The sequence below is a fragment of the Salvelinus fontinalis genome, chromosome 17, assembly GCF_029448725.1.
Source record: "Salvelinus fontinalis isolate EN_2023a chromosome 17, ASM2944872v1, whole genome shotgun sequence".
Classification (NCBI taxonomy): Eukaryota; Metazoa; Chordata; class Actinopteri; order Salmoniformes; family Salmonidae; genus Salvelinus; species Salvelinus fontinalis.
Genome location: NC_074681.1, coordinates 38,635,535 through 38,686,908, shown reverse-complemented (window position 1 = coordinate 38,686,908; position 51,374 = coordinate 38,635,535). Strand labels below are relative to the sequence as shown.

General features: G+C 41.2%; 1 protein-coding gene across 4 annotated transcripts; it reads right to left on the bottom strand.

Moving 5' to 3' along the window:
- Positions 1–659: 659 nt before the first annotated feature.
- crtc1a (CREB regulated transcription coactivator 1a) lies at positions 660–31,904 on the bottom strand. Of its 4 annotated transcripts, none has more exons than XM_055867379.1 (14): positions 31,743–31,904; positions 27,235–27,351; positions 25,654–25,782; positions 25,320–25,381; positions 25,105–25,193; positions 18,765–18,850; positions 17,010–17,044; positions 11,797–12,008; positions 11,430–11,545; positions 10,985–11,164; positions 7,283–7,387; positions 5,702–5,785; positions 5,189–5,357; positions 660–1,438 (listed from the first exon to the last, which is right to left on the bottom strand). In XM_055867379.1, exons 1-14 carry the CDS (start codon positions 31,866–31,868, stop codon positions 1,230–1,232), a joined length of 1,719 nt encoding a protein of 572 aa, XP_055723354.1. In that variant the 5' UTR covers positions 31,869–31,904; the 3' UTR covers positions 660–1,229. The 4 variants fall into 4 exon arrangements, with proteins under 4 accessions (XP_055723354.1, XP_055723355.1, XP_055723356.1 ...); XM_055867380.1 differs by having other exon boundaries at positions 11,433–11,545; XM_055867381.1 differs by lacking the exon at positions 7,283–7,387.
- Positions 31,905–51,374: the final 19,470 nt, after the last annotated feature.

Here is a 51,374-nt window from a genome sequence, read left to right as displayed (position 1 = left end):
TAAGTTGTGATAAACCTCCCCTAGTTGTGCTCAACTTGGTCCTCTTCTCACACTAGTGCCAATTTGATTCAGGCCATCGGAAAAGAAACGGTGATGCTTGATAAAAGTTTACCCTTCACTACTTAAGAGTCTAAACAAGTTGCACAACAACCTGCATTTTTTAAATGGAGAGTTGAGATATAAGAGTACATGATATGGAAAGCTGTTAAGGCAGAATTTTATCACTCACGGTGATTCGTTCAGATTTCATTTTTTATCTTGTTTGCGTCTGAAAACCAGCTACCATTGGTGGCATATTACAGCCGAAATGTCATTTCATGGATAAATTGCCAAAGTGACGCTAGGCTGACATCCTTTTTTTTTTTTTATGTGATTTTTCAAGGTTTGTTAAACTGGAATTTAGGTTTTTACTTCAGCTGCCCTGGAAAATCATAAGCTAAAAGGGGAGGGTTATAACTCCTAGTTGTTCAACTAAGTAAACCGCTTAGCTGTTGACCAGCACTATGACAAGTTCGGAAGGGAACCTAAAGTAAAATACTGGTCAACTTCGTGGCAAAAATCAGAGCACCAATAAATACAACTAGTGTGAGTTAGACAGCGAGGTTAAGGGCATTGATGGAAATGTGACGGGCAAGATTTACCATGAGAGGGCGGTTCTGAAAAGCAGATGAGTGATTATTTAAGCTAAGACATGCTAATCTAATATGGCAGGTGAGAGAAAGATAAACAGTTTCCCCTGCAGACATGATTTGAATCAGTTAATGTCTTCAAAATGGGAGGCGAGACCAATGTAGTGTTGTAGCCCCTACTGTTTTTCTTCTTTACAAAAACCAAAGCATCCAACAGAATGGCCGGCAGGATGCATGTGTAAAAAAAGAAAAAGAAAAGAGGGTTAAGGGATGAAGAAAGGTAAGCACAAACTAGTCACAGCAGGACCATAAGCTCAATATCCACCAGACATGACAACGTTGCCATCCATCTTTCCCATTCTGAAGAGAGAAAGCAAACTGTGTCGACCATTTCTTGACAAACTAATTTCCCTACTACCTCACTATCCCATAGCTCTTAGAAAGGAGCTGCTGGTGAAGGGAGGTGGGATGAACACACTTCACAGCTGGGGCCTCGCCTTGGGCTCTCACACCCCAAAAGTAGCCCTCTCCCCTCAGACACAAGCCCTCAACCCCTCAGGCCGGGTTTCACCGACACCGTCGGTGACTTTGGCAGCAGCTCTACAGCCGGTCCATCCGAAAGGCGTCTTCAGTGGCAGGGTCAGTGAGGACCATGTCAGGGTCATTGAGCATGTGCAGCCCGTCCAGGGTCAGCGGGTCGATCTTCAGCTCGTCTAGGGGAAACTGAGAGTCCGCATCGAAGCTGATGTCAGCTGACAGAGAGCTAGAAGACAACCCCTTGGACAGTCTGGGTGGAGACTCTCCTGTGGCTAAAACAGACATGGGTAGAGAGATGAGGAGAGGTCAGAGTCTTCCAGTTGCATTTACTCCACATAAAGAACAGGATCTCATTAAATATTTCAAGGAATAGCCAATAACAACAAGTGAGTGCAAAGAAAAATCAAATCCAAATAAATGCAGAAAACCTCTACTTTTAATGAACTTAGCTAAAGTTCGGAATGAGGGTACAGTCATGACTGCAATTATTTGCACCCTTGATAAAGATGAGCAAAAAATGATACAAATACCAAGCTATATTGTATGCTCCGGAAAAAATATTTTGTTTAACAAATAACACATTTTTCTCAAAAAGATAGGGGTGATAATTATTGGCACCCCTGTTTTCAATACTCCGACACCCTCCCCTTCATAGGATAAGAGCACAGAGCCTTTTTCAAAAATGTTTTGTGAGATTGGAGCACACATTGGGAGGGATCTTAGACCATTCCTTCATACAGAATATTTATAGATTCTTGATATTCTTTGTCTGTGCTTATGGACTGCCCTCTTCAATTCAAACCACAGGTTTTCAATGTGATTAAAGTCCAGAGAGAGATGTTGATTTTGTGGGCAATTAACCATTTCTTTGTGGATTTTGATGTGTGCTTGGGGTTATTCTCTTGCTGGAAGATCCACATGCCAGGTTTTTGGCTAAAATGTTGGTACTGAGGAATGTTCATGATGCCGTTGACCTTAAAGGCCCAAGGAAGCAAAATAGCCCCATAAAAAAAATCTAAGATTCTGTATTTTACAGTAGGTATGGGGTTCTTTCATCCTTCTTTCGACTACTGGTGCTCTATTTTCATGTCATCCAACAAATGTAAATGCCTGTAGTTTGCTAAATGGCATTGGCACTTGGATGGACCTGCTGACGGGTGAGTTCAACAAGGCTCCCGCTTGCGGCGAACATGTTACTTAGTAACAATTTAAATGAACAACAAATCTTACAGTGAAGCCACAAACTGCTACTTTTTGTGTAGATTACTGTGGGTTTTTAACAGCAATATTCAAACAGCCAATTACTTTGCTATTCTTACTACATGTAATAGAAACCATATGTCAGAATTATTATTTGTAGCTGCAGTTTAGACCTGAAACAGACATGTTCACCACACACTACCGTCTCATACTGTTAGCTAACGTTCTCAACGAACAGAAAACAAATGGAATGCATTAGCTAATGATTGCTAACGTTCGCAAACTATTTCACTTGTTGAACGCACCTCAGCTCACTGATTTTTCTGCCATTGAAATCACCAGGCAGTATAAACAAACAGAAATACATTTTCTGGATGGAAAAACACTTTCATTGTAAACTTAAACAACTAAAAACAGATAGTGCCTTCAAAAAGTATTCAGACCCCTTGACCTTCTCCACATTTTGTTACGTTACAGCCTTATTCTGAAATGTATGAAATAAAAACAATTCCTAAGGCAATCTACACACAATACCCCATAATAACAAAGCAAAATTAAGTTTAGACATTTTTGCTAATTTATTACAAATAAAAAACAGAAATACCTTATGTACATAAATATTCAGACCCTTTGCTATGAAACTCGAAATTGAGCTCAGGTGCATCCTGTTTCCATTGATCATTCTTGAGATGTTTCTACAACTTGATTGGAGTCCACCTGTGGTAAATTCAATTGATTGGACATGATTTGGAAAGGCACACACCTGTCTAAATAAGGTCGCACAGTTGACAGTGCATGTCAGAGCAAAAACCAAGCCATGAGGTCGGAGAAATTGTCCATAGAGCTCAGAGAAAGGATTGTGTCGAGGCACAGATCTGCGGAAGGGAACCAAAATATTTCTGCAGCATTGAAGGTCCCCAAGAACACAGTGACCTCCATCATTCTTAAATGGAAGAAGTTTGGAACCACCAAGACTCTTCCTTTAGCTGGCCGCCCGGCCAAACTGAGCAAACGGAAAAGGGCCTCGGTCCGGGGTGTGACCAAGAACCCGATGACCACTGACAGAGCACTAGAGTTCCTCTATGGCGACAGGAGAACCTTCTAGACGGACAACCATCTGTGCAGCACTCCACCAATCAGGCCTTTATGGTAGAGTGGCCAGACGGAAGCCACTCCTCAGTAGAAGGCACATGACAGAGAGCTTGGAGTTTGCCAAAAGGCACCTAAATGCTCTCAGACCATGAGAAACAAGATTCTCTGGTCTGATGAAACCAAGATTGAACTCTTTGGCCTGAATGCCAAGCTTCACTTCTGGAGGAAACCTGGCACCATCCCTACGGTGAAGCATGGTGGTGGCAGCATCATGCTGTGGGGATGTTTTTCAGCGGCAGTGACTAGGAGAGTAGTCAGGATCGAGGGAAAGATGAACGGATCAAAGTACTGAGAGATCCTTGATGAAAACTTGCTTCAGAGCATTTCAGGACCTCAGACTGGGGCGAATGTTCCCCTTCCAACAGGACAACGACCCTAAGCGCACAGCCAAGACAACGCAGGAGCGGCTTCAGGACAAGCCCTCTGATAGTCCTTGAGTGGCCCAGCCAGAGCCCGGACTTGAACCCGATCGAACATCTCTGGAGAGACCTAAAAAAAGCTGTGAAGCAGCGCTCCCCATCCAACCTGACAGAGCTTGAGAGGATCTGCAGAGAAGAATGGGAGAAACTCCCCAAATACAGGTGTGCCAAACTTGTAGAGTCATAACCAAGAAGACTCGATGCTGTAATCACGGCCAAAGGTGCATCAACAAAATACTGAGTAAAGGGTCTGAAAACTTGTGTAAAATGTGATTTCAGTTTTTTATTTTTAATAAATGGGGTAGTGTGTGTGCATTGATGGAAAAAACTTTTTACAATTTTAGAATAAGGCTGTAACGTAACAAAATGTGGAAAATTTCAAGGGGTCTGAATACTTTCCGAAGACACCGTATAAAGTATGAAGAAAATATAATGAAACTATATATTTATTTTAAATAACAATCTTTGAGAACTAACAATCACCAAAATAAAAGCTAGACGGAAAGGTAGAATTGAAAATTCCAAAAACAATGAATCTAGCAGTCTAGATTTTGTTATTATGTTTGAGCAAAATAACACAGCATTAGCCATGGCAAAATGCGTAGAAGAGCAGGAAATTAGCTTTAGAACTGCACAAATGTGTCTCAGCTCAATGGAGGAATTTTTTTAATTGCAGGAAATTTGCTTAAAAATGCTAAAATGTCTCCACACCACAAAGATGGGGGTCTGAATTACTATTATTATTATTATTTTTCTTATTCAACCGGGTCGATGGGCTTACCACGCCCCCTGACATGCCCCATACTCAACCCACTACCTTATTTGCCCCAGAAAAAAATCCAACAAATGACCTGAAATTACAGCTCTTTGGCACACAAATACGTGCAAGTGATCGGCAGGTGATCAGTGAGAAGAGAGTTGCCATGGATTGAGTAGCCCAGCGAGGTCATTTGTTTGATCATTTTTTGTTTAGGCGTGCCTTTTTATATTTGTCCCAACAAGAACAAATGGGTTGGGCTGGCCGACTTAGAGCTCGCCCTGGTAAGTACTTTTTCTTCCTAGGTAGATACACTGACAACATCCGTCCGCTTAAACATTCAGACAGGTTATGGAACAGCTAGGTGTGCCTTAGACCTGTAGACATAAGAGTTAGAGCCTTGTATGGAGAGAATGTTTACATTGACTGAATTCTATTCCACTGCCTAGCCTTACTGGGGCTTGAGTGAGCCACCTGGTGAGTCAGAATAGTACCTGTGAGAATGATGTTGGGGATGTTGCCATGGCTACTGTAGCCCAGCTGCTGGGAGTCTTGCAGGTTGCCGTGGCTTCCCGTCAAACCCATCATGGCTGCTTGGGAGTAGTTGAGGGTTGAGCCCTGTCCGTACAGACTATTGTTGTCGATCATGTTGAACTGCTCCAGCTGTTTGAGGAACAGAGAAAACAGCACATCAACATGCCAACACTCAACAACAAGGGTTCATTTCTGTACACAAATGGTCAATATAAAGATATAGTACAATGGGGGGGGGGGGGAATGGAGGCATATTATTCTATTGCGCTTTGTTTCCCAAATATTGTCAGAATGGATCAATAGATAGCCCATCACATCAAGTGTCTTATCCAATATAAAGATCCAGTTCAAAGAAAAAACTGGAGACCTGTTGTGTTGTGAGGCAAACATATTGGAAACTATTGCCATGTAAACAAGTATCTAATATTAGCTTGCATAGTTAGAACTGAGGTAGACTGTTAAACTTAACTTACCTGTTGGGAGAGAGCACTGGTCTGTCTGGATGCGAGTTGCTGGTCATAGAAGTCTGCAAATACACTCCCCAATATGGAGTTGTGCTAGAACACAAGCATATCCCCTCTTTTTGTTAAAAATAACACCAGGATATTAATCCACAAGTATAAAATAAGGGAGAAGAAGAGCAGACACCGAGAGCATTTGAATCACACCACAACTCTGTAAATTAATGATTTCACAATTCATAAGACATTCATATCAAACGATTGGGTTTTGCTTTCCATTGAGCTCCAGGCAACACAGAAAACACTGCACACATCTGCAATCCTGCAAACAAACCATAACATACTGTAGCCCGGTCTAGATTAAGCATGATACAGTACAAGCACAGCAGGATTCATGTTTCACAAGCCCATCAATTAATTCACTGTGCATTCAACCTCAATCTCATCCATTAGTTGATTAGGTCATCATAGTAACCGCTTCAGATCTATGCCCATCTCGTCTTTCAGGATGACTCTACAGATCAATTGCATTTAGCTCTTGTTTTTCTGATGTTCATATAAGTGCCCAACCAGACAATATGTCAACATGCACTGAATACTAGGACCTACTTGAAAGCACTTAATAAATGTTATCAACCCACAACCGATAATGTTGTAGGGAGTCTTTCAAAAGGGTTGCGGTTACCATGTAAGCCTTGTACTGAGAATTCTGGTTAACTTTAAATAAGTAAATAAATACAATGATATGAAATCATATGGAAATCCCTTTTCTGAGTAAAGCTAGAATTGACAAGAAATTCAATCGTCCAGTAATGCTCTTCAAGTTTTAAATTGCATATCCTTATTAAACCCGAAAAGAGTATCCTCTTTCATCGTCCGCCTTAATGTTAAAATAATAGCATTTTCACAGGCAGACTCAGTAAGGCAGCCTTCGCCATGCCCCTTTAAGTTCAGAACCACATTATCTGTGCCCTGCCAAAAGAACATGATATTAGCTCATGGACTGTCAGCTGCACTGCATATAGCCCACAACACTGTAGGTTAGCCATCTAGATGAGAGAAAGAATCGATGGGCAAAGCCAACAGAAGCACAAACGAATGAACAAATACAACAAATGTAGCTACTCAATGAAAGATTTCCCCTAGCAAGAGATGACTTAGTTGTTCAATGCTGTAAGTTTAGGCCTATGTAATACATTTACATTGAACTTACAATGTACATCTAGCCTACAGGCCCTTGTAGAGGGACACTGCTCCTTGATTTTTCACAATAAACAAGTGATTCAAAACTCTAGCAAGGATAAAAAGGTGGCTCAGGTGGCTAAGTGTTAACTACTAAGTACATTTTTCTTACTCACCTAACTAACTAAAGTGTATCAATTTAGCGACTATGCTACTTAGGATGCAGACACAGAGAAGCAGCAGAGGGGACGGGGTCAGTGACATTGCGAGACACCACGATGGGGGTGGCAGGGAGTTGATGATACAAGAGCAGCCAGTAGGGGCAGCCAAGAGGCCCAGCTGGCGACGAAAACAGAACTACGATGGAGGAACAGTGTATACAGTAGGCAGGTTTTGGCCACACGCCCTTACTTGAGGCGAGCCTCCAGGTGAGAAGCCTTGATTGGAGACTGGAGAGGTTGGAGACTGATTGGCTGAAGACCCAGCCCTACTGCGGTACTGTTGGGGGAAAGAGCCCTAATACAGGACATTTTAGTTAGACTGACTGACTGTCCCTTCTGAGAAGATATGCTGTGTGTGTCCCAGCCTGCCTATGAGGACACATACACACAGAGGATGGGGCTCATGTCTTTGCTAATTTTTTGCTAAAGATGCCCTGTATTAGTTGACTTGTACCATCATCACGGCTTTGATTTAACCTAACTGCATAAAGAGACCAGAATTAGGCTAACAATCAAATGTTTTAATGGAATCCCTCAGACTCTGTGGCTTCAATGATCAAAATGAATTTTATGTAAGGGTTTGTTCCTCCTTTAGGGTGTGTACTGTGCAAATAGCTGACTCACTAGCTAGCCATTTGGGGTCATTCTTCAACAAGATAACCGAGTAATCAACATTTACAGTAGTAGCTCTCTCTTCTCTGTCTTCTGCTCAAGACAAGAGCACTGCAATCCACTTCCACAGGATCCAGCACATCACCACTACAATGGTCAAATTCCATGTTCGCGCAATAGAAGGTTAGTTGACTGTATATGTTTACTCAAACAGAAGCTGAGTTGACACATGATCACCCAATGTGAGGTGATGAATCACGTCAGTATTGACAGACACTCATATTTTATCTCAGTTCACTACTGAGGTGTACAGTATGTGGGTCTTTCTATAAATAAATGGGGCCAATGTGTGACATTGGGGTAAACAATTGAAAATGGTTTGAAACAAAAATATGCTATCCATTCATGTTTTTGCATTTTCTTATATCTGAGAATTAACCAATGATATCAGGCCACACCCGGCCATGGTTACAGACACCTGTGTGTTCTTTGACACTTTATAAACTAGTGACCCGCAGTGTTTGTCATTATACCCTGATGAAGACAGCTTGTCTGTCGAAACGTTGGTGATTAAATTATTGCATCTGAGCTCCTAGAGTGTGCGGCTCTCCTTTTATTTTCCAGGTGTTCTACTCCGCTAGCCAGCACCTCGCCTAAACAGGTGTGCGTTTCTTTCGCCTCTAGATTGAAACAAAAATAAAACAGATTTTCATGCAGTTCCACATACTTCAGGATTAATTATTCCATTACTCCATCCATACAACAGGCCTATAACTATACATCATTTAAGCAGGGTTCATACAGACATTGGCAAGTCCAAGCACTTAAATGTAATCGTCAAGGACCTCAATGTTAAACAATCGTATCATTTATATTATGAACTGGTTGGTTTGAGCCCTGAATAATGATTGGCTGAATGTTTTGTATGACAAAACGTCTATTTTTCACTGTTCTAATTATGTTGGTAACCAGTTTATAATAGCAATATCTCCGTGTAGTGTCGTACAAGAACAGCCCTTAGCAGTGGTATATTGGCCACAGCCCCTCGTGCATTATTGCTAAATTATACCATGACATTGTTGAATACTCGTTTCTGATTGGCTTGAAGGGCATTCTAGAGTGTGCATTACGTAAGAAATAATCAACGAGAGGCTATGCTTTCTATGGAAAATAGTGAACGACTTGGAAGGTGTATTCCACGACACGCTAGCAGAATGGAACTAACGTTTAACGGAATTGCATTATTTTCCAGAGAAAGCATAACGTTAGATCCCCGAGTTGATTATCCGTTTTATACCATGGCTATAATTTAACACATTTGCACGGTAGAATTCAATGGCTAGTTCATTCTTACATGTTCTATGTTTGAGCTGCTTTTGAAAGCAAACGTCAAATTGAAACATTATTGGCAGAATTGGATTTTCATAATAGCAAGCTAGGACAAATAGTTTGGTTAGCTAAACTAGCAGGTCCGTTTGTTTGGTTACCATAGCAACTACTGTAGTTCTCTAGTAAACTGGCTAGCTACTTAGGTGGATGTTGAACACATTTCTACCAGCAAATGAACACATTTCTTGCGGGCAAATGTGTTAAATTATAGCCATGGTATAATAGGGATAAACAACTCTGGTCTCTATGCGTTCTCTGGAAGATGACTTCCACGACGCACTAACACCTCCCACATCGTACATTATTTTCCATTTACTAATTGTACATATAGGGCCTAACATAGATTTTCCTGTAGCCTACATTATGTGGCCGGTGCAGGCACACAAAATAAATCCATGAATAGCGGTAGCATTAATCTCACCATTTGAATCTCACCATAACTGTTTTTATAATGAGAAAGTAAACAAAATACAGGTTCATTTTTTTAATGGAAGGATTTGTATGGAAAGCCAAGTTGAAGCCAACAGATATTGTCTTCCTCATAATAACCATACATGGTTTTATCGCAACAGAGTAGCAAGACCCTTCAATTGAAGCAGCGGGAAACAAATGAGTGGCCACATCTCTCACAAAAACGGATCAAAAATGAAATCACAGATAATTATAAAGGAGTAGGATAACTTATAATTTGGCTACAATAATTACAAGGACTTCTCAAGCCCAAATTGTGGAAATGTCTGATTTTCAAGGTAGGCCTATTCCAGTACTTGCATTTCTGAGCTCCAAATTCAAGTAGGCTTTTTCAAGCCCCTTGTATTGTTCAAAATTGCAGGTGTAACATGGAAAACAAAATATATTTATGTTATTTCATTACCAGATCATGTAAAGACGCCCACTAGGCTATGTAATTTGTTGTCATTATATCCAGAATATTTAATAGGAATAGCGTAGACTCTGTGTCCAATTCGAGGCACAAAAACATTACCCTGATTCTTTCTCTGTGAAATCTAACAAGACCCTGCTGTAAATCAAGCAGAAAACCACAGATGATTTTTCAATTTATTATTTGGGATTTGTGTGCCCATGAAAAATGTTTTCATCCCGTAACATAAGGAGACTAAATGTTACGTAGTTACACTGAATTTCTGAGACCTCTATACAAAAAACTGAATATAGCTATGATACCCCCTTATATCTTAATGTAATGACATGAAAATGACATGAAAAATTGGCAGATTATTATCAATGACTTATCAACAGCTGTAACAAGTTGTCCAGTGTTGGAAATCCCCACGGGTACCCTAACTTATAGAAAGACCTATGTATGGGTTGCTCAATAAATGACGCTGTGAATTAAGAAATAAGTGATGCTATATAGCTGAAGCAGATGCCTCTACTACAGCCATAAAATAAAAGTAAAAGGGTTAGCAATAGCTTCAGACACATCAAGTTGACATAAAAATAGAATTACTTGTCACGATAGAAAACTGCACTCTGCTAAGAGGTAGTATACAGTATATGAACACACTTGCAACAGAAAATGATGCATTCGTATTGTAATACTATTCAATGAACCATCTGCCTACACATGGGCACTAAAATCTCTAAGTTCAGCACGGTTGGGGTGATGCTAAAGAAATGTTTGACACTTAAATTCCAGAGCATTTCTCTACCGAACGCTCCTGCAGCAGAAAGAAAAAATGACTTCAAGAAGTAGGCTAGTTCCTCTGATCTCAAGATCAAACCAAAGATAGTTGAACAGGAAAAAAATAATTTGTGTTCCATAGTGTAGGAACACTAAGTGGGCTTGAGTACTATATTGTCCTACAGACATAGTAGTGTAGGATATGGAAAAGTTTGAAGAGGGAAGGGTTTGATTAGGTAAGCTTACCGAGTTCATATCCATGGAGTTCTGTGTCTGGATGGAGGTGTTCAGAGGGGAGGGGAGCTGGACCAGCCTGGTCAGTCCTTGAGTGGTCTGCTGCTGTTGCTGCTGCTGAGAGGAGGACTGGCTGAAGAACGCATACTGGGACATCTGCGCTTCCAGAGTCATGGCATCTATGGTCTCCGCCTGAGACAGATGGACATAGGGGTTTGAAATTAGTCAGTGGGGAAAAGGGAGAATTAGGTCTACAAACTGTGATAGAAACATCTACTACATTCCTCCATTCTCTTACCTTTTAGTCATTTGGCATGTGCTCTTATCCAGAGCAACTTTAAGTGCATTCAAATAGGGAGGATACAACTACAGAATACAATAATTGTCAATACACAAGGAAGGTTCTTTATAAATATGCAACAATCACAGTGCTAGAAGGGTGAAGTACGGTACGTGCTACCTGGGCGAGGGTGAGCGGTGGCGACAGGGTGGGGGAGAGCTGTTGGGAGTGGTTCTGGTGGGAGTCCTGGTTGACCATGTTGTCCTGCCTGCCTTGCTGGGAGGTGGTCTGTCCTGGTGGGACACAAAACAGCAAACATCCCCTTGAGAATTCCCACAGTTTCATAGAAAGCTAGAGCAATAGTCATAGATAGATACATTTTGGCACCATAAATACATTTTGGCAAACTGTTTGCCATTTTGTCACCATACGTTGTCATCATCTCCTCACACTTTTGAAAAATCACATGAAAAATCAGAATTTCAAACCCGGTTTGCAAAACTCTGTATATTTATTGTTCTGGAAGGTGGAGGACAGAGGTCACCTTGGCTGGTGGAACTGAAACTGTGTGAGTGGCTGGGGGCCAGGTTTCCCGTGCTGTTGGAGGCGCTGAGGGTGGAGTCTTCGGGGTCCAGGGGGGTGGGCAGCGGAGGGGGGAACTGGATGTTGGTCAGATCAGGCAGGGAGCCACCGCCCGTGTCGTGGGCTGATGGCATCAGTGTCGCGGTCAGATCCTGATCCGGAGACGGGAATATACTGAAAATAGAAAAAGAGTTGATCGGTATCCCCATAATGATAGTTGAGGTAGTATCAATGATGTATATCAGCCCTGGATTGCTGATGCTATGTATTGGCCAATAAGAGGTGTTGACTCCACCGGTCAGCCATATTGGTACTCAGAAGAAGAAGCAGTCCCTTCATAGGAATTAATGGAATTTTACAGTATTTCAATTAAAAGGACAGAATTACATGTATTTACAGTGCCTTCAGAAAGTATTCATACCCCTTGGCTTATTCCACAATTTGTTGTTTTACAGACTGAATTCAAATAGATTTTTTTCTCACCCATCTACACACAATACCCCGTAATGACAAAGTGAAAACATGTTTTTTGAAAATGTTGCTAATTCATAGAAAATAAAATACAGAAATGTCTAATTTATATAAGTATTCACACCCCTGAGTCAATACTTTGTAGAAGCACCGTTGGCAGCGATTACATCTGTGAGTCTTTCTGGGTAAGTCTCAATGAGATTTTCACACCTGGATTGTGCAACAATCGGCCATTATTCTTTTAAAAATTATTCAAGCTCTGTCAAATTGGTTGTTGATCATTGCTAGACAACCATTTTCAGGTCTTCCCATAGATTTTCAAGTCGATTTAAGTCAAAACTGTAACTCTGCCACTCAGGAACTTTCACGGTCTTCTTGGTAAGCAAATCCAGTGTAGATTTGGCCTTATGTTGTAGGTTATTGTCCTGCTGAAAGGTGAATTAATCTCCCAGTGTCTGGTGGAAAGCAGACTGCAAATAATCTGGGTAGCCATTTGATTAGCTGTTCAGGAGTCTTATGGCTTGGGGGGGTAGAAGCTGTTAGAAGCCTCTTGGACCTAGACCTGGCGCTCCGGTACCGTTTGGCGTGCGGTAGCAGAGAGAACAGTCTATGACTAAGGTGACTATAAAGAGTGTTATTCAGTAATGTGTTGTATTAGCCCCAAACATAAGGCTTTGTATTCAGGACAAAAAATGAATTGCTTTGCCAATTTATTTTGCAGTATTACTTTAATGCCTTGTTGCAAACAGGATGCATGTTTTAGAATGTTTTTATTCTGTACAGGCTTCCTTCTTTTCACTCTGTCAATTAGGTTAGAATTGTGGAGTAACTACAATGTTGTGGATCTATCCTCAGTTTCTCCTGTCACAGCTATTAAACCCTGTAACTGTTTTAAAAAGTCACCATTGGTGACCGCTCTACCGCTCATGGTGAAATCTCTGAGCGGTTTCCTTCCTCTCCGGCAACTGAGTTAGGAAGGATGCCTATATCTTTGTAGCGACTGGGTGTATTGATACACCACCCAAAGTGTAATTAATAACTTCACCATGCTCAAAGGGATATTAAATGTCAGCCTTTTTTTATCCATCTACCAATAGGTGCCCTTCTTTGCAAGGCATTGGAAAACCTCCCTGGTGTTTGTGGTTGAATATGTGTTTGAAATTCACTGCTTGACCGAGTGACCTTACAGATATTTGTGTGGGGTACAGAGATGAGGTAGTCATTCAAAAATCATGTTAAACACTATTATTGCACACAGAGAGAGTGAGTCAATGCAACTAAATACGTGACTTGTTATGCACATTTTTCTCCTGAACTTATTTAGGTTTGCCATAACAAAAGGGTTGAATACTTATTGAATCAAGACATATCAGCTTTTCAATTTTTATAAATTTTTAAAATGTAGAAAAACTTAATTCCACTTATACATTAAATTCAGGCTGTAACAACAAAATGTGGAAAAAGTCAAGGGGCGTGAATACTTTGAAGGCACTAAGTATTATTTTGTTGTAGTGGGGACAGTAACATTCATGCTCTATAAAAATGATAATAAGGAAAATGTGTTTAGTTTAAAATTATTAAGGCGTCTAATAGAATAAACGTGGCAAAAAAGAATGTAGACATTAATAAATGCATTTCCATAGCTTCTAATGTTTTTTTACAATGGTGGGGGAGTACTAAAATGGAGGCATGTTGGCTTCAAAAAAGCGCCCTGTCTGCCATCTAGTGTACTGTATATATAAATCATTGGGTAGTATATGCACAGCCAGCCAATTTCACAGGCTGCTGCAGAGTATGTGAAATAACATAGAAAAATAAATCAGAACACCCCCCCATTGACTTCAACAATATTTTGTCCACTGTGGATTTCCCTTGGAAATGTACACTACCGTTCAAAAGTTCGGGTCACTTAGAAATGTCCTTGTTTTCCATGAAAACATACATGAAATGAATTGCAAAATGAATAGGAAATATGGTCAAGACGTTGACAAGGTTATAAAAAATGATTGAATTGAAATAATAATTGTGTCCTTCAAACTTCGCTTTGTCAAAGAATCCTCCATTTGCAGCAATTACAGCCATGCAAACCTTTGGCAGTCTACTTTGTGGTCCCGTGTGGCTCAGTTGGTAGAGCATGGCGCTTGCAACGCCAGGGTTGTGGGTTCAATTCCCACTGGGGGACCAGGGTTCAATTCCCACGGGGGGACCAGGTTGAATATGAATGAACTTTCCAAATTTGTAAGTCGCTCTGGATAAGAGCGTCTGCTAAATGACTTAAATGTAAATGTAGTTGTCAATTTTTTGAGGTATCCTGAAGAGATTTCACCCCATGCTTCCTGAAGCACCTCCCACAAGTTGGATTGGCTTGATGGGCACTTCTTACGTACCATACGGTCAAGCTGCTCCCACAACAGCTCAGTAGGGTTGAGATACGGTGACTCTGCTGGCCACTCCATTATAGGACAGAATACCAGCTGACGACTTCTTCCCTAAATAGTTCTTGCATAGTTTGGAGCTGTGCTTTGGGTCATTGTCCTGTTGTAGGAAGAAATTGGCTCCAATTAAGCGCTGTCCACACGGTATGGCATGGCATGGCGTTGCAAAATGGACTGATAGCCTTCCTTCTTCAAGATCCCTTTTACCCTGTACAAATCTCCCACTTTACCACGACCAAAGCACCCCCAGACAATCACATCGCCTCCCCTATGCTTGACAGATGGCGTCAAGCACTCCTCCAGCATCTTTTCATTTGTTCTTCTTTGTGATCTGAACACCTCAAAAACGTTGATTTGTCTGTCCATAACACTTTTTTCCAATCTTCGCCTGTCCAGTGTCTCTGTTCTTCTGCCGATCTTAATCTTTTCTTTTTATTGGCCAGTCTCAGATATGGCTTTACTTTGCAACTCTGCTAGCATCCCGGAGTCGCCTCTTTACTGTTGACGTTGAGACTGGTGGTTCTGCGGGTACTATTTAATGAAGCTGACAGTTGAGGACTTGTGAGGAGTCAGTTTCTCAAACTAGACACTAATGTACTTGTCCTCTTGCTCAGTTGTGCACCGGGGCCTCCCACTCCTCTCTATTCTGGTTAGAGCCACTTTGCACTTTTCTGTGAAGGGAGTAGTACACAGCGTTGTATGAGATCTTCAGTTTCTTGGCAATTTCTCACATTGAATAGCCTTCTTTTCTCAGAACAAGAATAGACTGACGAGTTTCAGAAGAAAGGTCTTTGTTTCTGGCCATTTTGAGCCTGTAATCATACCTACAAATGCTGATGCTCCAGATACTCAACTAGTCTAAAGGCCAGTTTTATTGTTTCTGTAATTAGGACCACAGTTTTCAGCTGTGCTAACAATTGCAAAGTGGTTTTCTAATGATCAATTAGCGTTTTAAAATGATAAACTTGGATTAGCTAACACAACGTGCTATTGTAACACGGGAGTGATGGTTGCTGATAATGGGCCGCTGTAGATATTCCATTAAAAATCAGCCATTTCCAGCTACAATAGTCATTTACAACATTAACAATGTCTACACTGTATTTCTAAACAATTTGATGTTAAATTAAATGGACAAAAAAAGTAGCTTTTCTTTCAAAATCAAGGAAATTTATTTTAAACGGTAGTGTACATGGTCCTTCAAGCCGGATAGGAAGTTGAGCATCATGTTGTGCTGAGCGTAAGTGCTTTTTGAGGTTGGTTCGGTTAGAATATTAAAACATTTCGGTATCTATATATATATATATTTTATTCTTTTTTTAAATGCACTATGCATTATGTGGTCTGAATGCTGTAACACAGAATTAAACAATTAATACAAAAGTTTAAAAACTATTAAATGGTAGTGACTACCCATTACTGCTTATTAACCATCATTTATTCACATTACTTTATTTTAATAAAACATTTGTTTTGCTTTATTTTAGTAGTTCTTCAAAGTAAATATGGCATACTTTTATGACTACTGAATACCAACTATCAATCACTTAGATTGTGTATTTTCTGGTAGCAATACCTTGTGAAGCAACTGCTTTTATTCCTCAATCATGCAGTCGGTCTTCCCTCAGTCTCTGTGTCTGCTCCACACCGTTCTTATAACAACTCAGTGCTCCACACAGACTGGACAAGTAGGCGGGCACGCAATGGATTATGGTCACTGTAGTTAATTACCACGTTTTCTGAGCTAAACTTTGTTGAATATTTTTCTGTTGGAAACTACAACTCCCTACTACATCGCACACATCAGGCTTGATCTGATTAATCTCTACAGAAACTACACATTCAGCTCACAGAAGAAGAAAAAACGAAATGGAATTGAAACAATGGAACCAACATCGGTCAATTAGTTGTTAAAAAGCTAAAAATTAATTGCACACAAGCCCAAGGGAAGGCAAATTGTCTCCAGTTGTTTCCCCTCTTATAAGATCAGGACACATATCTGCTGAGATCCATGCAAGAGACTCTGTTCACATTCTAAAAATAACAATAACATAAAATCATACACAGCCAGAAATGGCTGGATCGACAACATTTCTCAAAGATCTCAAAGTAGTCCAAAATATAAGATGTCTACAGGTGAAAAAATATCAACATTACTAAGCCACCATAATCTGTCAGCTGTCGCAGGCTATCGTAATCAGCCATTCAAAGCTCACATGAAGGCAGGATTTTTTAAGTGTTAGTCTGTGGGACTCTTTGAAGTACTCACTTGATTCCTGGGACCTTGGACCTTGATGAAGCATTCTAAGGGAGAAAATAAAAATTACAACTCAGAATACAATACAACTGAGTTAGGGCTGTATAACAAAACAGTGGAGATACAGTTGAAGTCGTAAGTTTACATACACTTAGGTTGGAGTCATTAAAACTAATTTTTCAACCACTCCACAAAAGTGTTGTTAACAAACTACAGTTTTGGCAAGTCGGTTAGGACCTCTACTTTGTGCATGACACAAGTCATTTTTCCAACAATTGTTTACAGACAGATAATTTCACTTATAATTCACTGTATCACAATTCCAGTGGGTCAGAAGTTTACATACACTAAGTTGACTGTGCCTTTAAACAGCTTGGAAAATTCCAGAAAATGATGTCTTGGCTTTAGAAGCTTCTGGTAGGCTAAATTACATCATTTGAGTCAATTGAAGGTGTACATGTGGATGTATTTCAAGGCCTACCTTCAAAATCAGTGACTCTTTGCTTGACATCATGGGAAAATGAAAAGAAATCAGAAAAATAACTAGACCTCCACAAGTCTGGTTCATCCTTGGGAGCAATTTCCAAACACCTGAAGGTACCACGTTCATCTGTACAAACAATAGTATGCAAGTATAAACACCATGGGACCACGCAGCCGTCATACCACTCAGGAAGAAGACGTGTTCTGTCTCCTAGAGATGAACGTACTTTGGTGCGAAAAGTGCAAATCAATCCCAGAACAACAGCAAATGACCTTGTGAAGATGCTGGAGGAAGCAGGTACAAAAGTATCTATATCCACAGTAAAACGAGTCCTATATCGACATAACCTGAAAGGCCGCTCAGCAAGGAAGAAGCCACTGCTCCAAAACCGCCATAAAAAACCCAGACTACGGTTTGCAACTGCACATGGGGACAAAGATCGTACTTTTTGGAGAAATGTCCTCTGGTCTGATGAAACAAAAATAGAACTGTTTGGCCATAATGACCATCGTTATGTTTGGAGGAAAAAGGGTGAGGCTTGCAAGCCGAAGAACACCATCCCAACCGTGAAGCACAGGGGTGGTAGCATCATGTTGTGGGGGTGCTTTGCTGCAGGAGGGACTGGTGCACTTCACAAAATAGATGGCATCATAAGGAAGGAAAATTACGTGAATATATTGAAGCAACATCAAGATATCAGTCATGAAGTTAATGCTTGGTCGTAAATGGGTCTTCCAAATGGACAATGACCCCCAAGTATACTTCCAAAGTTGTGGCAAAATGGCTTAAGGACAACAAAGTCAAGGTATTGGAGTGGCCATCACAAAGCCCTAACCTCAATCCCATAGAAAATGTGTGGGCAGAACTGAAAATTGTGTGTGAGCACGCCTACAAACCTGACTCAGTTACACCAGCTCTGTCAGGAGGAATGGGCTAAAATATTCACCCAACTTATTGTGGGAAGCTTTTGGAAGACTACCTGAAACGTTTGACCCAAGTTAAACAATTTAAAGGCAATGCTACCAAATACTAATTGAGTGCATGTAAACTTCTGACCCACTGGGAATGTGATGAAAGAAACAAAAGCTGAAATAAGTCATTCTCTCTCCTATCATTCTGAAATGTCACATTCCTAAAATAAAGTGGTGATCCTAACTGACCTAAGACAGGGAATTCTTACTAGGATTAAATGTCAGGAATTGTGAAAAACTGAGTTTAAATGCATTTGGCTAAGGTGTAAACTTCTGACTAAAACTATGTCACCAGATCTAGGTGCATTTCACCTTTTTCCCATCCCAGTTCTGTTTTTGTTCGTCTTTGTCCATATCTGATTCTGTGTCTTCTGGCCTTGGTACATGAAGCAGAAGCACTGGGGAGATTGAGAAGAGGGAGAGGGAGTTGGATTTATCTAATTGTCACTTATCTAGAATAACAAAGCTACAAATATACAGTACCAGTCAAAAGTTTGGAAAACACACCTACTCATTCAAGGGTTTTTTCTTTATTTTGACTATTTTCTACATTGTAGAATAATAGTGAAGACATCAACACATACGGAATCATGTAGTAGTCAGAAAAGTGTTAAACAAATCAAAATATATTCTATATTCTTCAAAGTAGCCACCCTTTGCATTGATGATGACAGCTTTGCACACTCTTGGCATTCTCTCAACCAGCTTCATGAGGTAGTCACCTGGAATGCATTTCAATTAACAGATGTGCCTTGTTAAAAGCTAGTTTGTGGACTATATTTCCTTCTTAATGCCTTTGAGCCAATCAGTTGTGTTATGACAAGGTAGGAGTGGAAAACAGAAGATAGCCCTATTTGGTAAAAGCCCAAGTCCATATTATGGCAAAAACAGCTCAAATAAGCAAAGAGAAACGACAGTCCATCATTACTTTAAGACATGAAGGTCAATCATTTACATTTACATTTAAGTCATTTAGCAGACGCTCTTATCCAGAGCGACTTACAAATTGGTGCATTCACCTTATGATATCCAGTGGAACAACCACTTTACAATAGTGCATCTAACTCTTTTAAGGGGGGGGGGGGGGGGTAGAAGGATTACTTTATCCTATCCTAGGTATTCCTTAAAGAGGTGGGGTTTCAGGTGTCTCCGGAAGGTGGTGATTGACTCCGCTGACCTGGCGTCGTGAGGGAGTTTGTTCCACCATTGGGGTGCCAGAGCAGCGAACAGTTTTGACTGGGCTGAGCGGGAACTGTACTTCCTCAGAGGTAGGGAGGCGAGCAGGCCAGAGGTGGATGAACGCAGTGCCCTTGTTTGGGTGTAGGGCCTGATCAGAGCCTGAAGGTACGGAGGTGCCGTTCCCCTCACAGCTCCGTAGGCAAGCACCATGGTCTTGTAGCGGATGCGAGCTTCAACTGGAAGCCAGTGGAGAGAGCGGAGGAGCGGGGTGACGTGAGAGAACTTGGGAAAGTTGAACACCAGACGGGCTGCGGCGTTCTGGATGAGTTGTAGGGGTTTAATGGCACAGGCAGGGAGCCCAGCCAACAGCGAGTTGCAGTAATCCAGACGGGAGATGACAAGTGCCTGGATTAGGACCTGCGCCGCTTCCTGCGTGAGGCAGGGTCGTACTCTGCGAATGTTGTAGAGCATGAACCTACAGGAACGGGTCACCGCCTTGATGTTAGTTGAGAACGACAGGGTGTTGTCCAGGATCACGCCAAGGTTCTTAGCACTCTGGGAGGAGGACACAATGGAGTTGTCAACCGTGATGGTGAGATCATGGAACGGGCAGTCCTTCCCCGGGAGGAAGAGCAGCTCCGTCTTGCCGAGGTTCAGCTTGAGGTGGTGATCCGTCATCCACACTGATATGTCTGCCAGACATGCAGAGATGCGATTCACCACCTGGTTATCAGAGGGGGGAAAGGAGAAGATTAATTGTGTGTCGTCTGCATAGCAATGATAGGAGAGACCATGTGAGGATATGACAGAGCCAAGTGACTTGGTGTATAGCGAGAATAGGAGAGGGCCTAGAACAGAGCCCTGGGGGACACCAGTGGTGAGAGCACGTGGTGCGGAGACAGATTCTCGCCACGCCACCTGGTAGGAGCGACCTGTCAGGTAGGACGCAATCCAAGCGTGGGCCGCGCCGGAGATGCCCAGCTCGGAGAGGGTGGAGAGGAGGATCTGATGGTTCACAGTATCAAAGGCAGCCGATAGGTCTAGAAGGATGAGAGCAGAGGAGAGAGAGTTAGCTTTAGCAGTGCGGAGCGCCTCCGTGACACAGAGAAGAGCAGTCTCAGTTGAATGACTAGTCTTGAAACCTGACTGATTTGGATCAAGAAGGTCATTCTGAGAGAGATAGCAGGAGAGCTGGCCAAGGACGGCACGTTCAAGAGTTTTGGAGAGAAAAGAAAGAAGGGATACTGGTCTGTAGTTGTTGACATCGGAGGGATCAACAACTACAGTTACTACAATCAATACGGAACATTTCAAGAACTTTGAAAGTTTCTTCAAGTGCAGTTGCAAAAACCATCAAGCGCTATGATGAAACTGGCTCTCATGAGGACCGCCACAGGAAAGGAAGACCCAGAGGATTTTCTATTTATTTTCACCTTTATTTAACCAGGTAGGCCAGTTGAGAACAAGTTCTCATTTACAACTGCGACCAGGCCAAGATAAAGCAAAGCAGTGCGACACAAACAGAGTTACACATGGAATAAACAAACGTACAGTCAATAACACAATAGAAAAGTCTATATACAGTGTGTGCAAATGAAGTAAGATTAGGGCGGTAAGGCAATAAATAGGCCATAGTGGCGAAATAATTACAATTTAGCAATTAAACACCGGAGTGATAGACGAGCAGAAGATGAAAGTGCAAGTAGAGATACTGGGGTGCAAAGGAGCAAAAAAAATAATAATATGGGGATGAGATAGTTGGGTGGGCTATTTACAGATGGGCTATGTACAGGTGCAATGATCTGTAAGCTGCTCTGACAGCTGATGCTTAAAGATAGTGAGGGAGTTATGAGTCTCCAGCTTCAGTGAGTTTTGTAATTCATTCCAGTCACTGGCAGCAGAGAACTTGAAGGAATGGCAGCGAAAGTAGGAGTTGGCTTTGGGGGTGACCAGTGAAATATACCTGCTGAGTGCGTTTTATGGGTGGGTGCTGCTATGGTGACCAGTGAGCTGAGATAAGGCGGAGCTTTACCTAGCAAAGACAAATAGATGACCTGGAGCCAGTGAGTTTGGCGACAAATATGAAGCGAGGGCCAGCCAACGAGAGCATACAGGTCGCAGTGGTGGGTAGTATATGGGGCTTTGATGACAAAACAGATGGCAATGTGATAGACTGCATCCAATTTGTTGAGTAGAGTGTTAGAGGCTATTTTGTAAATTACATCGCCGAAGTCAAGGATCGGCAGGATAGTCAGTTTACTAGGGTATGTTTGGCAGCATGAGTGAAGGATGCTTTGTTGCGAAATAGGAAGCTGATTCTAGATTTAATTTTGGATTGGAGATGCTTAATGTGAGTCTGGAAGGAGAGTTTACAGTTTAACCAGACACCTAGGTATTTGTAGTTGTCCACATATTCTAACTCAGAACCGTCCAGAGTAGTGATGCTAGACGGGCGGTCAGGTGCGGGCAGCGATCGGTTGAAGAGCATGCATTTAGTTTTACTAGCATTTTAGAGCAATTGGAGGCCACGGAAGGAGAGTTGTATGGTATTGAAGCTCGTCTGGAGGTTTGTTAACACAGTGTCCAAAGAAGGGCCAGAAGTATACAGAATGGTGTCAATTTCACCTTTTATTGTATAATCTAAAATGCGAACGTCATCATCCAAACATCACACGGAACACATCCACAGCCAAACTCATTCCATAAACTAGTCTAAATAACAGGTTGCGCTGACCCGCCCCCCCCCCAAAAAAACATGTTAGCAACCTAACAGCTAGATTTGTTTACAATGTACCACATCTCTGGTGACCACAAGGAGAGATGTAATATTGTTTAGAAAAGAGATGCGTGTCAGTTAAGCTAACAGCAGCTAAATTCTTTATGGCAGCCATGTTTGTTTATGTTTGAAAAGCAAAAACTCCTAATTCCTGAATGCCAATCACTATAAAATGCCAATAAACAAAGTTTAAAAAAAAGAATAGTAACTTACTTTGGCCACTTTTCAGCATATTACAAATCTTTGATGTACGTGTTACAGTGTATACAAGAACCGGAGCATATGACTTGTAACACGGAACCCAAAACGGCTGCACGCGCGCGCCATCGTGTATAAATGTATTTTGTTCCCCCACACCAAACGTGATCACGACACGCAGGTTAAAATATCAAAACAAAATCTGAACCAATTACATTAATTTGGGGACAGGTCGAAAAGCATTAAACATGTATGGCAATCTAGCTAGCTAGTTTGCACTTGCTAGCTAATTTGTCCTATTTAGCTAGCTTGCTGTTGCTAGCTAATTTGTCCTGGGATATAAACATTGAGTTGTTATTTTACCTGAAATTAACAAGGTCCTCTACTCCGGCAATTAATCCACACATAAAACGCTCAACTAAATTGTTTCTAGTCATCTCTCCTCCTTCTAGGCTTTTTCTTCTCTGGACTTTATATTGCGATTGGCAAGTTTCATAAATTAGGTGCATTACTGCCACAGACCTCGTTCGTCTTTCAGTCACCCACGTGGGTATAACCAATGAGGAGATGGCACGTGGGTACCTGCTTCTATAAACCAATGAGGAGATGAGAGGCAGAACCTGCATCACAAATAGAACTGACTTCTATTTTAGCCCCTGGTTAAAGGAGAAATTTACATGCTAAATAAAAATAAAAGCCCCGGAAAGCGGGTCTGAGCTGGCGACCCTGAAGTAGCATAGTTACAATCTGATGCCGCGTTCAAAACAGCCCTGGGAACTCCAAAAAAAGAGTAGATCACTGATGTCGTGATTTTACCTCGTATTTTTCAGAGCTCCCAGTTGTCTTGAAAGCACCATAAGTCAGTCGAGTGAACGATCCCTTGGTATAACATCTTTGGTCTGACAGACGCTTACATGACAACTAGAATGCATTGTATGACATCAACAAACATGACGCCACCCACAGCTGGCAAATAGCTTAGCATTATCTCATCATAATCAGTACAACCCTCAAAAAAGTACGTTACACACACATGTCCATTACAATCTATGCAATAATCAGAATGCATGATTTGACACCAGTACTTGAAATAGTATTTATAATACTATTTCTGGCTTCTGTTGACTCCACAACATGGCGGATATCTGTATGGCTTGTTTGGGCTCTGAGCGCTGTACTCAGATTATAGCATGGTGTGCTTTTTCCGTAAAGTTTTTTTGAAATCTGACACAGCGGTTGCATTAAGGAGCATTTTATCTAAAGTTCCATGTATAATACTTGTATCTTTTATCAATGTTTATTATGAGTATTTCTATTAATTGATGTGGCTCTCTGCAACATTACTGAACATAACGCGCCAATGTAAACTGAGATTTTTGGATATAAATATGAACTTTATCAAACAAAACATACATGTATTGTGTAACATGAAGTCCTATGAATGTCATCTGATGAAGATCATCAATGGTTAGTGATTCATTTGATCTCTATTTCTGCTTTTTGTGACTCCTCTCTTTGGCTGGAAAAATGGCTGTGTTTTTCTGTGACTAGGTACTGACCTAACATAATCAGATGGTGTGCTTTCGTCGTAAAGCTTTTTTTTTTTAAATCGGACACTGTGGTGGGATTAACAACAAGTTTATCTTTAAAATGGTGTAAAATACTTGTATGTTTGAGGAATTTTAATTATGAGATTTCTGGCGCCCTGCACTTTCACTGGCTGTTGTCAAGTCGATCCCGTTAACGGGATCTCAACCATAAGAATTAACTAGAATAGTGAGTAAAAATATTACATATCAACAATTCCCTCTGGGCAAGTCTGAAGACTATATCTAAGAATAACCAAACAACATTTGGTGAACACAGATGATTCTGAAGCAGTAGCCTAGTGGTTAGAGCGTTGGGCCAGTAACCAAAAAGGTTGCTAGATCAAATCCCAGAGCTGACAAGGTAAAAATCTGTCGTTCTGCCCCCGAACAAAGCAGTTAACCCACTGTTCCTAGGCTGTCATTGTAAATAATAATTTGTTCTTAGCTGACTTGCCTAGTTAAAAGGTTAAATACATATTTTTATTTTAAGACACCATTAGCATGTAACCTTGAGAACCACTCAGATATTCCTATTCATCCCATGAGTAATATCTATAGCCTTCGAAGACATAGTCTAAAACCTTTTATCAGGTACACTTGACACTATTCAACAGTACAATAAAGAGTAGCCAGCAAAGCCATTACAATATATTTCATTGTCAATACATTGAATAACACCTCCCTCATAACAACCTGGCTAATAATTCAGCGCAGGACTCAAAAATCATTACTAAGCCTACCAACTGGAAACAGAGCATTGTACCCTACAATGGCTAGTCATTCCTCTTATGGGGTCATTGTAGGGCCAAGGCATTTCGCTAACCGGTTCTGTCCAAAAATAATGAATGTGTAATGATGAACTAATATAAAGTTTATACAACTTGAAATACCAAGTTCAAATCCAACACACCTCGTTTAGGCTGCATGTCCTGTGAGACTCCCGCGAAAATGTCCTGTGGGTTCAAGGTGCTCTGATGCAACGCAGAGTCCGAGTTAGTCCTATAGCACAGGGAAAGAGACATACACCACTTAGGTGGTGACCAACTGTATCAGTTGTGGAAAGTCAAGAGAGCGTTTCACAACGAAATCCCAACAGTTTCACGTCACATAGTTGGGTTATCTTACCTCCTCCAACTGGTGTCAGGTGGGGGGGACAGATACACTGAACCGTATGGACAGCTATCAATGTGATACCCCTGGTTAAGGGCAACACAAATCTGCAGCATTTCACAACTGATGTCAATGTAAAACACCATTATGCCATAAAGTACAGCATATGCTTTTGAAGTACAATGGTTAAAGATGTTACATAGTGGTGCTTGCTTTAATGAAAAGGCAAATTGTTACTGTAAAATGACTATGTAATTACCATGTCATTCATAATCAAATATCCGTTGCATAGCAGACCGTAAAATAAAAAGTTAACTATACAGTTGCATAAACCGACAGTAAAAGATATTTGGCGTCCATGTTTGTCGAGGGGCCTTCCATGTGGGGACGTGATGCGGTTTCTGTCCCGGTAAACTCTGTCAACCAATCCATGATGCCGTGTTGTCCTGCTAGTGTCACCTGAACCTTGAAAGGGAGTCTGCAGACACCGCACAAAGAAAACCAGTTACAAGCTCCATAGATAAAAGACAGAAAAATATGTCAAAAGAGTAAACACATTTCCATTTTGGGTAAGACACATACAGAACTTTCAAAATATATTCACACCCCTTGACCTGATTGTCTTTTTTTGTGTGATTTTTTTTGTCACTGGCCTACACACAATACCACATAACGTCAAAGTGGAATTGTTATTCTAAGTTTCTACAAATTAATAAAAAATGAAAAGCTGAAATGTCTTTCCAGTATTCAAACACTTTATGGCAAGCCTAAATAAGTTAAGGAGTAAAAATGTACTTAACAAGTCACATAATAAGTTGCATGGACTCTTTATGCAAAAATAGTGTTTAACATGATTTTTGAATGACTACCTCATCTCTGTAACCCACACATACAATTATCTGTAAGGTCAGTCAGTCAAGCAGTGAATTTCAAATTCAGATTCAACCACAAAGACCAGGGATGTTTTCCAATGCCTCGCAAAGAAGGGTACCTATTGGTAGATGGGTAAAAAAAAACATTGAATATCCCTTTGAGCATGGTGAAGTTATTAATTACAATTTGGATGGTGTATCAATACACCCAGTCACTACGAAGATACAGGCGTCCTTCATAACTCAGTTTCCAGAGAGGAAGGAAACCATGAGGGATTTCACCATGACGCCAATGGTGACTTTAAAACAGTTACAGAGTTTAATGGATGTGATAGGAGAAAACTGAGGATGGATCGACAACTATGTAGTTACTCCACAATAGTAACCTAATTGACAAATTGAAAAGAAGGAAGTGTGTACAGAATATGTTTGCAAAGAGGCACTAAAGTAATACTGAAAAAAAGTGTTGCAAAGCAATTATCTGTTATTATTTATTGTTATTTTAGGGACAAATCCAATATAACACATAACCGAGTACCACTCTCCATATTTTCAAGCATAGTGGTGGCTGCATCATGTTATGGGTATGTTTGTAATCGTTAAGGACTGGGGAGTTTATCAGAATAAAAAAATAAACGGAATGGAGCTAAGCACAGGCTAAATCCTTCAGGAAATTGTGGTTCAGTCTGCTTTCCACCAGACAATGGGAGATTCATTCACCTTTCAGCAGAACAATAACCTACAACACAAGGCCAACTCTACACTGGAGTTGCTTACCAAGAAGACAGTGAATGTTCTTGAGTGGCCGAGTTACAAATACTCACAGCTGTAATCACTGTCAAAGGTGCTTCTACAAAGTATTGACTTAAGGGTGTGAATACTTATGTAAATTACATATTTCTTTGATTAATTTTAAATACATTTGCAAACATTTATTTGGGGTATTGTGTAGGTGAGAGAAGAAAAATGTAATCCATTTTGAATTCAGGCTATAACACAACAAATTGTGGAATACGTCACGGGATATGAATACTTTGAGTCCTACAAACACACATTACCTGAAAAGGCATGTCAATGGTGCCATTTCCAATCTGATTGACATTTGGCAATGATCCGCCATAGTACTGCCCACGGTTTTGTCCCAGCTGTAAATACTGGGTCTTCTGTAACTGTAACTGTATAAGGAGTGACAAAACAAAAGCAAACATGGCATCAGATAATGTTCGGTATGAAATATTCAACAATAATTCAAAAACGAGTGTGACAGAGAGCACAACAATTCTGACTGATGAAAAAAACAACACTATCCTTGTTTAACATTGATTCTATAGATTACAAATCACTCCATCCATCTCAGTCAGAACCAAGGGGATAAGACTTGTCTGGCCTAAGCAATCACCCATTGTTGTGTGAAAATGACATTTACTCACCTTTAACCTCAATTTACCAAATAAACTTCATAGAGAAAATAAATTTGTCAGCAATTACAGATCACCCATGATTAAATTATGTTTTCATTATTTACAATCTTTCCACACCGACTCATCTTGACATTGAATGGCGCCACATATAGGCTTAACTGGGATAACTATCACCTATATGAATGTCTTTCCATCCTTACAAAAACTCAAGGTCACACCCTTATAGGTTCAACAGTTCACCTGCTATGAGTATGCAAATAGTTGACCTCAAATCAAATCACATTTTATTGGTCTCATACACATAGTTAGCAGATAATGCGAGTGTAGCGAAATGCTTGTGCTTCTACTTCCGACCGTGCAGTAATATCTAACAAGTAATCGAACAATTATCTATGATTGGCTGTGATTTCAGGTGGTGACAGCCAACTACATAAACTCAGCAAATAAAGAAACGTCCTCTCACTGTCAACTGCGTTTATTTTCAGCAAACTTAACATGTGTAAATATTTGTATGAACATAACAAGATTCAACAACTGAGACATAAACTGAACAAGTTCCACAGACATGTGACTAACAGAAATTAAATAATGTGTCCCTGAACAAAGGGGGGGTCAAAATCAAAAGTAACAGTCAGTAGCTGGTGTGGCCACCAGCTAAATTAAGTACTGCAGTGCATCTCCTCCTCATGGACTGCACCAGATTTGCCAGTTCTTGCTGTGAGATGTTACCCCACTCTTCCACCAAGGCACCTGCAAGATCCTGGACATTTCTGGGGGGTATGGCCCTAGCCCTCACCCTCCGATCCAACAGGTCCCAGACGTGCTCAATGGGATTGAGATCCGGGCTCTTCGCTGGCCATGGCAGAACACTAACATGCCTGTCTTGCAGAAAGTCACGCACAGAACGAGCAGGATGGCTGGTGGCATTGTCATGCTGGCGGGTCATGTCAGGATGAGCCTGCAGGAAGAGTACCACATGAGGGAGGAGGGTGTCTTCCCTGTAACGCACAGCGTTGAGATTGCCTGCAATGACAACAAGCTCAGTCCGATGATGCTATGACACACCGCCCCAGACCATGACGGACCCTCCACCTCCAATCGATCCCGCTCCAGAGTACAGGCCTCGGTGTAACGCTCATTCCTTCGACGATAAACGCAAATCTGACCATCACCCCTGGTGAGACAAAACCGTGACTCGTCAGTGAAGAGCACTTTTTGCCAGTCCTGTCTGGTCCAGCGATGGTGGGTTTGTGCCCATAGGCGACATTGTTGCCAGTGATGTCTTGTGAGGACCTTCCTTACAACAGGCCTACAGGCCCTCAGTCCAGCCTCTCTCAGCCTATTGCAGACAGTCTGAGCACTGATGGAGGGATTGTGCATTCCTGGTGTAACTCGGGCAGTTGTTGTTGCCATCCTGTACCTGTCCCGCAGGTGTGATGTTCGGATGTACCGATCCTGTGCAGGTGTTGTTACACGTGGTCTGGCACTGTGAGGACGATCAGCTGTCCGTCCTGGCTCCCTGTAGCACTGTCTTAGGCATCTCACAGTACGGACATTGCAATTTATTGCCCTGGCCACATCTGCAGTCCTCATGCCTCCTTGCAGCATGCCTAAGGCACGTTCACGCAGATGAGCAGGGACCCTGGGCATCTTTCTTTTGGTGTTTTTCCAGAGTCAGTAGAAAGGCCTCTTTAGTGTCCTAAGTTTTCATGACTGTGACCTTAATTGCCTATCGTCTGTAAACTGAGTGTCTTAACGACCGTTCCACAGGTGCATGTTCATTAATTGTTTATGGTTCATTGAACAAGCATGTGAAATAGTGTTTGAACAAGCATGGGAAACAGTGTTTAAACCCTTTACAATGAAGATCTGTGAAGTTATTTGGATTTTTACGAATGATCTTTGAAAGACAGGGTCCTGAAAAAGGGACATTTCTTTTTTTGCTGAGTTTACGTTTCAGAAAGTTCTCTTATGTACTAGAGATACAGAGTAATATCACGAGACAATCATTTTGCTATTTTGTTTAGAAAAGCAGGTAATCAAAGTTGTTTAATCGTATACACAGACAGTACCCAAACTGTTCATGTCTGTCACACACACGCACTATTGATTAAAGCAGGGAAATCATTTAATAACAATCTCTAAAGCCTATTTCTCCAGAGTATTTTGAAAATACAGTAATCTCCCAATAGTGAGTCAAAGTTTGAATGCATCTTGTTATTTTGTTGACAGAAGATTACATGCATTTTGGGATAAGTGTTTCACAAATCCAACCACATATGAATCAAGTCAATAGGGTAAATGTGCCTACTTGAGTGAACTTGTAGGCTCGCTGCCTACTGCACTGTCAAAAGGTATTATCAAATACTGAGTATTAGACTTGCCCTTTCTATTATTGTATGCATACTGTATGTTACAAAGTAAGGATTATATTTATAGCCTCATACTATACTAGGGCTGGGAATTGCCTGGGACCTCATGATACGATATTATCACGATACTTAGGTGTCAATACGATATGTATTATGATTCTCACGATTGTATATTTATTGCGATTCGATACTGTGATTTTATTGCGATTTGATGTTCCAAACCTATATTGATCGCCATATGTCTGCTGCAGAGTGTCAAGAGAGACAGTGTTTATCAGTCATGGAAATAAAAGTGTTGTAAAAAAGTGCAGGTATACAGGCAACTAGCACAAAAATAATATTGAGTTATTGCCAAAATGATACGATACAATATATTGTCCAAAATAATATCCCGATATGTAGCTGTATCGACTTCGCCCCCCATCACTCTACTATAGGGCCAAAAGCAATATTTTAAAGAGATTCTCCAGTAATTTTGTATACTTTTTGGCTAGTAGCCCTCTCGCTCACTCTGTGTGCATCTTGCTAGCTGTCACTCAAATGGTGAGGGGCTAAAACTCATTGGCTAGAACTGGAATTGCTAGGGGGCTGTCCCATGTGAGGGAAAATGTAGGGGAAAAGGTGCACCATTTCCAGAAAAACAATCGCTTTCAAACTAGGGATTTCATGGCTGACTGTGGTAACAGTAATTCTGCTCATAAATGCATGTCTGAACTACACATTGACACATCCACCCCAAAGTTCCAGAGCACGTCTTCAAATAGTGAAACCTACTCTTCCCAAATGTGTTTGTTGAAATTGCACCCAATTTTGACTTCCAAAGGTTCCAGCCTAACACAATAAATCACCCACTTCAGGAACAATAATACACGTCACCTCAACACTGAATGAATCAATTGAAATCAATAGAAAATGTGTTATTTTCTGTGAATTAAAAACTACACTTATGATTGTCCAACGTATTCAATGGATAGTACCATCCAAATAAGGATGCAGTAATTTAACCAGTCAGTGAGCGATGCCAATGTTGCTACAGTATCTCAGAACCCGCCCATTTGAAACTCTTTCAAATGCGCTGGTTCTGCTGGCAACGTTTCTCAAATGCACCAATGTTATTTCGTATACATTTTGTCGAAAAATGTACTGCCAAAAGCACTGAAATGACATTGATGAAGAGCGCAATATGTTGCTGGCATTAGAGGCCTGCGGCATGCGGTTTGTCGTCAACATAATCTGTGCGGGTTTGTCCTCATCTTTGATATGCCACTGTCAATCATATTACTGTACTTGTCTGCCCAGTTTCACAGCACGACTGCTTTTCCCACCTGATTATTAGCTTATGTGTCTTTGGTGATCTTTAAACTGAAAATACTGCTTTCCAAAATACTTCAATACATAGAAATTGCTGTTCATCTGAAGCTTCTTCCTCGCCTAGAGTGCGATCAGAAAAACCAACGAACGTTATATTTTGATGTGGCTGTCAAACACGCATGCACGCCCCACATTAGTTGGCTATTGCTTGCACTGGAGCTATATTGTGCAACTTTTGAAGACGGAGGGACTTGAACCGGGATACCGCTCCATTTGAGAATAACTACACGAATACGATAATAAGACTGCTGGTTGCCATTCATGCCAAGAATATTAGCTGGCACGTAGGGGCTGTTTGTTATTGTTTACCTCCCTGGCCAAGCTACGTGCCCGCCGTGAATATTACTGAATTTGACATCTCACCAGCAATAACAGCAAATGGGTATAAACAGACAAGCTTACCCTCGCTGCTCGGGTAATACTCAAATCTTTCATCACTTCCTCGAATGCTGCGGTCTCCTCTGCCTGCTTCTGATTATGTAAAGCGATTTTCTCGCTAAATTTCCGCGGATTGTTTGATGTCGCCATGTTTCGCTCTTCTGCTCTGCTTTCCCTCAATGACGTTGCATGCACACGTCCTTGCGCGTGGGCGTAGGTTACGCGCACATCTGGAACGCCTGCAATCCCCACCTTTTTCACCAGGGATGGGTAAAATACAAAAAAGTGATATTAAGTTATACATTTTACCCTCATTGTTGCTTGTCTGAACATGTTATCAACGGTACACTTGTCAGACGTATGCGGATAATAACAAAAATAAGATGATGCTCCAAAGAACGTGTTTGTCAGGTTCTTCTTGTTTGCCTGCCTTATGTAGCCACTTAGCCTACATGGCATAACAATACTCTATCCTGTTCCCCTTATTTTCCTCTGATGAAGGCATATAGCCTATAAAAGTTGTTGTGTGTGTCTGTTCCTTTACAATTCTTGTAGGCCTAGTGTCTTTAATAACTAGCCCCTGGCCAGATGTCCCCACTCAAAGGAGAGTGCTTACTGGCAATATAATTCTCACTTGGAATTAAATGCATAAACCACTGTAAGTCACACAATTCACTACTAATATGCTGACCTCACATCTCAAAATAGGGCTACTTAATGTTAGATCCCTGACTTCAAAGGCAGTTATAGTCAATGAACTAATCACTGATCACAATCTTGATGTGATTGGCCTGACTGAAACATGGCTTAAGCCTGAATAATTTACTGTGTTAAATGAGGCTTCACCTCCTGGTTACACTAGTGACCATATCCCCCGTGCATCCCGCAAAGGCGGAGGTGTTGCTAAAATCTACAATAGCAAATTTCAATTTACAAAAAAAAAAAAGACGTTTTCGTCTTTTGAGCTTCTAGTCATGAAATCTATGCAGCCTACTCAATCACTTTTTATAGCTACCGGTTACAGGCCTGCTGGGCCATATACAGCGTTCCTCACTGAGTTCCCTGAATTCGTATCGGACCTTGTAGTCATAGCAGATAATATTCAAATTTTTGGTGATTTTAATATTCACATGGAAAAGTCCACAGACCACTCCAAAAGGCTTTCGGAGCCATCATCGACTCAGTGGGTTTTGTCCAACATGTCTCTGGACCTACTCACTGTCACAGTCATTATGCTGCAGTAGTTTATGTGTCGGGGGGCTAGGGTCAGTTTGTTATATCTGGAGTACTTCTCCTCTCTTATCCGGTGTCCTGTGTGAATTTAAGTATGCTCTCTCTAATTCTCTCTTTCTCTCTTTCTTTCTCTCTCTCGGACGACCTGAGCCCTAGGACCATGCCTCAGGACTACCTGGCATGATGACTCCTTGCTGTCCCCAGTCCACCTGGCCGTGCTGCTGCTCCAGTTTCAACTGTTCTGCCTGCGACTATGGAACCCTGACCTGTTCACCGGACGTGCTACCTGTCCCAGACCTGCTGTTTTCAACTCTCTAGAGACAGCAGGAGCGGTAGAGATACTCTTAATGATCGGCTATGAAAAGCCAACTGACATTTAGTCCTGAGGTGCTGACTTGCTGCACCCTCGACAACTACTGTGATTATTATTATTTGACCATGCTGGTCATTTATGAACATTTGAACATCTTGGCCATGTTCTGTTATAATCTCCACCAGGCACAGCCAGAAGAGGACTGGCCACCCCTCATAGCCTGGTTCCTCTCTACGTTTCTTCCTAGGTTTTGGCCTTTCTAGGGAGTTTTTCCTAGCCACCGTGCTTCTACACCTGCATTGCTTGTTGTTTGGGGTTTTAGGCTGGGTTTCTGTACAGCACTTTGAGATATCAGCTGATTTAAGAAGGGCTATATAAATACATTTGATTTGATTTGATTTGAAAGTACCAACACTTTCAAAAAGGTATTTTTTTTGACAGACACTAAGGCCAAAGATGAGGTTTTGAGCGACAGGCACAGTCCAAGCACAATGAAACAATATGCTGTTTCACCCACCATTCAGAGTAGTGGAAATAAATTGGCTGTAAAGTAACCAAGGAAACCATTGAAATTGTATTCCAGGGCACTGGGTGTGTGGGATTATGCTGTTATTGCAAACTAAACCCTGGAAAAAACCTTGGAGTTGAGCCTCATTGAAAAGGCTAGCTAAAATGGAGAGAATGTCATGTCTTAGTAGATTCCTGTATTCTGCTCCTCAGATACGTTTATCTGGTTACATAAACACAGAAACGGCAAGCATTTCCAAAGTATGAGACAGCATGCTTCCCTGTACATTCAGTGCCTTCGGAAAGTATTCACACCCTTGACTTGTCCCACATTGTTACGTTACAGCCTTATTCTAAAATGTACTAAATAAAAATAAATCCTCAATCTACACACAATACCCCATAATGATGAAGCAAAAACATATCGATATGTAAAGCTTATTGAAGAGCAGTGAAACTACCTAGAGTATTGTGCAGGTTTCTTTTTTTCCTCTTCTATTTATCAGAACTCAGAATAAGACCCAGATGCAGACAGCTAGAGTCACAGATGTTTATTGACCCAAACGGGGCAGGACAAAGTCAGGTCAAAGGCAGGCAGAGGTCCGTAATCCAGTGCAGAGTCAATAAGGTACAGAACAGCAGGCAGACTCTGGGTCAGGGCATGCAGCATGGTCAGAACCAGGGAAACCTAACTTGAGACCACAGGGCGCAGCACAAACACACCGGTAAGACCTGCCGAGACACACTGGCAACAGACAAACAGAGAACGCAGGTATAAATACTGGGGATAATGAGGAAGATGGGCAACACCTGGAGGGGGGTGGAGACAAGCACAAAGACAGGTGAAACAGATCAGGGTGTGATGCTATTATTAGAAATCTTGTCTTCCAGATTGATATTTCTGTCATGTCGGTTTTGTGTATGACAGACACCTGCTGAGATACTGTATTTGCATTTCACACAGCCTTACCAGAAATGTGTTTCTGAAAACTGCTGTGACAGTCTTTATGGTGTATACTTCCCTTGCAAGGCTTCTCCAGTACCATTTGACCATGTCAGCAGGTAATGTGCATGTATATAAATACTAAAATGGAGTTTTCACTTCACTTCCCTCAGAAATAAGGTTTTGGTGTTTGTGATGAACAACATTTTTCAACATCCACTGTATACACAGTAATCTCTCTGCCAATACACATTATACACTGAGTGTACAAAACATTAAGAAAGCCTTCCTAATATATATATTCTTTAACCTGTCTCCTCCCCTTCATCTGCACTGATTGAAGTAGATAGATGAAGTGACATCAATAAGGGGTCATAGACTAACCAGGGGAAAGCTATGTCATGGAAAGAGCGGCTGTTCTTAATTTGTACACTCAGTGTACGTAGGTTCATTTGAAGAACCTGCCAGACAATTCTTGAATCTATTCAAATGTGGTAGCCTTCCAAAAGAGAAATGAAGATGTGTCACATGAAATAGAAGTAGGCGTTACAGCTAGAATATCAGTTAGCAGAAATCATTTGCCGGTGGAAATTACATCTAATTGTGTAGGCTATGGACAATAAACCATTGTCAAATGTGTTCTGGGTTGTCACATTTCAACAAGCATTCCTGGATAGCAATTATTCATAAAACATAATTGCACACAGTCTCACTGCTTAGTAGTTCATATGAGTGAATTAAACTATACTTTAAAACAATTGTTATTTGAATAGTGAACAATACAGCAATACAACAGGTAACCTTACCGTGAAACGCTTACTTACAAGCCCTTAACCAACAACGCAGCTTTAAGAAAATACATACAAAAAAGTAACAAATAAAAGTAACAAATAATTAAAGAGCAGCAGTAAAATAACAATAGCGAGGCCATATACAGGGGGTACCGGTACAGAGTCAATGTGCGGGGGCATCGGTGGCACCGGTGTCGAGGTAATTGAGGTAATATGTACATGTAGGTAGAGTTATTAAAGTGACTATGCATAAATAATAACAGAGAGTAGCAGCAGTATAGAAGAGGGGGGGGGGAAATGCAAATAGTTTGGGTAGCTATTTGATTTGATGTTCAGGAGTCTTATGGCTTGGGAGTAGAAGCTGTTTAGAAGCCTCTTGGACCTAGACTTGGACCTTCGGTACCGCTTGCCGTGCGATAGCAGAGAGAGCAGTCTATGACTAGGGTGATTGGAATCTTTGACAATTTTTAGAGTCTTCATCTGACACAGCCTGGTGTAGAGGTCCTGGATGGCAGGAAGCTTGGCCCCGGTGATGTAATGGGCCATACTCACTACCCTCTATAGTGCCTTGCGGTCAGAGGCCGAGCAGTTGCCATACTAGGCAGCGATGCAACTCGTCAGGATGCTCTTGATGGTGCAGCTGTAGAACCCTTTGAGGATCTGAGGACCCATGACAAATCTTTTTAGTCTCCTGAGGCGGAATAGGTTTTGCTGTGCACTCTCACGACTGTCTTAAAACGACAATCTGAAAGCAGCAAACAACAGTTGAAACAATAACAGCCCACGACCGTTTCGGGATAACATGGGGGGATGGGGTCGGAGAAATGTAACCACTCAAATTCAAAGGCAGAGCTATGGATGCAAGGACCGACCATCTCATGATATCAAAATGACAGTTTTAACTGTGTTTATTATGCTATACAATGTGTGTCTACATTTACTTTGTTTACAAACATTGGAGTAAAGTAAGCTTATTTTGGCTTCTGATATGGTACCACGTTTGAACTAAGCTCATGAGGAATTTTATAAGTAATATTCTTCAAGAATCAATGGGTACATATAATTCATTTTTACGTCCAAAAATGGATGTAGCAACTGCTGATTGCCCCTTTAAGCGATTACTTATTTGCCAAGTTCCACTATTTTACTATGGAAATAATGGAACTTTAAAGTTCCGCCAACATCTTCATTGTCTTTTACTCATAGACCAAGTTGACCACACTGCTGTTCTCACCCTGGCCTGGTAAGACACATTTTTATTGGTTCTGACCTACTGATCTTTTGTATCTCATGGTTGCTATCCAGGGGCTATTCAAACAAACCTGGAAACTGGAAAATGTTATTAGGACATGCATTGTATTAATTTGTTTTTCATTAATTAATTTTTATTGATTTCAATTGAATAAATCCTTTATTTAGCTCATATGTTATTGAGATTATTTTACAATGATGACCTGGGTTTGGTTAGTTTGGTAGTTATCATTAATATGACACAACATTCATTGAATGCTTTAAATACCAGACTTTCTATATATAGTAGCAGTGGTGGAAAAAGTACTCACTTGTCAAACTTTAGTAAAAGTAAAGACACCTTAATAGAAAATGACTTAAGTAAAAGGGAAAGTCACCCAGTAAAATACTACTTGAGTAAAAGTCTAAAAGTATTTGGTTTTAAATATACTTAAGTATCAAAAGTAAATGGAATTTCTCAAATAAACTTATGTATCGAAAGTAAAAGTATAATAAAACTCTAATTCCTTAAACTGGATGACACAATTTTCTTGCATTTTTATTGACAGAGCCAGGGGCACACTACAATGCTCAGACATAATTTACAAACAAAGCATTTGTGTTTAGTGATTCCGCCAGATCAGAGGCAGTAGGGATGAGCAGGGGTGTTCTCTTGTGTGAATTGGATAATTTTCCTGTCAAAATGTAACATGTGCTTTAGGGGGTTAGGGGAAATGTATGGAGTAAAAAGTATATTATTTTCTTTCGGAATGTAGTGAAGTAAAAGTACAGATACCCCAAAAAACTACTTAAGTAGTACTTTAAAGTATTTTCACTTAAGTACTTTACACCACTGAATAGTAGGCAACCCTTCATTTCAACTCCCCAAACTGTTATCATCCAATCGATTTTGTCATTTACAGGTAATGATGTTTAACAGGACTTGTCTCTCTGGAAACTCTACCATAGAATCCTTAGACCCAATCTCTCTTAGTTCTTCTGTGGGACTTGCTGTGGGTCTGTCTCTGTTCTTCATAGTGCTGGGAGTAGTGATTGCACTGGTTTTCACCCAGCGCAGTAAATTGAGGAGCATGTCACAGTTAAATCAACTGAAGAGCACAGAGGTCAAAACACGTCAGTCGGAGGGTTCCCAATACACAGCCATGGTCAGACCACAACCTGCTGATCATAGCTCTATCTACAAGAACGTCACTGACTCCAACAAGACAGCCAGAAACATAAACAGGTCAGGTAGGCTACATGATGATTCGTTTGGGTTGATTTGTATTGGAAAGTTCAAACAAAATGGATTGTAAATGGAAGTTGATTTGGTTTCATTTGCCTTTTGCAAACTCTTCATTTTCTAGATTTCATGTATTAATCCTGCTGTGTATCAATGACTCAACACTGGACTTTTAACAAAATTGAGGAATGTTGACCACATGAACGTGAGCACACATATGCCATGTTTGTTGTGGTGCAACTGTGTAGGGAAAGCACATTCTGATGTTTGCTCACCTGTCTACCCATCTCGACAGGTCACCTGTGGAACCCGAGGATGTATACCTTCAGTGTGATTCATCCGATGACGCCATTTACATCAACGACCCGCCGTGTAGCCTGGCCATGCTGCCTGCTGACATTGAGGAGGACGACCTTTATATAATGCCAAAAGCTATAGGTACAGCCACAAAGATGACCCTATCAAGTCCAGACTGAGTCATCAATTCATAGGACAGGAAGGGGAATCAAAAGAAAAGACGCAATATACTTGTCTTTTATGTTTTAGCCACCTTTGAAGTAAAATTTGGCCACATGACAAAATAGGCAAATTTGTCTTCATTCGATTGTTATGCTTTGTTTAAAGGCCAAGCGCAGTAAAAATTCTGTTTTGCCTGTGTTTTACATCATACTGTGCAACAGCTGATAAAACTAACACTGTAAAAGTGTGAAAAAGCTATTTTCCCCCATTTTTAATTGCAATCTAATGGCAATCTACATTAAGATTCTTAATTGTTACCCAGAAATGATTTGATATTGATATAAAAAAAGAGCTGCATCCAGCCTTTAACAGACTGAAAAGTATGTTATTCTGTGATTGTACATTGTAAATATTTTAAGAGGCGTCTGCTAGGTTAAGAACAACACCTTTTTTGGGCAAATTGAATCATAAGTAGGAGTGAAGCCCTAAATATATACAGTTGAAGTCGGAGGTTCACATACACCTTCGCCAAATACATTTAAACTCAGTTTTTCACAATTCCTGACATTTAATCCGAGTAAAAATTCCCTGTCATAGGTCAGTTAGGATCATCACTTTATTTTAAGAATAGGAAATAAGAGTCAGAATAATAGTAGAGAGAATGATTTAATTCAGCTTTTATTTCTTTCGTCACATTCCCAGTGGGTCAAAAGTTTACATACACTCAATTAGTATTTGATAGCATTGCCTTAAAATTGTATAACTTGGGTCAAACTTTTTGGGTAGCCTTCCACATGCTTCCCACAATAAGTTGGGTGAATTTTGGCCCACTCCTCAAATAAAATAAAATAAAATGTTATTGGTCACATACAAATGGTTAGCAGATGTTAATGCAAGTGGTTAATGCAAGTGTAGTGAAATGCTTGTGCTTCTAGTTCTGACTGTGCAGTAATATCTAACAAGTAATCTAACAATTTCACAAGAACTACATTATAAACACAAGTGTAAAGGAATGAATAAGAATATGTACCTATAAATATATGGATGAGAGATGGCCGAACGGCATAGGCAAGATGCAGTAGATGGTATAGAGTACAGTATATACATATGAGATTAGTAATGTTGGGTATGTAAACATTATATAAAGTGGCATTGTTTAAAGTGACTAGGGATACATTTATTACATACATTTTTTTATTATTAAAGTGGCTAGAGATTTGAGTCAGTATGTTGGTATAGGGTTAGGGTTAGGGTTTGTAGATTGCCATTAGATTGCAATTAAAATGCGGGAAAATAGCTTTTTCACACTTTTACAGTGTTAGTTTTATCAGCTGTTGCACAGTATGATGTAAAACACAGGCAAAACAGAATTTTTACTGCGCTGTTGCGCCTTCTTCACCACGCTATCTGTGTGGTTGGACCATTTCAGTTTGCCCGTGATGTGTACGCAGACAAACTTAAAACTTTCCATCTTCTCCACTATTGTCCCGTCAATTGGATAGGGGGGTGCTGCCTCTGCTGTTTCCTGAAGTCCACAATCATCTCCTTTGTTTTGTTGACATTGAGTGTGAGGTTATTTTCCTGACACCACACTCCGAGGGCCCTCACCTCCTCCCTGTAGGCCGTCTCGTCATTGTTGGTAATCAAGCTTACCACTGTAATGTCGTCTGCAAACTTGATGATTGAGTTGGAGGCGTGCATGGCCACGCAGTCATGGGTGAACAGGGAGTACAGGAGACGGCTGAGAACGCACCCTTGTGGGGCCCCAGGGTTGTAGATCTGCGGGGTGGAGATGTTGTTTCCTACCCTCACCACCTGGGGGCGGCCCGGCAGAAAGTTCAGGACCCAGTTGCACAGGGCGGGGTCGAGACCCAGGGTCTCGAGCTTAATGACGAGTTTGGAGGGTACTATGGTGTTAAATGCTGAGTTGTAATCGATGAACAGCATTCTTACATAGGTATTCCTCTTTTCCAGATGAGTTAGGGCAGTGTGCAGTGCGATTGCATCGTCTGTGGACCTATTGGGGCGGTAAGCAAATTGGAGTGGGTCTAGGGTGGAGGTGATATGATCCTTGACAAGTCTCTCAAAGCACTTCATGATGATGGAAGTGAGTGCTACGGGGCGATAGTCGTTTAGCTCAGTTGCCTTAACTTTCTTGGGAACAGGAACAATGGTGGCCCCCTTGAAGCATGTGGGAACCGCAGACTGAGATAGGGCTTGACTGAATATGTCCGTAAACACACCAGCCAGCTGGTCTGCGCATGCTCTCAGGACACGGCTAGGGATGCCGTCTGGGCCGGCAGCCTTGCGAGTGTTAACACATTTAAATGTTTTACTCACGTTGGCTGCGGTGAAGGAGAGCCCGCAGGTTTTGGTAGTGGGACGTGTCAGTGGCACTGTATTGTCCTCAAAGCGAGCAAAGAAGTTGTTTAATTTGTCTGGGAGCAAGACATCGGTGTCTGGGACGGGGCTGGTTTTCTTTTTGTAATCCGTGATTGACTGTAGACAATGCCACATACAGTGGGGCAAAAAAGTATTTAGTCAGCCACCAATTGTGCAAGTTCTCCCACTTAAGCATATGAGAGAGGCCTGTAATTTTCATCATAGGTACACTTCAACTATGACAGACAAAATGAGAAGAAAAAAATCCAGAAAATCACATTGTAGGATTTTTTTATGAATTTATTTGCAAATTCTGGTGGGAAATAAGTATTTGGTCAATAACAAAAGTTTATCTAGTTTATATTAGATGTTTTGGGGCTGTTGCTGGGCAACACGGACTTTCAACTCCCTCCAAAGATTTTCTATGGGGTTGAGATCTGGAGACTGGCTAGGCCACTCCAGGACCTTGAAATGCTTCTTACGAAGCCACTCCTTCGTTGCCCGGGCGGTGTGTTTGGGATCATTGTCATGCTGAAAGACCCAGCCACGTTTCATCTTCAATGCCCTTGCTGATGGAAGGAGGTTTTCACTCAAAATCTCACGATACATGGCCCCATTCATTCTTTCCTTTACACGGATCAGTCATCCTGGTGCCTTTGCAGAAAAACAGCCCCAAAGCATGATGTTTCCACCCCCATGCTTCACAGTAGGTATGGTGTTCTTTGGATGCAACTCAGCAATCTTTGTCCTCTAAACACGACGAGTTGAGTTTTTACCAAAAAGTTCTATTTTGGTTTCATCTGACCATATGACAAACTCCCAATCTTCTTCTGGATCATCCAAATGCTCTCTAGCAAACTTCAGACGGGCCTGGACATGTACTGGCTTAAGCAGGGGGGCACATCTGGCACTGCAGGATTTGAGTCCCTGGCGGCGTAGTGTGTTACTGATGGTAGGCTTTGTTACTTTGGTCCCAGCTCTCTGCAGGTCATTCACTAGGTCCCCCCGTGTGGTTCTGGGATTTTTGCTCACCGTTCTTGTGATCATTTTGACCCCACGGGGTGAGATCTTGCGTGGAGCCCCAGATCGAGGGAGATTATCAGTGGTCTTGTATGTCTTCCATTTCCTAATAATTGCTCCCACAGTTGATTTCTTCAAACCAAGCTGCTTACCTATTGCAGATTCAGTCTTCCCAGCCTGGTGCAGGTCTACAATTTTGTTTCTGGTGTCCTTTGACAGCTCTTTGGTCTTGGCCATAGTGGAGTTTGGAGTTTGACTGTTTGAGGTTGTGGACAGGTGTCTTTTATACTGATAACAAGTTCAAACAGGTGCCATTAATACAGGTAACGAGTGGAGGACAGAGGAGCCTCTTAAAGAAGGTGTAACAATTGTCGTCATCTTCCTCCTCGGACGAGGAGAAGGAGTAAGGGTCGGACCAAAATGCAGCGTTGAACGTAGACATAATGAATTTATTAAATGAAAGACGAAACACGAAAACTCTTTAACAAACTACAAAACAAATAAACGACGTAGACTGACCTAAACATGAGAACTTATAAATACACGAAGAACGCACGAACAGGTACAGACTACAAACAAACGCTACAGTCCCGTGTGGTACGAACATACATACAGACACGGAAGATAATCACCCACAAACAAACAGTGAGAACAGCCTACCTTAATATGGTTCTCAATCAGAGGTAACGTCAAACACCTGCCTCTAATTGAGAACCATATCAGGCAACACATTAAACCCAACATAGAAACACAATACATAGAATGCCCACCCCAACTCACGCCCTGACCAACTAAACACATACAAAAACAAGAGAAAACCGGTCAGGAACGTGACAGGAGATCTGTGAGAGCCAGAAATCTTGCTTGTTTGTAGGTGACCAAATACTTATTTTCCACCATAATTTGCAAATAAATTCATTAAAAATCCTACAATGTGATTTTCTGGATTTTTTTTCTAATTTTGTCTGTCATAGTTGAAGTGTACCTATGATGAAAATTACAGGCCTCTCTCATCTTTTTAAGTGGGAGAACTTGCACAATTGGTGGCTGACTAAATACTTTTTTGCCCCATTGTATGTCTTGTGTCTGAGCCGTTGAACTGCGACTCTACTTTGTCTCTATACTGACGCTTAGCTTGTTTTAGCTACATTGTTTGTATTCGATCATGTTTCCGGTCGCCTTGCCATGATTAAAAGCAGTGGTTTGCGCTTTCAGTTTTGCGCGAATGCTGTCATCAATCCACAATTTCTGGTTGGGGAAGGTTTTAATAGTCAGCGTGGGTACAACATCACCGATGCACTTGCTAATAAACTCCCTCACCGAATCAGCGTATACATCAATGTTGTTGTCTGAGGCTATCCAGAACATATCCCAATCCACATGATCGAAGCAATCTTGAAGCTTGGAATCAGATTGGTCGGACCAGCGTTTAACAGACCTGAGCATGGGCGTTTCCTGTTTTAGTTTCAGTCTGTAAGCTGGGAGCCACAAAATGGAGTAGTGGTCAGATTTTCCAAAAGGAGGGCGGGGGAGGGCTTTGTATGCGTCGCAGACGTTAGAGTAGCAACAATCCAGAATGCTGCCAGCCCAGGTCACGCATTCGATATCCTGATAAAATTTAGGGAGCCTTGTTTTCAGATTAGCTTTGTTAAAATCCCCAGCTACAATAAATGCAGCCTCAGGATATGTGGTTGCCAGTTTACATAGAGTCCAATGAAGTTCTTTCAGGGCCTTCGAGGTGTCTGTTAGGGGGGGATATACACGGCTGTGATTATAATCGAAGAGAATTCTCTTGGTAAATAATGTGGTCGGCATTTGATTGTAAGGAATTCTAGGTCAGGTGAACAAAAGGACTTGAGTTCCTGTATGTTGTTATGATCACACCTCGACTCGTTAATCATAAGGCATACGCCCCCGCCCTTCTTCTAACCAGAGAGATGTTTGTTTCTGTCGATGCGCAAAGAAACCAGGTGGCTGTACTCACTCTGATAACGTATCCTGAGTGAGCCATTTTTCCATGAAACAGAGAATGTTACAATCTCTGATGTCTTTCTGGAAAGCAACCCTCGCTCGAATTTCATCTACCTTGTTGTCAAGAGACTGGACATTGGTGAGTAGTATACTCGGGAGCGGTGAGCGATGTGCCCGTCTACGGAACCTGACCAGAAGACCCCTTCTGCGGCGCCATTGTTTTGGGTCGCCTACTGGGATCCGATCCATTGTCCTGGGGGATGGTCCAAACAGAGGATCCGCTTCGGGAATGTCGTATTCCTGGTCGTAATGTTGGTAAATTGACATTGCTCTTATATCCAATAGTTCTTCCCGGCTGTATGTAATAAGACTTAAGATTTCCTGGGGTAACAGTGTAAGAAATAATACATAAAAAAACAAAATACTTCATAGTTTCCTAAGAACGCGAAGCGAGGAGACCATCTCTGTCAGCGCCATGTTGCTCTGTCCTCCTGACAGAGCAGGTGTAACTGAGTCAGGTTTGTAGGCCTCCTTACTCGCACACGCTTCTTCAGTTCTGCCCACAGCATTTCTATAGGATTGAGGTCAGGGATTTGTGATGGCCACTCCACTTTGTTGTCCTTAAGCCATTTTGACACAACTTTGGAAGTATGCTTTGGGTCATTGTCCATTTGGAAGACCCATCTATGACCAAGCTTTAACTTCCTGACTAATGTCTTGAGATGTTGCTTCAATATATCCACAGAATTTTCCTTCCTCATGACACCATCTCTTTTGTGAAGGGAACCAGTCGTCGCTCTTGCACCAAAGCACCCCCACAACACGATGCTGCCACCTCCGGGCTTCACGGTTGGGATGGTGTTCTTCGGCTTGCAAGCCTCGCCCGTTTTCCTCCAAACATAACGATGGTCATTATGGCCATCAGACCAGAGGACGTTTCTCCAAAAATCTTTGTTCCCCATGTGCAGTTGCAAACCGTAGTCTAGCTTGTTTATGGCAGTTTTGGAGCAGTAGCTTCTTCCTTGCTGAGTGGCCTTTCAGGTTATGTCGATATTGGACTGATTTTCCTGTGGATATGATACTTCTGTACCTGCTTCCTCCAGCATCTTCACAAGGTCCTTTGCTGTTGTTCTGGGATTGATTTGCACTTCTTGAACCAAAGTACGTTCATCACTAGGAGACAGAACGTTTCTCCTTCCTGAGCGGTATGACAGCTGCGTGGTCCCATGTGGTTTATACTTGCATACTATTGTTTGTACAGATGAACGTGGTACCTTCAGGCATTTGGAAATTGCTCCCAAGGATGAACCAGACTTGTGGAGGTCTACAATTTTTGTTCTGAGGTCTTGGCTGATTTCTTTTGATTTTCCCATGATGTCAAGCAAAGAGGCACTGCGTTTGAAGGTAGGCCTTGAAATACATCCACAAGTACACCTCTAATTGACATAATTTGAGTCAATTGGTCTATCAGAAGCTTCTAAAGCCATGACATAATTTTCTGGAATTTTCAAGTTGTTTAAAGGCACAGTCAACTTAGTGTATGTAAACTTCTGACCCATTGGAATTGTGATACAATGAATTATAAGTGAAAAACTGTCTGTAAACAATTGTTGGAAAAATTACTTGTGTCATGCACTAAGTAGATGTCCTAACTGACGTGCCATAAATATAGATTGTGAACATAAAATTTGTGGAGTGGTTGAAACATTTGTTTTAATGACTCCAACCTAAGTGTATGTAAACTTCCGACTTCAACTGTATATATATATATATATTTTTTTTACTCTTTGGTTATAAAGTTGCTAATGGCTTTTGGTTTTAGCTTCTCCTTTCTCATTGTCACGGCCGTCAAAATGAGGAGACCAAGGCGCAGCGTGGTATGCGTACATTCTTCTTTATTAATAAGAATGAACACTGAACAAAACTAACAAAATAACAAAACGAACCGTGAAGCTATGTAAATGAGTGCTGAACAGGCAACTACACATAGACAAGAACCCACAAATACCCAAGGAATAATGGTTACCTAAATATGGTCCCCAATCAGAGACAACGATAAACAGCTACCTCTGATTGGGAACCATATCAGGCCGCCATAGACATATATATACCTAGACCTACAAAAAACCCTAGATATACAAAAACCCTAGACAAGACAAAACTAGCATAACCACCCTAGTCACACCCTGACCTAACCAAAATAATAAAGAAAACATAGACAACTAAGGTCAGGACACTCATAAAAAATGTAAAGTAACAGTCAGTTCAAAAAGAAAGGGGATGCCCTTTTTGAATCAGACCATGGGTTATCAAATAGTGTGAAGTGAAGTCATCCATTGAGCTGATTCTGTTATGTAAGTTCAATAGCCCTAATCAATCAAACTGGTCATGTGGTGTGGTGTATGGGGTTGATATAGAAAAAACATTCCTCCTGCACTGAGAGAATGCATATTTGCATGCTTGATTAATGAAATGACTTTTGGTCATTAGGGACAAAGAGAAGCTAGTCAGTGTGATAGTTCAAACATGCAATGCTCTCGCATGTTATTTGTTTTACCCCTGGACCCAGTAACTAGTTCTGTATGTGATACTGCCTAGCTAAGTCTAATGCTCAGCTGACTGCTGGGAAAATAAAACAAAGTTCAGGAAATTTGAAGAGGGACTAAGCTGATACGTTTTTATTAAAATGACCTGCTTATGAACTCAGGATAGAGAAGACAGGAGCAGCCAAAAAATGAAATAGCAATAAAAGGAAATGTCTGCTCTCTGTCCTCTGCTGTTTTTCTTTTGCATGCACATAAATCACAGTATCATCAGCATACAGTGTCAAGAAAAAGTATGTGAACCCTTTGGAATTACCTGGATTTTTGCATAAATTAGCCATAACATTTGATCTGATCTTCATCTTCGTCACAACAATAGACAAATACAGCGTGCTTAAACTAATAACACACAAACTATTGTATTTTTCTTGTCTATATGAATACATAATTTAAACATTCACAGTGTAGGTTGGAAAAAGTATCTGAACCGCTAGGCTAATGACTTTTCCAAAAGTTAATATGAGTTAGGAGTCAGCTAACCTGGAGTCCAATCAATGAGACGAGATTGGAGATGTTGGTTAGAGCTGCCCTGCCCTATTATAAACAATCACACAATTTGAGTTTGCCATTCACAAGAAGCATTGCCTGATGTGAACCATGCCTCGAACAAAAGCGATCTCAGAAGTCGTAAGATTAAGAATTGTTGACTTGCATAAAGCTGGAAAGGGTTACAAAAGTATCTCTAAAAGCCTTGATGTTCATCAGTCCACGGTAAGACAAATTGTCTATAAATGGAGAAAGTTCAGCACTGTTGCTACTCTCCCTAGGAGTGGCCGTCCTGCGAAGATAACTTTAAGAGCACACTGCAGAATGCTCAATGAGGTTAAGAAGAATCCTAGGGGCCTCCCGGGTGGCGCAGTGGTCTAGGGCACGCACAATTGGCATAGCGTCGTCCGGGGTAGGGAGGGTTTGGCCGGTAGGGATATCCTTGTCTAATCGCGCTCCAGTGACTCCTGTGGCGGGCCGGGCGCAGTGCGCGCCAACCAAGGGGGCCAGGTACACGGTGTTTCCTCCGACACATTGGTGCGGCTGGCTTCCGGGTTGGAGGCGCGCTGTGTTAAGAAGCAGTACGACTGGTTGGGTTGTGCTTCGGAGGACGCATGGCTTTCGACCTTCATCTCTCCCGAGCCCGTACGGGAGTTGTAGCGATGAGACAAGGTAGTAATTACTAGCGATTGGATACCACGAAAATTGGGGAGAAAATGGGATAAAAAAAAAAAAGAAGAATCCTAGAGTGTCAGCTAAAGACTTACAGAAATCTCTGGAACACGCTAACGCTAACATCTCTGTTAACGAGTCTACGATACGTAAAACACTAAAAGAATGGTGTTCATGGGAGGACACCACGGAAGAAGCCACTGCTGTCCAGAATAACATTGCTGCATGTCTGAAGTACGCAAAAGAGCATCTGGATGTTCCACAGCGCTACTGGCAAAATATTCTGTGGACAGATGAAACTACAGTTCAGTTGTTTTGAAAGAACACACAACACTATGTGTGGAGAAAAAAAGGCACAGCACCACAACATCAAAACCTCATCCCAACTGTAAAGTATGGTGGAGGGAGCATCATGGTTTGGGGCTACTTTGCTGCCTCAGGGCCTGGACAGCTCGCTATCATCGATGGAAAAATGAATTCCCAAGTTTATCAAGACATTTTGCAGGAGAATGTAAGGCTATCTGTCTGCCAATTGAAGCTCAACAGAAGTTGGGTGATGCAACAGGACAACGACACAAAACACACAAGTAAATCAACAACGGAATGGCTTCAACAGACGAAAATACGCCTTCTGGAGTGGCCCAGTCAGAGTCCTGACCTCAACCCGATTGAGATGCTGTGGCATGACCTCGAGTGCGGTTCACACCAGACATCCTAAGAATATTGCTGAACTGAAACAGTTTTGTAAAGATGAATGGTCCAAAATTCCACCAGACCATTGTGCAGGTCTGATCCGCAACTACAGAAAACATTTGGTTGAGATTATTGCTGCCAAAGGAGGGTCAACCAGTTATTAAATCCAAGGGTTCACATACTTTCCCCACCCTGCACTGTGAATGTTTAAACAGTGTGTTCAATAAAGACATGAAAACGTATGATTGTTTGTGTGTTGTTAGTTTAAGCAGACTGTGTTTGTCTATTGATGTGACCGAGATGAAGATCAGATCAAATTGTATGACCAATTTATGCAGAAATCCAGGTAATTCCAAACAGTTCAGACTTTTTCTTGCATTGTACATCTGTTTTTCAACGCCAGTGCAAGCAACAGGCTCGTCATTAATGTAGAGACTTAACAAGAGCGGGTCTAGGATACTCCTGGGGGACACCAAAAGCATGTTTAGGATTCCCAAACATTGTCTTAATTTGAAATACAACAACGTTTCAACCGTGATAGAATTGAATGTGGACCTCAAACTTAAGGTAGATGAATGCAGTTCATGTCCAGTGTGGTCAAATGCTGGAAAAATAAATAAAAATGAAATGATATAAAGAGGAAGTGATGCTCAAAGTCAAGAAATGGACAAACAAACATTAATTATGGTTGAAGCAATGAGTTTCCCTGTGCGATGGAAAGGTTCCAACAATGAACTTTGTGGGAGTAGTAGTAGTAGTGTTACATTATGGTTTTAAGGAGACACATAGAGAGGAAGCAAATATCCCTGTGACCTAGTTGCATGCTCTTGTGGTGGGATACCTTTCAGATTTATCACGCCACAGTGAGTACATCTGAAAGAGAGAGACTCTTAAAAACAGCTTAATACCGAAGCCCGTTATAATACTGCCTCCTGAATAACCACACTCAACATCACACGCCACCCACCCAAGTTTGCACAATGATGAAGACTGATTCAGATTTTTGACTCCCTGCAAATTGTATACATTGGGTGGTAACAAGACCTTTCAAAACGTAAGATTGAGGATGTTAATATCAGGTCTTGGCTGTGGAGAATTAGAGGATGGACTTCTTGTAAGTATGAACAAAGAACTTGGCGAGTTACCTAGTGTACATTCTCTGTACTTTTACTATATGAAGACGGCTACATTTGTAAATATTTGTGTATGTCTGGAGATTGATTACTTACTTATATTCAACTTTCCGGACACTTGATACGTCACACCCCTCATCAATCTACTCAAGCAATGGACAAGTAACCTGTGTACATAGCACTGTAGGCTTCCCGAAATGTATTAACGCTTTAGAATACACAATTTGAAATTATATCAGTATATAAAATATTTAAATGAACATACACAAATATACACTGAGTGTACAAAACATTAGGAACACCTGCTCTTTCCATGATATTGACTGACCAGTTGAATCCAGGTGAAAGCTATGATCCCCGTATTGATGTCACCTGTTAAAACCACTTCAAATCAGTGTAGGTCAGGGGTTCCCAAACTTTTTTGGCCCACAACCCAATTTTGATATCTGAAAATTCTCACGCCCACACTATTGTGAAAACAATTATGTAATTAACAGCCAATGTTAACTTTTTTATTTGGGGCTATGGCAGTCAATTGAAAAACATTCTAACAGTATTTATGATTGTCTTCTCAACTCACCATCACATACTTTTAATGTGGGGCAGTCAACTGGAACTTACATAATGTCTCTTATCTCACCACCACTAATAGATGGGGGTGCTTGAGGCATGTCGCGTCGGAGATTTTCAAAATCAGAGGGTGTGGTCGACAGTGTGCACCTCATCTCTGCTGTCATATCCAAGCTGGATCGATATCTGGTTTTAACGCAGACGAGAGCACTGAGCTGGCGAAGGGTAGTCTCTGCAATAATGTGTGGTTTCATGGCGTAGAGGGCCTAGAATGATTCATATGGAACGGTTAAGTGCGGCCTTTTCCCATGATCTTGAATTTTTCAAATTTGAATAATTTTCATTCATATTTTTAAGGTTAACCACATAACAATGATTTTGAGATACAAAGACGATATTACAATATATATACATATATATATATATTTTGGGAAATAATTTGTATATTTTGGGGGGGGATTTTAGGAATTCTCCTGTGACCCTATTTCCATATCAGGAACCGCTGGTGTAGGTGAAGGGGAGGAGACAGGTTAAAGAAGGATTTTTATGTAGTGGTCTGGGTGTAGCTGGTGCAGAGGAGTCTGGTGCAGGACAGCAGAGATGAGTAACACAAGTAACTTTACTCAAATATTCCAATAACATGTCGTAATACCGAGCCCACAGTAACGGACCGAACATACATAAAACATTCACACACAAAAACCATGGGGAAAACAGAGGGTTAAATAATGAACATGTAATTGGGGAATTGAAACCAGGTGTGTAAAACAAATACAAAACAAATGAAAAGTGGATCGGCGATGGCTAGAAGGCTGGTGACGTCGACCGCCGAACGCCGCCCGAACAAGGAGAGGGACCGACTTCGGCGGAAGTCGTGACATTTTAAGCCTCGAGACAATTGTGACATGGATTGTGTATGTGTACCATTCAAAAGATTTAAGTGCCTTTAAACAGGGTAGAAATGGGGTTACTCGAAAAGGTGTTACTAATGTTATGTACACTCTGTGTAAATATATACTGTATTTGGAAATGTTATAATATACATTTTATATAAATACATATATATACTATATATATTAGTATGTGTATACAGTACGTACACGGACAAATATATTTTATATTGGAATGGGCTATCCTCTGACTTTCATATCAAAATCTCTCTCAAGATTTACAAAATAGGTCTTCTACTGTACACACCCAAAAGTAGTGTTGGGTTATGTCTCAAAACGGTTGTGTTATATGTTGGGTTGTTGTGTGAATAATTGTTCGTTTTGAAGTTGTTTGATAGAAAACCAACGGGTTTGGTTGCCTGCTACCTGTTTATTTTTTGTTATCTTTGTCTTAGATAAAAAGTAAGATATGATGATAATAGTTATTACACAGTATCTTTAGCATGATTTGTTTTTT

Bases quoted from the DNA above. Each gene is read 5' to 3' on its own strand.
- crtc1a (XM_055867379.1), bottom strand. From the start codon at position 31,868: ATGGCGACATCAAACAATCCGCGGAAATTTAGCGAGAAAATCGCTTTA. The intron at 25,382-25,653 runs ATATCTTTTACT...CAGGGGTATCAC, and splicing joins TCGACAAACATGGACGCCAA to ATTGATAGCTGTCCATACGG. The intron at 12,009-17,009 runs GTGAGTACTTCA...TTCTATTTTCAG, and splicing joins TCCAAGGTCCCAGGAATCAA to TATATTCCCGTCTCCGGATC.